At 41.4% G+C, this 72,089-nt stretch overlaps 1 protein-coding gene across 1 annotated transcript; it reads left to right on the top strand.

The window, feature by feature from the left end:
- Positions 1-12,862: 12,862 nt before the first annotated feature.
- LOC109936280 (T-cell surface antigen CD2-like) lies at positions 12,863-40,719 on the top strand. Its single transcript, XM_048603116.1, has 5 exons — positions 12,863-13,097; positions 14,313-14,630; positions 27,311-27,556; positions 29,206-29,334; positions 40,161-40,719. Exons 1-5 carry the CDS (start codon positions 13,037-13,039, stop codon positions 40,613-40,615), a joined length of 1,209 nt encoding a protein of 402 aa, XP_048459073.1. The 5' UTR covers positions 12,863-13,036; the 3' UTR covers positions 40,616-40,719.
- Positions 40,720-72,089: the final 31,370 nt, after the last annotated feature.

The raw sequence follows: 72,089 nt of genomic DNA, 5'->3' as shown, positions 1-72,089 counted from the left end.
AGATCACTCTGAAGGATCTTTGCATCCTTGTCACAGTTCACCCTCCCACCCAACTTGGTATCATTTGCAAACTTGGGGATGTTACATTTTATTCCCCCATTCAAATCATTAATAAATATTGTGAATTACTGGGGTCCCAGCACCGATTCTTGGGGCACCCCACTAGTTACTGACTGTCAATTTGAAAAGGACCTATTAATTCCTACTCTTTGTTTCCTTTCCGCCAACCTGTTTCCTTTCCATCTCAAAACACTTCTCCCAATCACATGTACTTTAGTTTTGCACGTACTTGATAGCTACTCTAACATAGCCTGATAGCTACACTAACACAGGAGCATATATATTGTTCTGCTACTCCATTGCCTCTGGTCAGGTCACATCTATGGCAATTTTCATAGGAATAGAAGTTTTTTTTGTCCACAAGCTTTCTGCTGACCTTACTCTATACCATGGAAAGGCCAATGTAGATTAGAATTTGAAGGATTCAGTTATAAGGAACAATTTTTTTTTATTTCATGTGAAGCAGGTATTGCTGGCTAGGCCAGCATTTATTGTCCATCCCTGCTTGTCTTTGAGAAGGTGGTGATGAGCTGTCTTCTCGAACCACAGTAGCTGATTTGGTATAGATATACCCTCAATGCCATTAGGAAGGGAATTCCAACCAAGACTAGCCCAGTGATAGTGAAGAACAGCGATATCTTTCAAAGTCAGGATGGTGAATGGCTTGGAGGTGAAACCTGCAGGCGGTGGTATTTCCATCTATCTGCTGCCTTTATCCCGCTGGGTGAAAGTGGTCGTGGGTTTGGAAGGTGCAGTTAAAGCACCCTAGGTGAATTTCTGCAGTGCATCATGTAAATGGTACACACTGCTGCTACTGAACAAGGACAGAGGTTGACAGAGCGGAAGCTTGTGGATTTTGTGACAGTCAAGCAGGCTGCTTTGTCCTGGATGGTGTCAAGTTTCTTAAGTGTTGTTGGAGATTCAGTCACTGAGGCAAGTGGGGAGTATTCTATCCCACTCCTGACTTATGCCTTGCAGATGGTGGACAGGCTTTGGGAAATGAGTTACTTACTTCAGGTTTTCGAGTCCCTGACTTGGTCTTTTAGCAACCATGTATATAAGGCTAGTCCAGTCAGTTTCTGGTAAATGGTCACTCCCAGGATGTGCATAATGAGAGAATTCAGTGATGATGATAATGATGATGCATGGTGATGATTGGATTTCCTTTTGCTGGAGATGGTCATTGCCTAGCATTTTTGGGATGCAAATATTGCTTGTGACTTATCAACCAAGACTTGGATACTATACTGGTTTTGCTGCATTTACAAATTGACTGCTTCACTGTCTGAGCAGATTCAAATGGTGCTGAGCTTCATGCAATCATCAATGAACGTCCCAACTTTTGACCTTATGATGAAGGGAAGGTCATTGATGAAGTAGCTAACGATGATTGGGCCTAGCACACTACCCTGAGGAAATCCTACAGAAATGTCCTGGAGCTGAGATGACTGACCTCCAGCAACCACAATCATCTTCCTTTGTGTCAGTTATGAATCCAACTAGAGGAGAATGTTCCCTCTGATTCCAATTCACTCCAGTTTTGCTAGGGCTTCAATCAAATTCGACCTTGATGTCAAGAGGTATCACTCTCACCCCATCTCTGGAATTGAGCTCTTTTGTCCATGTTTGAACCAAGGCTGTAATGAGGCCAGGAGCTGAGCCACCCTGGCGGAACGCAAACTGAACATATCTGAACAGGTTATTGCTGAGCTGGTGCTGTTTGATGGCACTGTTGATGACAACTTCCATCATTTTACTGATGAGAATAATTGTTGGGGAAATAATTGAGCAGGTTGGAATTTCCGGCTTTTATGGTACAGGACATACCTGGGCAATTTTCCACATTGTCAGGTAGATGCCAGTGTTGTAACTGTACTGGGACAGCTTGGCTAGGGGAGCAGCATGTTCTGGAGCACAAATCGTCAGTACTATTACCAGAATATTGTCAGGGCCCTAGCCTTTGCAGTATCAGTGTCTGTAACCATTTCTTGATAGCATGTGGAGTGAAATGAATTGGTAGAAGACTGGCATTTATGATGTTGGTGGCCACTGGAGGAGGCTGAGATGAATCATCCACTCAGCACTTCTTGCTAAAGATTGATGGAAATGTTTCAGCCTGATCCTTTGCACTGATATGCTAGGTTCCCCATCATTGAGGATGGAGATTTTTGTGGTGATTCCAACTCCTGTTAACTATTTACTTGTCCATCACCATTCATGACTGGATGTGGCAAGAATGCAAAGCTTAGATCTAATCTATTCATTGTGAATTGCTGAACCTGTCTATCAATTGCTGTTTCTGCTGTTTTGCACATAAGTAGTTCTGTTTTATGACTTCACCAGTTTTACACTTAATGTTTTGGTATGCTTGGTGCTACTGAGACATACCCTTCTGCAATTTTAATTGAATCAGTGTTGATCCCCTGCCTTGATGGCAATGGCAGATTAAAGGATATGTCAGGCCATGAGGCTGCAGATTGTGTTGGAATATGTAATGTATTTTGCATTCATGGACAGAGTAGTTAACAAGCGCCACAGGCAATCAACAAGGATTGAAATCTTGACCAGTTCTGCTTCTGAAAAGGTGGAAATATGAGTACATATACAAAAGGCATGATAATCAGTTGATCTGACGATGGGGGTGTGTTACAGTGTTACAAGCACAAGGTGGTGCTTTTATGTAGGAAGATATTGGGCAGAATGAGTCAAACGCAACACGTAAGTGAAATGGGTTCTGCTTGTGGGAGTCAGTGATGTCATTGCATTGAAAATGTTTCAAATCTGAATTTGGAACAATTAGTCATCTAAAATTTTGAAAAAGTAACATTGATGGTCCATGGGGACAAGTTGGACCAAAGAGTCTGTTTCCGTGCTGTATGATGCTATGTCTATGACTAATAGGCTTTCAAATTGTAAAATCCATTGATGAAATAAAAGACTGAACCATAGAGGATTAGTCAGAGTTAAACTGAAATATTTTTGCTCAAGTTGACCGCAGCTGAATGTTTCAACTTGTACAGCGTTATGACCGATTCGGGAGTGTGCATTGATTCTTGAGTTCCACTACTCCTCGGATTGTTACAAAATTAATGATTTAATCTTAGTACTGTAAGCCCCTTTGTAGTGTCTGATGGAGTCAAATCATCAGATAACACTGATTAGGTTCTGTAACTAACTATCTAATAAAAATAAATATGCTCTAACCATAGCTAAACATAACTATGAACTATCAGCATTCATAATTCTAACCCCTCCGTTTTAAACCAACTACACAGGCAGACACTGACAAACAAAAAATCATTGATGTTATGAGTGGAGGAACAAAGTATCGTGGGAAACACAGTTCAGTAACACCAGTCTACAGGACTGTGGACCCACATCAAGAATGGAAGTTATCATTGCATGCATCAGCAGCATCTATCACTACACTCATAGTCCAGGTGTCGAGGGGCTTAGTTCTGTACATCAGAGTACAGTGTTGAAATCTCGCAAGTACCATGTTGGTTTTGGCCAGTATCTGTCATTTAAAATCAGTGACAATAATATCTGCTTCACTGAGATCTCACTGAGCAATTTGCAAGGACCAATGACAGAGTGGACGTTGTCTGTGACCAGCATTTGAACCTAAACACTGTCATACTGTTAGCATTTCACATTCTCGCTGACATGACTACAAATAAAGTGTGGCTGCATGATTGATGCCTTTGCCCCGTCATGGTCTTGCTATTCAGCAGAAGTGGATGGAGCCCATTCACTCCCCCCACCTCAAACTGGCACTGGCTCTGCCCATGTTGAGCATGGATTGAGGAAATTTTTTGGCTGCAGGTCACTTCCAGAAAACAGCAGGTGATGACAAGGGATAAGCTGGTGGTGAAAATCCTCAGCGTCAAGGCCTACTCTCTGGACTGGAGTCAGACACCCCTCCCCTCGCCCACCCGTGACCCGTGACCATGATCAAGCACCTGGACGTGTGCAGACTCAACCCTTGACCAATAGTACAGAGTTCCACGGACTGACAGCAGCATTGCCAGCACCCCCCACCCGCCTCATCCCACCCTATATGATTTGAGTCCTGGTCATTTTGTTGAAAATCATATAGTGCATTTTCTGTGCAGGTACCTGCAGCATGCTGAAGGTGTGAGATGAATATATCACAGTGTCATACAGTAAGATGCCCAGTGCCTGACTGATCACACCTGACAAGCATAACAATCAATCTAACTGCAAAAGTGCAAGGCAATATAACAGTACAGTGAGCCTTTAGGCCATGGCTGAAGCACCAAGGTGCTAAAAGTCATAGTATGGCAAGGCAACGCAGGACTGCTGTGAGCTGGGGGCAAAGAGAGTGAAAATTGTGAGGACAAGTGAGCTGTAGATTGGTCCTGTCCATGAGTGCAATGTATCTTTGCAGCAGCATTACAAGGCTTGTTGCCAATGCTCCATGAAATGTAGCATTAAAATGCACTGTGTCCTGTAAATGGCCTGGAGTGGAGCCATGAGGGCTGGCGGGAGTCGCACGCCAGTGGCTATAGGTGTGTGCGTGAAACCAGTGCCCATGAAGTTGTTACCAGCTATCTAAACTGGTGGTCCAGAGAAATAAGTGGTGAGCTGGAGACACCAGGTACCTGCTCGCACTTTCAGGTCGGGAACTGTCATTGTCTAGTTTCCACACAAAAGGTGGTAGGTTAGGATGTTGCAGATTTTGGTGAGGATGTTAGAAAACAATAATCCATGTTAATAGGCATCTCGCTGCTGACTAGCAAGAATCTCATCTCAACATCTGGAACTTGGAATATGCAGCTAGTTTCTCCCAGTGTTGAGATAGGCCTTGCTGGACTTCTCTCATGGTTCACCAGATCTCTCGCCATAGTCCACATTGTTCAGGTTCCTCTGAGATTCCACCCCATTGAGAAAATTGAGTCATATTTTGGCTAATTGTCAATTTCATTAAGATTCATGGAGGGTTTCTCTCCGCAAGATTTCTTGCTATATTGCCCCAAACTCGCCACATTAACTATCTATTGCACCCCTATGGCAATGCTTTTGTCCAATGCCAGCCTGATTCTATCACTCCCACATAGGGAAGAGCTTACCACTGTCAGGAAGTCTGGAATTGACCAGCATCCCTGGCCCTGGTGTCATATTAACTGGCCATTGTGCACCTGGACATGTATTGTTTTGTTCAAGTAAGAGAAGCCTTTGGTTTGTTTGGATAGAGTCAAACTCCAGTTTTGTTTGTTTCTTTGATATGCTACTGTACAGAACTGAACTGCATTTGTATATATAAAGATACATTTTATGAATAAAATATATTTTTGAAATAAAAAAAAAACCCTGTCAATCCAGAGCTGCACTGCACGGTGACTGATATTTGTCCTGGACATGGCAGAGAAGGAGAAGTTTGTGCCTTGCTGCCAGCAGGCAGAGGCCTGGAGATCTGGGTGGATGAGATAATGCAGAGGAGGACTGTCCCTTCCCCCCAAGGCTAGCAGCAAAGACTGCAATATCAGATCCTGTCAGCCTGGCCTGAGGTTGCTACCCAAGCGAGTGGAGCAATGCTCAGCACTGTAGGAAGAAGGTCAATAACATTTTCCGTTCTGCCAGGTAAGAGCGACTTCCTCTCTCTGCCACCTCACACTCATTGTGTGCCTCTGCTACTGCACACCTCCCAACAAGGCTCATAGTTTAGTACTCTCACTGTTGAATGTAAGGTCATCCCTCCCTCATTCTCACCTAGCCCAAAACCTGACACCACTCAGCCTGAACGCCACCTGCAATGCCCTACTCACTCACTCAGGAAAGCTGATCACTTTTCCTACACTTGCACCAGCAATAACAGCTGTGCCATACACTTTCAGCTCACTCAATCCCTCCCTTTCTCTCATTTCAACAGAAAACAACCCATAATAGAGCAGAAAGAGTCATGACGGATGGTAGGTTGCCCAATACTTGTCTTCTTTCCCCTTATGAGGAGATATGGTTGAGGAAGGGGCAGGACTAGCACATCAATATTCTGGGGTATAGAATCTTCAGGCAAGACAAGGTGGGGTTTAAAAGAGGGGTTAGAGTCAAAATAGTGTTTAAGGAATCAATTAGTGCAGTAAAAAAAGGATGATATCTTCAAAGGTTTCTCAAATGAGGCCAATTGGCCATAAAGGAAACCGGAGCATCTGGAGGAAACCCAAGCAGACACAGGGAGAATGTGCAAACTCCACACAGACAGTCGAGGTTGGAATTAAACCCAGGTCTCTGGTGCTGTGGGGCAGCAGAGCTAACCACTTGAGCCACCCGAATGGATGGTCTCTGACTCCTGCAGCTCTCAAATCTCACTAAGCATCTTGCACAGTTCTGTCATGGTGTCCTGGGAAGCACCTTGCTCATCCCCAGGAAATGGAGTTGGGGCCAAGAAGTTCTGGGCCTCTTGCAAACTGTGTGCATCCTGAGAGGTCCTGTGGCTATGACCGCTCCCTGAGCAGGGTGCTCCTTATCCTCCATGCTGCTGCACTGTTCTTCCTGGGATTGTGTCATTGTCTCTGGTCCTCCTACTTCTCCTTCTTTGGGAGAATGCCACAGCACCAATGTCCCAGCAACAGCAGGGTCGACCACTCTCAGTGGAAATGTCCTACAATGGGAACAGCGGCTGCGAAAGAGGTTTGTAGATCTCAAAACAGCTGTCAATGACATACTTCGCAGATGAGGCTGGGCACACTTCTCCATACAGTGAGACATGCTGCCCGCTGATAATGAAGGACATTTATCCATTATCCATCCCCACTCAGGCTCGAGTGGTCTCACCAACCAGCTGACCCAATATTTTTGAGAAGGGAGAGCCTGCAGCCTCTGATACCCTTCCTCCCTCAGACCCACATCAAATACTCAACTTCTCATTGCATTCAGTACAGACTACTGTTACACTTACGCAACATATGACATTGTGTGACTCACACAGAGTCTTTGTAAGTTGCATAAATAATGGTTCACTTGAGCCAGCAATAATCTTTTATAACATCATTGCTGCTAATGTCCACATCATTGTGAGTTCAATTTGCAAACATCAAGTTCAATTTATAAACGTCAGTCCTTTTTTTCTATTCACCTGTGGGATGTGGACATCACTGGCTCATCAGTGTTTATTGCCTGTCCCTAGTTGCCATTGAGAAGGTGGTGGTGAGCTGCCTTTTTGAGTCACTGCAGTCTATGTGCTGTTGGTAGATTGATATGACCTTAGGGAGGAAATTTTTTTTCTTTATTCATTCACAGGATGAGGGCATCGCTGGCTAGGCAGCATTTAATGCCCATTCCTAATTGTCCAGAGGGCAGTTAAGAGTCAATCACATTGCTGTAGGTCTAGAATCACATGTAGGCCAGACCAGGTAAGAGTGGCAGCTTCCTTCCCTCAAGGACATTAGTGAACCAGATGGGGTTTTCCGCAACAATCAACAATGGATTCATGGTCATTATTAGACTCCTAATTCCAGGTATTTATTGAATTCAAATTCCAACCCATGTCCCCAGACTGTTGACAACAAGGTGCAGAACTGGATGAACTGATGAAGGGTCTAGGCCCGAAATATCAGCCTTTCTGCTCCTATGTTCATCCAGCTCTGCACCTTGTTGTCTCGGATTCTCCAGCATCTGCACTTCCTGCTATCTCTCCCCAGACTGTTGTCTGGGTCTCTGGATTAACAGTCCAGTGATAGTACCACTAAGCCATCACCTCCCCAGGATTCCAGGATTATGACGCAGCAACAACAAAGGAACAGTAATATATTTCCAAGTCAGGATAGCGAATGGCTTGGAACAAAACTTGCATGTGGTGATCTTCCCATGTATCTGCTCCCCTTGTCTTTCCATGTGGAAGTGGCCATGGGTCGGAAGGTGTTGTTGAAGGATTTTGTCAAATTTCTGTTGTGTATTTTGGAAATAGTACACACTACTTGCTGAGCATCGGTAGTGGACATAATGGATGTGGTACCAATCAAGCAGTCTGCTTTGTCCTGGGTGGTGTTAAGCTTCTTGAGTGCTGTTGGAGCTGCACCCATCCAGGCAAGTGGGAAATATTCTGTCCCATTTCTGACTTGCAGACAGTGGACAGGCTTTGGGGATTCAGGAGGAGAATTACTTGCTGGAGTATTCCTAGCCTTTGACTTGCTCTTCTAGCCACTGTGTGTATGCGACGAGTCCAGTTCAGTTTCTGGTCTTTGGTAACCCCAAGGATGTTGATAGCACAGGATTCAGTGATGGTAACATTTTCAAATGTCAAAAGACAGTGGTTAGATTGTTTCTTATTAGAGATGGTCATTGCCTGGAATTTGTGTGGCACAAATGTTATCTGCCATGTGTCAGCCCAAGCCTTGATATTGGCCAGACCTTGTTGCATTTGAACATGGACTGCTTCAGTATCTGACAACTTGCAAATGGCACTGAATGCTGTGCATTCATTGGTGAACATCCCCTCTTCTGACCATATGAAGGAGGGAAGGTCATTGGTGAAGCAGCTGAAGATGGTTGGACCTAAGACACTATCCCAAAGAACTCCTGCAGAGATGTCCTGGAGCTGAGATGACTGACCTCCAACAGCTACAACTATCTCCCTATCTGTCAGGTATGATTCCACCAGCAGAGAATTTTCCTCTGCTACCCATTGATTCCAGTTTTGCTTAGGCTCCTTGATGCCACACTCGGTCATATGCAGTTTTGAAGTCACCTCACCTCTGGAAGTCAGCTCTTTTGTCCATGTTTGAATCAAGGTTGTAATGAGGTCAGGAGCTGAGTGGTTCTGGCAGAACCTAAACTGGGCGTCACTGAACAGGTTATTGCTGAGCAGGTGCTGCTTGATAGCACTGTTGAAGACAGCTTCCCTCACTTTACTGATGATCCAGAGTAGACCAGTAACTTGCTAGATTGATTTGTACTGCTTTTAGTGTACAGGACATACCTTGGCAATTTTCCACATTGCTGGGTAAATGCCAGTTTTGTAACTGTACTGGAAGAGCTTGGCCAGGGCAATGACATATTCTGGAACACAAGTCTTCAGTATTATTGCTAGAATGTTGTCAGGATCTATAGGCTTTTGTAGTGTCCACTGCTCCAAACATTTCTTGATATCACATGGAGTGAATCATATTGGCTGAAAACTGGTATCTATAATGCTGGGGACCACTGAAGGAGGCCAAGATTGATCAAGCACTTGGCACTTCTGGCTGAAGATTGCTACAAAAGCTTCAGCCTCATCTTTTGCACTGATGTGTTGGACTCTTCCATCATTGAGGATGGGGATATTTGTGGAGTTCCTCCTCCAGTGAGTTGTTTAATTGTCCACCACCATGCACAACTATAGGTGGTAGGACTGCAGAGTTTAGATCTGATCTGTTAGTTGTGGGATGTATAGCTCTGTCTATCACTTGCTGCTTATGCTGTTTGACATGCAAATAGTCCTATTTGGTAGCATTACTAGGTTAATACCTCATTTTTTGTATGCTTGGTGCTGTCCCTGGTATGCCCTCCTGCACTCTTCATTGAACCAGTGTTGATCCCCTGGCTTGAGGGAAATGGTTGAATGAGGATGTGCCTGGCCATGAGGTTGCAGATTGTTGTTGTTCAATTCTGTTGTTGTTGATGGCCCCCACAGCGCCTCATGGATCTCCAGTCTTGAATTGCCAGATCTGTTCAAAGTCTATCACATTTAGCATGGTGATAGTGCCACACAACATGATGAACAATATTCTCAATGTGAAGACAGTATTTCATCTCCACAAAGTCTGTGCGATGGTCACTCTTATCAACACTGATATGACAGATGCATCTGCAGCTGGCAGTTTGGTAAGGATGAGGTTAAGTATGTTTTTCCCTCTAGTTGGTTTCCTGACCACCTGCCGCAGACCCAGACTATCAGTTATGTCCTTTAGGGCCTGGTCAGCTAATTCATCAGTGGCGGGAGATCGGTATAGCTAACAAGCAGGGTGTTTCCTTGCCCACGTTTAACCTGAAGCCATGAGACTTCATGGGTCTGGATTCCATGTTGATGACTCCCAGGGCAACTCCCTCCCAACTATATACTATTGTTCCGCCACCTCTGCCAGGTCTGTCCTGCCAATGGGACAGATCATACCCAGGGATGGTGATGGTGGTGTCTTGGACATTGTCTGTACAGTATGATTCCTTGACGATGATTATGTCAGACTATTGTATGACTAACCTCTCAGACAGCTCTCTTAATTTTGGCACCAGCTGCCAAACGTTCATAATGAGGACCTTGCAGCATAAAGAGAGCTGTTTCTGTTGTTGTCTTTTCCGTGCCTAGGCAGATACCATGTTGTCCATCTGGTATCATTTCTTTGTTGAGACTTTGTAGTGATTGATACAACCAAGTGGCTTTCTAGGCCACTTCAAAGGGCAGTTGAGAGTCAACTACACTGCTGTGAGTATGGAGTTACACGTATGCCAGACCAGATGAGGATGGCAGGTTTCCTTCCCTGAAGGAAATTAGTGAGCCAGATGTTTTTTTTTCCAATAATCAATACTGGTTTCATAGGTGTCAGTGAATTTTTTAATTGAAAATTTTTTTATTGAATTCAAATTCTACTATCTTTTGAACCCAGGTCCCCAGAAAGTTAACTTTTTCTGGATTAACAGTCTAGTGATAATGCCACTCGTCATTGCCTCCTCATGGGGTGTTGCAAATCACCTTTGACCAACCTCTGACTTCTCAGCACTCTGCTTTAATAGCAAATGGGAAATGAAATGATTGCAAATTAAATGTAGCTGAGTTTTGCAAATGCTGCTTCATGTATTTGTCCTGCAGTGCAGTGTCCTAGAGTCCAGCAAATATACATCCCATGATTGAGTCCATCAACCTACCACTGACTCTGCCCACCTTGGGTGCATTTCCAGCTATAATCTAGTTGAACTTCACATTTCGAGTATGGCGAGTGATGGCAAGGACTGTAGCTTGCAGTGGATACCACTGAGCTCTGCCTGGTCACCAGGTATTCCCCAAAGTCTCATGCCCCATTTCATGTCACTCTACCCCAATAGCCCAATTCTGCTCATCTCCCTGTCACGTGGCGACCCATTGTACTTCACCTACTATTGTCCTGTCTGCCCCCTGAACACTGGCATTTTAACTTAATGATGCCTACCCTACTCCTCCAGTGGAGGTCATGGTGGTGGTCATTGCTACCAACCCACCACCCATAGCCTACTGTGTCCTCAGAATGCTGTCCTGTATGTTTCCAATTCAACTAGAGACTCCCTCTATCACTTTCCTTGTTCCCATCTCTGCAAATACTTCTGTTCCCCAACCCCAGCCTTTACTTCCCTGCACTTTCTGGCAGCCATCTCCCTGTTGACCCTACATGAACTCCTTTCACCCTCAATATCAGTATAGCCTCACGACTATATTTGTTCGAGATCTCCGACTGACATGGATGATCAGCCCCTACACATCACTGACCAGTGTATCCCACTGCTGTGCTTGAACCTCCCTGACTGATGATTCCCCTGATTGCCAGTGCTGGGCCTGACTAACAGCTGAACATTCTCCAGACTGTACTGGGGTAGATCCCTTGGCCATGAGTGTCCAAATGGGCAACCAACATGAAGAAGCCCCTGGATGTTGTGCAAACTGTGTCCATGCCTGATAGCAACGGGGACCCCCTGACAAACAATGGCCCCCTCCTCCCCTCCCCCGAATGAACTGCGGACTACATTCCCTCCTCGCAGTTTCCGACATGGAGACTTGGTTGAAAAAACTTGCAGAGTCTTTTCTACGCACGCAGCTCACACATGCAATAAGTGTAAGAGTAATATCTTGTCATGATATAGAGCAAGATGTTCACTGCCCTTCCCACAGACAGATCCCTACAGATAAGAAGCCTGAGTGTGCAAAACAGTACCCTGGCTGAAGTGCCCATGCACTAGCAGGCAAGGTACTGTAAAGTATGGATGCTGGTAAGTAAGAATGTTGAATATTAATGAGGTGAGTTGTGTCATCTAACAAACAATAATCTTTCTTAACTGGCTTAGTGAGAAACTTGCTTCATCATTTGTCAAAAATAGATAAAAATTGTGAAAACACCCAACGTTGAGATGGGCTTCGTCAGACTTCTTATCCAACTCTGTCTGAAACCTCATCATAGTCTGTGCAGAGATAGTAGGAACTACAGATGCTGGAGAATCCGAGACAACAAGGTGCAGAGCTGGATGAACACAGCAGGCCAAGCAGCATCATAGGAGCAGACATTTCGGGCCTAGACCCTTCATCAGAAGGGTCTGTGCAGCTCAGTTCTCCATAAGAGTCTGCCCCAGATTTCAGACCAGCATCCTGATACCACAGGAACAAGTTATTGGAGAGGAATAGCTGAGTGTCCCTAGCAAGCCCGCAAGAGCTGTCCTTATGTCTATGAATAATGAAAACATACAGATTAGGAAGATGATTGAATCCCTTGGAAATTTAGTGTGCATAGTAAAAGGGCACTTTGAAAATGCATTAGTGAAATTATTTCCTTCCTTATCTATGCAAAGTTCCTGCCGCAAATTTCTCTTTTTCATCTGTTGAGCACTAGTTACCAAAGCTCCCCAATCGTAAATAATCTCTCCCTGCCCCAATTACCTGGAACTGGTCGCCAAACTCTCCACATCTGCAAAGAACTATATGCTACAATTGTCGGCTCTTGCTGTTGCTGTCACAGCCCCACCTAGTCTTCTCTTTCCCTTCCCTTCTCTAAGTGCTATATGTCAGAATTCTTCCTTTAACATACAGAGCTACAGCAGTTACAGCCCTTTCCTACTACTCAGAGCTGCCTGCGTATCATAGCCCTTCTCTTCCACTCAGAACCACCTAACATATTTCTCTGTTTCCTCTTCCCCTTCAGCCCAGAGCTGAGCTACTTACATCAATTTTTTTTTGTAGAATACCTTCTTGTTTAAATACAACTGTTTCAATTACTGGTAAAACGAGCAAAATTCAATCAAAATGCTTTATCATCGAAAATGTGCCCTATATTTTGATGTAATTTTTCTTCTAGATATTTCAGGTAAGGATATTTGATTTTAGTACATTCTTAACTTTATGTATTCAGTTATATGGGAATATTCTTAACTTTTGCAAAGTATAAGCAGATGGTACTGTTCAGTTGACCATTATACCAGCAGTCGATTTTCCTTTATATTGTAACCTAATGGACTGCCACTCTGACAGCCATGGCTAAAAGCACTCATCAAAATATTAAATTATTCTTTATATATTATGTTTAATCAATCCTGTTCTCATATGTCATGTCACACCTCCAGCATAGATGGGACTTGAATCCAGACCTTCTAGCCCAGAACCAGGGAAAATTCTTCCTAATACATTTAACTTGTAAATAAAATCTGGAAATTAGTGTTAATTTAATGAATTGTAAATTAGGTGTGCTGATTTTCTATTGTATTTGCTGCTGCTGCAAATATTGATTACATTTAGTCAAACATTTAACTTTGTATCTTTTGATGTTATTGAATACTTTGTGGTATATTACATGTTGTGAGTGCACGTTCAAAAGCTAAAACAGCCAATCTTCACAACGATGTGCATGGGCAAATGATACAGTTAATTATATCTTTCTAATATAAATTCTTTCACATTCAATATTTCATTCAAAATTTTAGATTCTTTACTTCTAAGAGATTATTACAATTGCAATTTTTACTTTTGGACCTGAATATCACTGATTCCTGATGAAAATATCACTGATACAACAGTTTTGCCAACTCGTACTGCTTGGAACCAAATCAATGCACTGTGGCAAGTCTAATGATATAATATCTGATCTAATGTAAGCAGATTTAACACGATCCTAGTTACTATTAATAATTCATCCTAAAAGGATGAAACTGTTATGGCACCTGGTAATTTTCTCAATCAGTTGCAGGTAACCACTTAAGCTAACATCCTTAGTCCTGGCTGGACAAGCAGTGTGAACTTGCCAGTGCTTTGTGCTCTCAGACTCTGAGATTTGGCTGGTTAAACTTGAACAGTAATTAATTCTGTGCACATGGTAGTTCTCTATGCCTTGCATCTGTCATTCTCTACCACAGCCCCTTGGACAGGTTATGTTCCAATAGGTCTGCACTCATCTAACGCTAACTGATATTCTTGAGTATTTTGGATCAGACTGTCAAACTTGATGATGGGTTTACTTGCATGTCAGAGACCTAGTTGACCGAAAACAAATGAATACTTCTAAACAGTTTTATCCTTCAATCTACAGGTTTGTGTCTTGCAGAAAACAAGGGTAAACCAATAGATGTTTATGGAGAAATTGGGAAGTCTGTATTTTTACATGTTAATTATCAAAGCTCTAAAAATGACGAAATTAAATGGATGAAAAGAAATACAATAATTGCACGATACAAAGATCAAACTTCTAAATCCTATGCGACTCATAAAGATGGATTAAAAGTTTATGCAAATGGGACTTTGACATTTAAAATCATGGATAGCACAGAAGAAGGAACATATGAATATGAAATATACAATGCAGATGGAGTGCTGTCAGATCGTAACTGCACTAAACTGCATTTACTTGGTGAGTGTGCTTCTTTTAAACCATTTTTTCATTAGAATGTAGCCTAAAGTTTTGAGTCAAATTTATTGGGTAAAGATATGGAATTCTAAATCCTTTGAATAAAGAATCTACTTCAGATAGTTAAAGTATTGTAAATTTCAGGAAATATTCTCTGAGTCATGATTAAAATTTAGCAGTACTCTATAGGAGCTACAAATTCCTCTGAATCATGAAATATCACCTGTAACATGAGCTTGTCTACGTGTTCTTGCACATAGAGTGCATGTTGTTAATTTTTTGCACTTTGTGTAAAGTTGCACACTGTGGGCAGGAAGTGTGCAAGATAACTGCATTGGCACCATCTGAACATCGCCTGAATTAGTGGAATTGCAAATTGATGTGATATGTAAATTTCACTGCCATTGTAATGCGAATGCAATTTAAACGCAATTTTAACATAGGGTGCAAGTCTCCTACTGGTCTGGCATTGTCACAAATTGTTGCAATTCTGCTGTAAGCACGGTTCTGGTAAGGGTTTGGAACTTTGCACTCGCCACATAGTGTGTTTGGCTGATATTTCCTGTAAAGGACTGTGAGTCGATGCTTAATAGTAATAGGAAATGAACTTTATTGATTATAACACAATTAATACTATAATAACGATTATGCTACAAACTAACAATTAACACTAAAATTCTGACAATTAACACTGTAAATCTAAGTCAGTATCTTGTACTTTAACTTAACTTGGAATGATCAAACATCACCACACTAGACCTTGACCTTGATCCAAGTGGTGATGTTCGTCTTGGTCTTCCACTCTCGGTGGTCCCAGAGGTGGTTCTTACAGTGGTTTCTCGAGTTACAATTCCCAAGGGTGCTGTTGCAGCGATTCTTATCCTTGGTAGCTTCCACACCCCTTTGGGAGGATCTTCGATTTCCACCAATGGATCTATCAGGAATCGATCCCCCTGATTGACTGGACCCAATCTGGCAGATGGTGGGGTGGTCTTTGGTTCTCCTTTTCTGAAAGTGTCAGGGGCACATACGTTGGGTAGGCTTCCCAGATGAGAGTGTGAGGTGTCCCTTTGTTTGAGAAATAGCTCGATGTTCCTATTGTCCTGGTAAATAGGCTTAATCAATTGTGTATTGTGCTGTCTGCAGCTGCAGCTTGCCTGTCTGGGTCTGCAGCTTGTTCATTCAGTGTCTTTTATCTGGATATTTTGGCCAATGCTTGGCTCAATTTCCCAGCATGCTTCATTATCCAGTTCTGCCATTTTGAATGGCTCGTCCGGCTACAGCACAGATATAGGTTTGAAAGAATATCACCCTTATACAGGTGCTAGATTGGTCTTGCAACTGTTTTAGGACTGTTGTTATGTTTGTCCAGCAGATACTATCTGTTTATGACACTGCACTCTGGTGCTTTTGCTATTTTGGGTGGTGATGCCCCAGAGCTGCAACATTCCAGTTCAGTATGACAAGCAAAAAAAAGAGTCTAAGCATGATTTGTACACACAGTATGATGCAGATCTTTGTGATGTTTGTCATCACAATAAATCATAGGAAATTAAATCCTAAATAAGTAGGCATTTGCTGGTTTCAAGGCAAAAATGAATTAAAATTTATTAAATGTTTGTCTCTTTAGAATGGGTTTGCACAAATTACAAGCAATTTAGAGTAGTTACTATAAACCAGGAATAAAATTCAAAGCAGTTGTCCCATAATATACAATATAACTGGAAATCACGTAACTCCAATATCAGTCTAGGACACCTAATCTCAGTCCATAAACTAGTCTTTTCTATATTATGTTAAAGCACTGCTGCCTCACAGCGCCAGGGACCCGGGCTCGATTCCAGCCTCGGGCGACTGTCTGTGTGGAGTCTGCACATTCTCCCCGTGTCTGTGTGGGTTTCGTCCGGGTGCTCTGGTTTCCTCCCACAGTTCAAAGATGTGCAGGTTAAATACATTGGCCATGCTAAATTACCTGTAGTGTTCAGGGAAGTGTAGATTAGGTGGGTTATATGGGTCTGGGTGGGATGCTCTGAGGTTTGGTGTGGACTTATTGGGCCGAAGGTCCTGTTTCCACACTGTAGGGATTCCACGATTCTATGAAAATCTAAGTGGTTTTTTATTAGAACTTTTTTTAGCAAATTCGACAAAGCTATTTCTGTCAATTTGCTGTAATTGAATGGGTATTTTTTGGATAATTAAAATTGCTATATTTGAATTTATCTATGTTACCTCAAAAAACTACACATGTTCAATCATTCTAGATATGACAATAATGGGGAAGTTGTAAATCCTTTCAAAGATTTAAGTACATCATTCCCATGTTAGCGACATTTCCAGAATGGTCAATAGAGTGTACAGCTTGCTTTTTTATAAATTTATATTAACTGACTTTGTCACTAGATTTTCTTCAAAGTTGTTTATGCCCCAAAAGGTTCCTCACATACTGGAGACTAGTGCTAGCTTTTTTATTTGGGAAATTTCATATCACTGTGCAAATCTATTTGCCAAGATTGAAGAAACAAAGAAGGGAGGAAATTTTCATGATCCCTCCCACCCGTGACACACCACCTTGTAGGCTGTGGGTTGTTTAACAGGAAATCACAGCTGCGTTGTTCTTTTCTATACGTTGATTTAGTGCTACTAAAAAAAAGTACTGGGAATGCATACGAAAAACCAAACTGTGAAAATCAACACTTGAAGGAAAATGATAACTGTCACCTGTTCCAGCAAAATGTCATTTTTGAAATTAAGCTTGGTCATTGTTCATTATTGGGATGTGAAATGGAGATACCTTGTACTTCCATTTTTTTCAGATTTCGCACAGTCTAAAACTGTAATTTATATGCAACATGGACTTTTAAATTTCTGCCATATTTTATTCATTTGTTAACATATAAATCACGGAAATATGTGCTACAGAGTTACAGTTGTCCTAAAAATCCTCAATAAGTGATGGGAAACAATTGACAAGGAATATATAGAGCTAAATCAGAGGAATCCATTCATGTTATTAGCTAGAATCAGAAAACTAAAGTAGTTAAACATGACAAACATCAGTAGTGTGAAAGTAAGTTACTTCCTTAAGCTTATCTTCTGTTATTTGATCTTCTATGTCTTACATTCTGCAGTATAGGGTGCAGTTTAATTTATTTCCAGTGTTCCTTTTATATGAATTGATCACTGAGTACTGTTTAACTTCTAATTGTGGATAGGAGATGTAAAAATTCATTTGTCCACTAGTTCTTCCAAATTTTGCCTTTGCCTCAACAGATTATTAATAGTATAGTGTAAACTTTGAAATTTTACTACTAAAACCAACTAAAGTGTCAAATTTTCACTTCCAGCTGTAATAATACCATGATTTTGAGGATATTTTCCTTTACATTTTAGTCATTGCTTCTTCTTTTTGGAAGTTTTCTGATGTCACTGAAATATCAATGACAATAGATTAGGAAGCGGGGGTGGGGGGTGCGGAGGATGGTGTGACAAGACTTGGGTGTCCTTGTACACCAGTTGCTGAAAGTAAATGGGCAGGTGCAGAAGGCGATGAAAAGGCAAATGGTATGTTGTCCTTCGTGGTGAGAGAATTCATGTACAGGAGCAAAGATATCTTGCTGCAATTATATAGGGCCTTGGTGAGACCACACCTGGCGTTTTATGTGCAGTTTTGCTTGTTTCATCTGAGGAAGGATGATCTGGCAGTGGAGGAAATGCAACAAAGATTTACTAGACTGATTCCTGGGATGGCAGGACTGATTGGATTGGTTAGGATTATGTTCATTGGACTTTAAATGAATAACAGGGATCTCATAGAAACCTATGAAATTCTAACAGGATTAGACAGGACAAAAGTAGGAAGGTGTTCCCAATGACCAGGGAATCCAGAACCTAGGGTTACAGTTTAAGGATATGGGGTAAGCCGTTTAGGACTGAGAGAAGGGGAAATGTCTTCACCTAGTCAGCTGTGAGGCTGTGAAATTCTCCACCAAAGGAAGAACTTGAAGGCAAAACATTGAATGCTTTCAAGAATAAATTAGATATAGATCATAGGGCTGAATGGATCAAAGAGAATGGAGAAAAAGCAGGAACAGGGTACTGAGTTGGAATGATCATCCATGATCTATCCATATGGAATAGCAGAGCAGACTCCAAGGACTGATGGCATACCACTGCTCCTATTTTCTACCTTCTATGATCCTATCAAAGTAGCTTTAAGTAGAACAATACATGTCACCAAATATAATATTTGGAGGGTGTATTGATTTGTTAACAAATACTTTTGAATGACTTCATGTTAGATTATAGAGAAATTCTGAGTGTGTAGCTTAAAACCTCCAAAATTTTCACTGTCCAATCAACTATAGATTTCAATCCTGTCCTCAAACTAACACTTCAAAACATGGACAAATATGATACAATTATTTTAGTTGTGAAATGATAAAATAAGTCAAGGTCATTCTTAGTTTCAGTTAGGGTACAAATAAAGAAAAATTATACTGGGTGCTTTCCTATAATATGTAGTTTCTATACATACAGGTGCATAATAGAATTTATTGTGCATGCAATGATGGCTGGATTAAAGTTTATGATAAGATGTATTGCTATGTAGTCCAAATCAGTAAGACAATTATTAATAATTATTATTACTTACAAAGACTAATCATAAGAAATATAAGACAATACTTAAAATGACAAAGAAATTACAACAGGGAAACATACTTTTCAGCTCAATTAGTTTATTCTCCTAATGGACTCTGGACCCAATCTCATGCTCCCACATTGTTCCCATATCCCTTCATTCCCCTTTCTTTATGCCACTTACCAAATTTATTCTTAAGGAAAAGTAACATGGTGTCTGCCATGCCACTTCCATGAATCCCTTATTGGAAAGTTCTTCCAAACCCCACTGCTCTTATTAATCCTTCACCATTCTTCATTCTTCAATGCAGTTCTGACTGTAGGAGAGTAGAAAATCCTCTTGAATAAGTCCACAATAATTCTCTGTGTATTTCAAAGGCCCATTGAAGACTTTGTCGCTATTTCCTGATGTACAAGCACAGGTATATCAATAGAATGTGGTATCTTTTGAGAAGAAACTTAACTCACAGTTATTAACTGAAAAGGAAACACATGAAGATTTCACATTTTTAGATGACAACTTCAATAATGATAAATGTCAAAATCAGATAAATACTAGTAATTTAAAACTATATCTTGTAAGCTTTATACTTTAAACTAACATTCTGCGCAGACTTCTTCCCTTTCTACTTTTAATTTCAACCGAGGATCTATTTTTGGCGATAGTTTTATGAGTAGTCATTCAATTCTCCTGGAATAAAGCCAAAGTGTGTCACAATTTCTGGGAATTCACTTTGATTCTCTTATGTTTCAGTGCTATCTTCTGAGGTAAGGGGCATCCTCAGGATTCTATCTTTGGCATCTAGCTGGGCAAAGTCTTCAGCCTTACTTCAGTAGCTCAGTGGTTAGCACTGCTGCCTCACAGAGCCAGGGGCCCGGGTTCAATTCACTCTCGGGCAACTGTCTGTGTGGAGTTTGCACATTCTCCCCGTGTCTGCGTGGGTTTCCTTCAGGCCCTCCAGTTTCCTCCCACAGTCCAAAGATGTGAAGGCTAAGTGGATTGGCTATGCTAAATTGCCCGCAGTGTTCAGGGATGTGTAGATTAGGTGGGTTATGGGGATGGGTCTGGGTGGGATGCTCTGAGTGTCAGTGTGGACTTGTTGGGCCGAAGGGCCTGTTTCCACACTTAGGGATTCTATGGACTATGGAGTAGCTCATGAATGTGTATTTAAAAATGGAAAGTACTGGAGAATCTCAACAGATCCTGCAGCATCATCCCTTTCGGTTCTGAAGAAGAGTCATATCAGACTCAAAACGTTAATTCCTTTTCTCTGCCCTCAGTTGCTGCCAGACCTGTTGAGTTTCTCCAGCACTTTCTATTTTTATATCAGATTTCCAGCATTTGCAGTATTTAGCTTTTACATGAATTTGGACTACTTTTAGTCTGAGCCTTGACATTATACGCATCCCTGTGCAATGACTCCAGACCAGAAATAACTACGGACACTGAGATCTTCTGTGCTCCTTGTTCCGGCTACTAGCAGATGTTCTCTCTCCCTGCCTGTGTCAAACTGCCCCATGTTGAGGCTGCCCTCTTATAGATGATCCCCGGCTAATATGTTACATGGCATGAAACCGGAGCTGTATTAAAAACAAAAGGAACCTACTAGCCCCCCACCATTCCCCAGCCCTGTAGTAAATTACCATGACATGACACACATGACCAGTTTCCAAATATAAAAATTATCTGTAAGTACAAACTTTCTCTGAACTGTGGGACTTACATGAATAATAAGCCCTCTCCTCCTCAAGAGTTAGTAAATAGAATCCCATTATTTAACATTTAATACCTCATATCAGGGTTTTACTCACATAATGTGGAGCTCTCTTTGATCTGTAATTTCCCCAGGCTGTGTGCCACTGTCTCAGGCCAGACATTCTTTAATTTATCATGCATGTAAAAATTACAATTTCCAAACTAAAAGTAATCTTATACACACTTACAACAGCATCCAACATGCTCATTCTTCTTTCTTCCTAGTTTTTCCCTCCAAATTAACCTTGCCAATCTCCTTTCTGTTAGGTTCACCTTATTCCCTCTACATTCAGTTTTCTATCATCAGAACACAAGTAGATCATTCAATCCCTCAAACATGTTCCAAAATTCAATATGATCATATATATTCCGGGGATTTGATCTAGCTGCATAGTTCTTTAATTATTAGCCCAAATTAATGGGGCACCAATAGATCAATGAAACTGTCCTTCACCAAATTCTTCTTCCAGAAAAATCTATTCATGTGCAAACAAAGCCTTGAAAAGAATGACATTATTGTGATCAATCATATAGCTACCATGTCTCTCTAAATAATATATCCTCCACTCTTTCTCTCTGCAGCTTCTGCGTGTATGAATCTCAGTGATTTGGATCTTCATGTAAACTTCCCTCACTCTCCCTCTTCTAAATGCACTGACTTTCTATCCACCATGTATTTTCCCTTTCATGGAAACTCATCACCCATAGTATGGTCAATTTCTGAACTGTACCATCTCTAGCGGCTGCTATTCTCCTACGGTCTTGATCATGGACAAGAACAATTCTTTGCATGTGTCATCACACATATTCCCTTTTCAGTTTCTCCCTTCTTCCATCCACATCTGAAAGTGGAAAATTCTTCTCCAAGTAACTTACAACTGTTGCTTCAAACTCCTCAATTTTGTCCCCAATTTTTAATAATGTTTCTGCATAGTTAGCAATTTGAATAACTTCTCAAAGACCTCCATTTTTGATGTCCTTACCTCAGCAGAACCTTTACATACTTCCACATGATGGTATTTACTCCAACCTCCCCAGACTCTAATCTTTGCTTACTTTCAAAGCTACCACTCCTCACACCCTCTCCAAGATGATCATGTCCACGAGGCACACTTCCTGCTCTCTTGGGCAATTCTTATTAAACTGTGAACCACCCAGTTTCATTTTCTTGACCCTATTTTAAGGAACATTGTCTTCTCCCGTTGAAATAAGTAATAGTGCCTTGCTTCATCAAAAATAACCTTGCTCCTTCTGTTTTTGGAAACTACTGTTTCACCTTGCAATCTCTCTTTCCTCCAAAGATTCATGAATATGTTGTCACCTCTCAAATCTATGCCTTTTTATCGCACTACTTCATGTTTCAGTCTAATTCAATCAGCTTTCAGATCCTGTCACAACCCCCAAATAATCCTCATGAAGGAATTGGTTGGTGACTGTAACTATGATGCATCATTTCCCTTCATCATCCTCTTCCTATTTACAGGCTTTGATAGCGTCAACCATAAAATCCTCTCTTTTACTCTGTTAACAGACGAATATTGAAGAAGCTACAGTGCCCCCAGTTAAATATTTGAAAGACTGAAAGCATTGTTCTCAAACGCTCTGACTAATCTTTGCAATAGATTTCAATTTGATCGATCATCTCAGGTTGATCCAGACCATTTGTAGCATTAGCATGCTCATAGGATCCCAACAAGGTGGAAGCAGGCCATTCAACCCATTGATTCCACACCGACCCCTCCAAAGAGCATCCCACCTAGACCTACTCCCTATCCTATCCCTGTAACCCTGCAACACGACAACGCGTTCAGCAATTGCGTTCTCTCATCCTGTCATGTGTATAATTTTTAAATCAAATGGCTGCAATGATAAGGTCCATCTAAACAGCCTGGAATTTTTGTTTTTAAATTTTTCCAAAATTTTAATGGGTTATGATCAGTATATACAATTGTCTCAGACAAATTACTGGCAATATAGATGTTGAAATGTTGCAACACCAAGCTCAAGATCTCCTTCTCAATCGTGAAATATTTCTGTTGCCGGTTATTCAATTTTCTGGAAAAATACCCAGAAGGTCTTTTTATCTTCTCATTGTCTTCTTACAAGAGTACAGCACCGATACCTGCGTCACTCACATCAATAGCCAGCTTGAATGACTTGCGAATTAGATGTGGCTAACACTGTGACAGTAGTTAACACAGTTTTCAGGCTGTCAAATGCCTTTTGAAATTCTTCTGCCCACTAAAACTTTCTGCACTTCTTCAGTGAGTCAGTCAGTAGAGCAACCACACTGCTACAATTTGGTACGAACTTCCAAAAAAACTCCCACTCAATCCTGGAAATTGAAGCACTTTCCTCTTCCTCGATGGTGTGGGAAACTCCCCAATAGCCTTTGTTTTCATATCCCATGGGGCCAAATTTCCATGTCCAATAATATGGCCCAAGAACGTGACTTGGGCTTTTGCAAACTCACTCTTAGCCAAGTTTATCACCAGGCCCGACTCCTGAAGTTGATCAACTAATTCTGCCAGATGCTCCAAATATTCCTTCCAAGTAATCCCAAAACAACTTTATTGGTTAATGTTTGAAATGTGGTTGACACATTTTTCATACCAAATGGTATGACTTTAAACTGGTATAGTCCATTCAGTGTTATGAAAGCTGAAATTTCCTTCACTCTTTCGGATAAAGGGACCTGGCAGTATCCTCTGAGTAAGTCCCACATTGAAATATGAGTTGCTTATCCCATCTTCTCAAATCAGTCTTCCAAACATGGAATAGGACATGAATCAGATTTTGTAAATGCATTGACTTTGCAATAGTCCACAAATAATCTTTGGGTACCATCTGGTTTTGGCACCGTTATGATAGGTGAATTCATGATAGTCACTGCAACTCATTTTGTCTTTGATCATGCCTTCAATCTCTTTTTGTACCTGTGCCAACTTTAGAAGGTTAAGCCTATAAGGATGTTGCTTAATTGGAACAACATTTCCTATATTTACATCATGTATAATTAGATTAGTTCGTCCCAGCTTAAACCTACATATATCCCCTCATGATCGTAATAATTCTTTCACGCCATTTTGATTTTCCTCTGGAAAGTAGCTCATAATGTATCCCGGTTTTTGAGAACTTCTTCATTGTCCAATTTAGTTTGAGGAATGTCCAATTCAGAAACATCTGAACTTGGTTTTTCACTCTGTGTTGTAACCACTAACAAATTCTCCTTTTGCTTTCCTTCCCTATCAAAATACCTCTTGAGCATATTCACATGACACACTCTATGAGATTCCTTTCTATCTGGCATTCTTATTAAATAGTTCACCTCACTCAATTTCCTGTCAATTTGTAATGGCCCACTAAAGCTTGCCTTTAAAGGTTCACCTACCATTGGAAGTAACACTGAGACTTGAATCTCTCTAGTGAAATTGCAAATTTTGTTTTCTTGTCTGCTTCCTCTTTCATCACATGCTGTGCTACTTTCAAATGCAGTCTAGCTAACTCACTTGCTCTATTTAATCTTTCCCCAACATTTGACGCGTAGCTTGAATACATAGTCTCTGAACTGACTCATCAATTTTTCCTTAATTAATTTCCTCTTACCTTATGTCCAAAAACTAATTCAAATGGAGTGAATTTGGCAGATTCATTAGGTGCATCTCTAATTGTACTCACTAGCTCTACCTACCAAATGTGTTTGGATCAACAATACTCACCTGGTCAATGGCCATTTCATCTGTATAGCCACTTTCTCAAATGAAATGAAAACAGCTTCTACATCCTTCTTGTCAAATTTAGGCATTGTTTGGACATATTTAGACAGATCTCCAGCAGGCCTTTGGCTACAAAGGAATTGCTTTCCATCACTGTCCTCATCACTACTCCTACTTTTCGTTACTATCTCCACCATTTTAAGTTGACCTTGAATTTTCATTTCCAATCTCTGAAGTTCAAACTCTCTCTCTTTCTCCCTTTCTTCTCTCTCTTTCTCCCTTTGTTCTCTCTTTCTCTCTTTCTTCTGCTAGAGTCTTCTTTTCTTTTACTTTTTCCTTTGCTTCTAATCATAATTCAAACTGTTTCATTTCCTTTTCATGTTCAAGCTGCTTCGTTTTCAATTGAATTTTAGCCATTTGCAAAGATTCTGATGGCATTCCTGGCAATTGTAAATGTTGCACAATTGCCACAATTATATCTCCTTTCCTCACAGACACAGACAACCCCAACTCCAGCTTGTTTGCCAATTCCAAAAGCTTTTATTACACAAGGTATATCATGTTTAAACCAACTGAATTCAAAACCCAAAATAAAAGATACTAACACTTACCACTCGCTGCCTTTGAGTCAAACAATCCTAAACCAACCTGGAATTAGAGATTTTTGATACTGGACAAGCCCCCAGTTTGTTATGGATCAGCCCAAACTCCCTCAAAATATATTAAGTAGGGAGCCTAGACCCTAATTTTTTTTATTTTAAAGGCACTACTTTCTGGATGCAATTCAACTGGCCAAACTACTAGATTTGAAGTAAAACACAATTTATTCATACACTACAGTTAAAATACAACAAAAGAAAGAAGAAATTGGAATAACTTATCCATATTGGGAAACTTAACAGAGTACTAGATTATTAACTACTAATTAACTGTTCCAATTTAGTATCATCCCATAAACACTCCTTTGGCAAAAGGCAAGTTTAAAAAAATAGATTACCTCACAGGCAATTCTCCAGTCTAGGAGGAAAAACATTAAGAGAAAACTCAGAAAGAGAGAGAGAGGAGAGAGACTGTAGCAGGGAGTGATGTACTGCAGCTTCCACCCAGCTTCAAGACCCAACTTCAACTGAAAACTAAAAACTAAAAATCCTGGTTCTGTGGGAGCTTGACCATACCCATTCATGCTGCTTATTTCGATCCAACTATTAAAACAAAAGCCCAAGGTCTCGTAAACCGTTTGTTCTAATGTCTCTGAGTTGGCTGCTTGGCACTTCGGCCTTATTACCTCTCTTTAAAAAAAGGACAAATTACACCTCTTAACGCCATTATATCATCAAAACACAGTCACTCAAGGATGGAATCTAACTCAGGCTCCTGACCCTGTGAGAAAACAGCGCTAACCACTGAGTCACCATGCCGCCCCCCTCAGGTTCCAACCTGAGCTTCTGTCCCCAGATCACATTTTTCCACTTTCATGATTGCTTCCTCCACCCTTATGATAACTTTATTGATGCTGAAACTTTCATCCTTGCCTTTGTTACCTCAATGATTCCATTTCACTCGTAGTGTGCATCCAGTCCACTCTAAGTAACCTTTGCTCACCCGAAACATTGCTTTCCATATCGTTTTCTGCCCCTCTGAGCTTGTGCACTTACAATGGTTCCTGTTGCCCAACAACTGCATTTTATATTTCATATTCTTCTGTTTAAGTTTCTATATGTCCTTGTTATTATTACAATTATTACAATTGTCTGATGCTACTCCGAGTCTTTGTTCCTCTGACTCTGACCTTATATGGACTGATGCATCCCACTCACCCACCATTGATGTTGATGCCTTCCATTGTCTAATTCCCTCAGCCACCGTATTTCCTTATGCTCCTCTAAAATTCTCCTTAAAACTGACCAAAGCTTTTGTCACTTCTTTTACTTTGTGCACGTTGGCTTCTTATTCCTTCATTTGTTAACCGTATCTTTGTTCTATTACTGGTTCCATGACCTGGTGTCAATTTCCTGTCTTGTTCCCATGTCCTTGCGTGCTATTTCTATCCAAATTATTATCCAGTGCCCTCACGAATGCCTCAATTGAACCTGCCTCCACCACATTTCCAGGCAGTGCATTCCACTTGTAGTGAAAAAGCTTTTTCTTGCATCACCCTTGCTTTCTTTGCAGATGATTTTATATCTATGCCCTGAAATTCTTTTTCCTTTTACTCCAGTCCTATAATCCTTTTCTTTGGTGTAATAATTCCCCTCTATGCATCCTCTGGAATCTTTGCACTCCCCCAATTCTAGTCACCTTTGAATCACTCCACTATTGTGAGGGACATATATTCTCCAAATCTGTAACTTCCTCTTCTCCTGTAAGACACTCCAAAATACTGATCTGACTGAATAAGCAATAATCATCTAACCAATTCTCTACTTATGTGGCTCAGTGTCAATTTTTATTTAGAAATATTCCTGAGAAGAGCCTTTATATTCTACTGCATGATGTTGGCTACGTGAATGGTATTATTATTGTTCCTGTTGTAGGCTACTTGTTCAATGTGGAAATTTCTTTATTTATTTCAGAGAGCGTCTCAAAGCCAGTTTTGGATATTAAATGTAACTCTCGAAAGGAAGTCAATATAACCTGTAAAGTGGAGAATGGAACTCATGTCACCATGAACTTACTTGGCAACTCATTGAATGAATCAAGCAATTATCGATATTTGACTGCAGTACGATCCTTGAAGGAGACTGAAGATGCGAAAATTTTTTGCAATGTTAGCAACAAAATTAGCAAAGCTGATATTTCAAGTGTGATTAACTGCTCAGGTAAATGTAACTTAATACTTTACAGTGATTGCAGGTTTCTTCTTGCATCAGTCTTTATGACTATTGTTTGATAATGGGAAACTGAGAGAACTGGTTTCTGTACTTTCAGCTTCAATTGATTATTATAGAATTTAAATTAATTTGGTTCCTGATCAGTAAATCAGGTAAAATTAATTTCACAAACTTCCAAATAAGTAACTCTAGGTTGAATAGGAAATGTGATAGCGTGTAACATCAGATTGAACGGATATAAAATGAAACTTATTAAATCTCTGATAAATTGGCCAGAAATTCTTAATCAATAAATCAGAATAAATTTTTAATTTAATGACAACTGATGAAAGAACTTGCCTTTTTCTTGTTTCCATTGATGTGCTCGTCATCACTGTCTCAAGCTGGTTAAGAACTGGCAACAAACATTGACTTTCCCAAATTCCTCTAATTGAAATAAAAGCTGACATCAAACACGAAACATCAATCAAAATTCCATTTGAAATCTTTGGTTAAATAACCTGTTGTCAATGAAGAAGTTCATCATTCTCACACTGGCATTTGGTTGTAATCACTTCGTGAAGGCTTTTGGCAGCAATGTCAGTCTACATTAATTTAATATTGAAATTCAACGTATAATGTACATTGATCTTACTTTTTCAGTTTCTCCTTGCTTTATCACACACACTCCTGGCGCTAATTGAGAGGACATGGCCATTCCCTTTGATGAAATTGGGTGTACATTCAGATTCTATCATCACTCACTGAGGCTAATTTTGACTTTGCTGGTTGCCTACTGAAATAATTCCAGAGAGGCTGGTATCCCGTCATAAGTCACCCTTTACTTAGACGTCAAGAGTCTTTGACACTGCTCCAGCTTTCTTAGAGCCAGCTGTCAGAGTGAACAGAACCTCTGACACTGCTATTTATATCTGTCAGCCAGTGCCCTTTGATTGGACCAGATTAACATCCCCAATCAGGAAACTCATATTCTATGTATCCACCTGGCTGATCTCATTACAATCACTACACGTAATTATCTGGCCCAGGCCTCATTTCAGTTTGGCAGGTGAGCTGCCAATGCCAACTCTGATGCTTCCTGATGCATCTTCCAGCTCAGAAGTGTTGAGCTATATTTATCAAGGCCTCCAGGCTGATGTGGTGAGTTGGGGGAGGGGGAGGTGGTGCATGATTCCAAAGTCAAGTGAGGATGACTGCTGTAACTTTTTGAAGTCCAAAGGAGAAACACTACTCTTTCTGGCTCTGCATAAAAAGTAATTCTCATGAGAGTCTGCATGTGCCCCGTAAATTTGTAATTATCTTTCTAACTATCTCACTAAGATCGAACTCCACTGGTGAAGCCTTTAACAAACTTATTGCTGGGGTAAACAGGGAACTGTTTTAGGCCCTTTATTGTTTTGTTAAGACTAGCTGGAATTTGAAGATTAAGTCAATCATACATTGTAATATTTTTATAACAAAAATTATTTCCATATATACTTGTATATTACCTAAATAAAATGTTTCAGTATCATTTTATATTATAATCTTATCGCAATTACAGTGTTACATTTCTGTCAGGGAATGAATACTGTTACATTTTACTGTATGCCTGTAAGGATATTATTCATATTTCCCTTATTCCTTTTTACTTACAGAAAAAGAAGCCAAATCTATTAAGTATTATGAAATTATGATACTAGCAGGAGCAATAACATTGGCAACCGTCGTTATAATTCTCGTGATTTACTGCACTCTAAGATGTTGTCAACGGAGAAGGAAAGGTGGTAAGTAATTTTATGAACGTGTAAGACAAACAAATTTCCAAGAAAACTGCAAAATATTGATTAACTTCTTCAGAACAAGTACAAATTTCCCAAGAAAAGGTCATAATTAACAATAAATGATCTTGAAGATAACACGTCATCATCTAGGGAATGGATTAAAATGGGCTTGAAGTTCAACCCTACGTAGACAAGTATCGTGTCTACTGTCACACGCAAGACTCGAGATTTCAGTGAAGTTGGAGATGTTTGTGGAGAATCTTCCAGTCAACTGTTTAATTGCCCACCACTATTCATGACAGGATTTAGAAGATCTGTAGACTATGTGATCTGATTGTTAATGGGATTGCTTCACTCAGACTAGTGCATGCTCTTGATCATGCATATGTTCCTGTTTTACAGTTTCAAGGTTGACACCTAATTTTTCGGCACATTTGGTGCTGCTCCTGGTACAATTTCTGTACTTATCACTGAAGCAGGGTTGATCCCCTAGTTTAATCATAATGATAGAGTGAGGAATATTCAGGCCATGATGTTACACATTTTCCTTGCGGGTCTTGTCTCTCCACAATGCAGAGCATTGAGCTGCTAGATGTGTTCAGAATCTCTCCCATTTAGAACATTTGTAGTCTCACACTATACAATGGAGCCTAACTTCAGTATCAATATGAATATGGTAGATAAGGGGACAATGGTTGCCCACTTTTGCAGACAGAGACCTACAAGTCCTGCTAGATGGGTAGTGCAGGACTTCATCTTCCCTCGGGGTCAGTTTCTGGTGCCTGTGTCATTGTTGGATGGTGCATCTGGTTTTCAACTTGGCCAATTTTTTCTGGAGCAGTTAGAGATTACTTGCTAGAGGGGAAATACGAGTGAACCAAATTACTATGAATCTGGAGTCAGATGGGGGCCAGACCAGGTAAGGAGGGCAAATTTCTTTCCCTAAAGAACATAAGGGAATCAGATGAGTTCTTATAAAAATGTATCAGTTTCATGGTTTGGATGCTGGTCTTTTTTATTCTTGTATTCCTGGATTGTGCTCAGATCTAGGTAATTCTTTCCAACAATATCTTGGGTGGAATCTTATGGGGGTCTGATCAATGTGAGCTGTGGCAAGATTTGTGACAGAATCACTTGAGATGTCCAGCAAGGCCCATCTTGATATCAGGAGAATTTTGTATCTTCTTTTTACAAACTGCGTGAGGAGGTGCTCACTAAGCAGCAGCAAGTTGACAATTAAGTAGGATAGAAGCTTGTTAAACACATCATTAATACTTAGCTACCCCAATGACCTGACCATCCTAGCTCAAGAAATCTCAACATGGAAATCAGATCGGGAACCTGATTACTTCAGCTTGCTACTTCGTCCATTCTACATTCTGAGCACCAATATCTCAGGGTATGCTGCATGAGTACCAGCCACAAGCATCCCACATTCACAGACATTGGCATCCAACATGTATCAGCTTCTAGGGACACTCATGTCATATCTCTGATGCAGTCACATTATGCCCTGGCACTGTCAGTTAAGAGCAGCCCCCAATACCAGTCCAGAGGCTTGACCCCAGACAGTCAGTCAGACACATGGGGAAGTCAGACCCAGAATGGGATGGAGCTGAATGTTAGACAGCAGTCTTGACTCTTTCTGCCCTATTTTCCTGCTGGGATGAGAGAAAGGCTGATATTATGGAAGTGAAATTAGTGGCACAGATGTTGCTTTCCATCTAGTTGAGGAGGTGTCCCATGCAAGTGAATACGCAGCACAAAGAATACACCGGATTCATGGTGTCAAGGTTTGGGAAGGTGACAATGAGCGAGGCAAGATGTTGCAGGCAAAAGTGACAGTGGCAGAATATAAGCCTTGGTGGGAGGTGGTCACAGTAGCAGAGATAGAGAAGTGTAAGGTATTGGCGAAACATTGCGGTACATACGCTGTTAGAGTAGAGAAGGATATTGATCTTCAACCTACAGTGCTGGGAATTCCTCTGGACAACTGAGACTGCTTTAACTCGGGTGTCAACGTGAGACAAGGCTAGCACGGTATGGTGCCATGCCTGTATTGCTGGGCTCAGGGAAAGAAGAACTCCTGCCTTTGCATCCCCCTGTCCAACAGTTTATGGATTTCCCCCGTCTGCTATGTCCTGGGTAAATTTCAGGAACTGTGTAGGGAAACTCTGGATTGATAGTGGTGCTCTGGGTCTACAACAGGTGTTTAGAATTGGCACTGGTACAAGGGATACCAGTAACTTCGGGGATATCCCAACAGAAAATGGATTGTTTCAGGAATGTCTCATGATAAGATGGGAATGGAATCAGACATGAGGGACATCATAGGGAATGGGTAGGCAGTTGATGAGGTGACTGGTGAGATAGGGTGAGAAAAGTCAGTAGGCCTCATGAAGAGAAACCCACTAAAAAAAAGTCACAACTCCCACTTAGCCAAAAAAGGTTCAGCTTCTTGTCTCTAGCCTTGCGTCAGCCTTCATCACCTCCAAGCTGAATTATTTCTTTATTTGCTTGTTGTCCTTCCAACCTCCATTCTCCATACACTTTAACTGATTCAAAAACCTTGTTGATATCCATAGATAATACTCATGTATTGAAATTTAGAATAATACCTATCTTGAGAGCAAATAGTGAGCGTACAGTAAGATATAAGAGATAATTGATTAGTCCATATTTGGAGGAAAGTGCAGTTTTGGTCTCTTCATCTAATGGGATGTGATCTCATTGAAACTTACAAAGTACTTAAAGGGATAGGCAGATTAGCTGCACCTAAGACATTTCCCCTGGCTGGGGAGTCTTGACGCAAGGGGTACAATTTAAAAATAAGGGGGATGCCACTTGTGAAAGAGTTGAGGGGAATGTTTCTTTTTACCCAGACCATGGTGAATGCTTAGATGTTTCTAGCCCAGAGACCTGTGGAAGCTCAGTCTTTCAATAGAGGTTGATAAGTTTTTAGCAACACTTCACCTGCGCTTCCCAGAATCTAGTCTACTGCATTCACTGCTCACAATGTGGTCTCCTCTATATTGGGGAAATGAAGTAAAAACTGGGTGACCGCTTCACAGAACATGTACGTTCTACCCGCAGAAAAGACTCTGAGCTTCCAGTTGCCTGCCACATTAACACACCATCCTGCTCCCTGGCCAACATCTCTGTCTTTGGTTTGCTGCAATGTTCAAGTGAAGCTCAATGCAAGCTGGAAGAACAACACCTCATTTTCCGCTAGGTGACCCCGCAGCCCTCCAAACTCAATATTGAGTTCAATAATTTTAGGGCCTAAACTCTCCCATGTCCCAGCCCCCTACCCCACACACCAGGCCTCATTACCACATAGCCTGCCATTACACACTGCCCATTGTTAGTCACTAACAATCCCCATTAACAGCTATTCACCCTCCTAGTCAGATCGTTATCAATTCCTTTGTCTATCCATCTGCTCTCCTCTACTACGGGCTCTATCCTTTATCCTATTGTTTACGCCCTACCCCACCCCCTCCCTATTTTCTGCATATAAACTGATGTTTATATGCTACAATCAGTTTTGAGGAAAGGTTACCGGACCCGAAACGTTAACTCTGATTTTTTTCTTCCCAAATGCTGCCAGACCTGCTGAGCTTTTCCAGCAACTTCTGTTTTTGTTGTTTTGATAAGTTTTTGTTTGCCAATTGTTATGCAGAAAATGTGAGTAAAGGCATTGAAGTGCCTGATCAACCATGATTGTGCTGAATGGCAGAGTAGGCTCAGCAGGCTGAATGGCTTACTGCTGTTTGTATCTTCCTATATTCTTACATGGTGATATGTCAGTGATAAGAATCAGACTCCCCACTAATTTTTAAACATTAGGCAATGGACTCTCAAGGAACACAGTGAATATTGACTGCAAATAGATGTTTTTTTTTAATTCATTCATGGGATAAGGGCAATGGTCACTAGGCCAGCATTCATAACCCAGAGGCAGATAAGAGTCAACCACATTGTTGGAGTCACATGCAGGCCAGACCAGGTAAGGATGGCAGTTTCCTTCCCTAAAGGACACTAGTAAACTGGATGGGTTTTTCTGATTGTTGACAATGGGTTCACAGTCATCATTGAGACTGTTAATTCAATATATTAATTGAATTCAAATCCCACCATCTGCCACAGTGGGATTTGATCCCAGGTCTCCAAAACATGACCTGGGTCGCTGGATTAACAGTCTAGCGATAATAGCACTAGACCATTGCTTCCGCTTATCTCTCTTATTACCTTCTTCTCACCTCCAACCTGAATTATCGCAATTTTTTTTTATCACCCTTTGCCTGCACCAACCATATTATTTTCTACTTTTCTTTTTAAGATCAGATGAAGCACAAGCAATTGCACAAACACAGCCAATTTATTGAGAGAGGCAAAATAATCTATTTAGAAGCAGTTTTAGAAACTGTTACAGATCTGCCCACATGCCATAGTGCTGACCATTCATGTCATCCATACTGAACATTATTTTAGTTAACATTTTAACCGGGCTCCACTTGATAGACGTCCATGCACTGTATATCCAAAATAGACAGCTGTAAATTGTAAAGGGCACTGTTAATTCCAAGCATGTAAAGGAAGAATGTGCTATAGAGGTTTTAGTGTGTGCACACATCTGCTCAAGGTTGAGAGAAGAAATAATCAGAGAACACAGGGAGGCGATAACAATAATTGCGGGGGCTTATCAGTCACAGTACTTTGTAGTGGTTTGGTGCAACTGAGGACTTGTTAGATAATTTCAGAGAGCATTTATGAGTCAACCACTTTGCTATAACTCTAACTACATAGTATTCAGCACCATTCAGTCTTCTCATTTACTTAAGCAGTTCTAGTCCCATGGGCAATAAGACCATCATTTTTTTCTGAAGAAGGGTCCAGACCCCAAGCGTCAGCTTTCCTGCTCCTCTGATGCTGCTTGGCCTTCTGTGTTCATCCAGCTCTACACCTTGTTATCTCAAGACCACCACAACATTCAGACTTGGGGCGATAAGTGACAAATAACATTCACACTGTCCAAGTACCAGGAAATGGCCATCTTCAACAAGAGAGAATCTAACTGTCTCCCTTTGACATTCAATGGTATTACTAACGCTGAATTGCCCACTTTCAACATCCTGTGGTCACCAATGACCAGAAATTCAACTGGATCAGCCAGTCAAATGTTTTGGCTACAAGAGCAGATGAAGACTAAGTATTGTGCAGTGAATAACTCACCTCCTGACTCCCTAGTGTTTGTCCACTATATACCACTCACGAGCCAAGATTGTGATGAAATGTCCCCACTTGCCTGGACTTACCATATTATTTTCTGATTCTCTGTTTTGAAGATCAGATGAAGCACACGCAATTGCACAAACCAGCCAATTTATTCAGAAAAGCACAATATTTATTTTTCTACTTGGAAAGCTATTTGTAAACCTGCCTACATGCCACAGTGCTAAGTGCAACTCCAATTACATTGATGAATTTTGATACCATCCAGGACAAACAGCCCACTTGACTGGCACACCATTCATCACCTTAAACACCAATCTTCTCCACCACTGATGTTCAGTGACAGCAGTGTGCATCATGTACAAGATACACTGCAGTAACTCACCAAAAAGGGTCCTTTAATAGCATCTTCAAAACCTGTACTACTTTGAAGGACAGGGCAGCAGATGCATGAGAACACCACCAACTGCAATTTCTACTTCAACCTACACAACATCCTGATTTGGATCGATTGGCTGTATCTTACATTTTTTTGGCTGTGTCAATTTTGTGGAGTTTCATTGAGGATTTCTCTTCAAGAGGCCTATTGATTTTCTTGCGCTACTGTCCCAAGCTCACTGAGCCCAGCCCTATTTCGCCCCTTGCCAATGTTAACCTGATTCTCTTACTTGCCATAGCTGAAAGAGCTTGCCACTGCCTGAACTTGCTGTAATGGTCTGGCATCTCTGTTGTTGGAAAAATATTTAAAAGACCATTGTGCACCCAACAAGGACTGTCTGTCTGGAATAACAAAGTGTGGAGCTGGGGGAACACAGCAGGCCAGGCAGCATCAGAGGAACAGGAAAGCTGACATTTCATATCTGGCCTGCTGTGTTCCTCCAGCTCCACACTTTGTTATCTCTGACTCCAGCATCTGCAGTTCTTGCTATCTCTGTCAGTCTGGAGTTGCCCTGCACAGTTTGTGACATTTGCTCCCGACATAGTGGAACTGGAGAATTTGGAACCCCACTTTACAAATAGGCACCTGGAGGTCCTTGTACATGGAGTGATGCAGAGGAGGACCATGTCCTCCCTGAGGACTGACATAGGAGGCTACAACACACCACTTTGTCAGAGGTTCTGTTCACTTTGAGACCTGGCTCTGTGGGAGCTGGATCAGTATCAACAACTCTCCGCATGTCACAAAGGGTGACTTGGTGATGGGATATCGGCCTCTGTGGAGTTATTTTAACTTTCTTCTTTCAAATCATAGATCTGATACTCTGTTCCTTGTTTTACACATCTAGTCAGTTTTTGTACTTCCCTGAAGCATTTCCTGCCCATCCTACTATGGTGACTTTGTTCTAGTTCCCTCAGGTAAAAATGCCAGCCTAGTGTCAATTTTTAGTAGTTTGTCTTCATGATGAATGTCCTCATCCTGATCTTCAATATCACTTGGTGCACTCTTAGTTAGACCAGCATCAATTCTATGTTGATTGAGAAATTCAACACAGTTTCTCCACACTATCCCTAGTCTATTGGAAAGGCTGAGATGTCAGTAAAAATTACTAAAACTATCATGAATAAATCAAGTAAATCCCACAAAGATGCAAGACAATCCCAAATGGAGAAACTCACAGTCTGAAGATATTAAAAGCACAAAGACTGATGCCACAATGTGCACACATTACTCTTTCAATAGCAAAATAAGTTACTGAAGTAATAGGTGAGTGGGAAAAATCAAGCTGAAACTGCAGAAAGCCAAATTTCAATTCAACAAGCCTCTCAAACCATAAGAATTGGAGGTGCAGGTGTTGGTCTGGGGTGGACAAAGTCAGAAGTCACACAACACCAGGTTATAGTGCAACAAGTTTACTTGGAATCACACAAGCCTTTGGAGCACAGCCCCTTCATCAGGTGCACTGCGCTCTGAAAGCTTGCGTGATTCCAAATAATCCTGTTGGACTATAATCTGGTGTCATGTGACTTCTGACTTAAAACATTGCCAAAACAGAGTATTAGAGAGCCAGTCAGGATACAAATATTCAACATGCTCAACATTAACAATAATAGCCAGTCCAAATGACACTGTGGGACCTGCATTGAGCAGTTCTCACCTCAATGGTATGCAATGGAGGTGAATGACTAGATGTAACATCGCTATTGCAGTTACAGCCTCCCAACTGCAGAAGCTGTTCCCCAACTGCAGGGGGCAGATCAAGAAGAAATGAATGCAGTATTTACACACGATGCAAATCAGCCAATAGACCCCGAGGTTCACAGCAACACAACAGAATTTGAGCAACAATGACAAGACAACAACAACAAATGACATAGAAACGTCGTCTCTGGCAAAACACCATCACCAGGATGAACAGCCAACAACAACAACTTGCAGACGACCAGGAAGAGACCAGCACAATTTAGGGATTATGTGTGCAATGCATACATAGAGATTAATGGGAATATTGAACTGTGAAGGCATGAGAACTATAGTAAATATGTAAATCTTTAGTACTTCAGGGAATCAAGGGATATGGAGTAAAGGCAGAAAAGTAGATCAGTTATGATGTTATTGAATGGTGAAACAGCCTCAGTAGTGCATAAGGTCCAATCCTAAATCTTATTCTTTGCCTGTGCAAAGTGCCAGAGACCTGAGTGGTGTGAAGGAGACATCCCCCAAGAAAAATGTGGTTCAGCAAAGTAGAGAAGGCAAGAGGAGATGTCTGTTGGGGGGTGGGGGGTGGGGGGTGGGGGGTGGTTATAGGTAGATGTACAAAAAGCCAAACTGCCCTACTTTAGGTGATTTGGTTAAAGCCACAGACAGACAGCTGAATATTTTATATTCATTGAGAGAATAACAAACAAACAATGCTGCGAAGGAACTGGCTGCTTGTTTCTGTTGAGGGGCACCCTTTGATTCTCTCTGCACATGTGTCAACAGTTTTTTTATAAAACCACACCTTTCCAAGTTTGAATCAAATCAATTACTTCATTCCAACTCAATTCACATTACTTTGGCTCTTGATAATCTACTTCTGTGCTCATTTTAGTGAATGTTGTCTTTCCAACACCTCAACATTTAAAGATAGTAGGAACTGCCGATGCTGGAGAATCTGAGATAACAAGGTGTAGAGCTGGAGGAACACAGCAGGCCAGGCAGCATCAGAGGAGCAGGAAAGCTGACGTTTTGGGACTGGATCCTTCTTCAGAAATGGGGGAGGGGAAGGGTGCTCTCAACTAAATAAGGAGAGGGGGAGGCGATGATAGATGGTGGATAGTGGAGCTGATAGGTGGAGAGAAGACGGACAGGTCAAGGAGGTGGGGATGAAGCCAGTAAAGGCGAGTGTAGGTAGGGAGTTGGAGTGGGGGTTGGTCAGTGAGGATGGAGGGGCGGGTAGGTGGGAGGGAAGACAGACAAGTCAAGGAGACAGGGATGAGGCCAATAGGTAGAAAGTTGGGGTGGGGGTTGGTCAGTGAGGTGGGAGGAGCGGATAGGTGGGAGAAAAGAAGGACAGTTCAAGGAGGCGGGGGCGAGAGGGGCTGGTCTTGGGATGAGGTCAGGGGTGGGGAGATTTTGAAGCTTGTAAAGCTCACATTGAGACCATTGGGCTGCAGGGTTCCCAGGCGGAATATGAGGTTCTGTTCCTCCAGCCTTCGGGTGGCATCGTTGTGGCTCTGGAGGAGGCCCAGGATGGACATGTCATCCAAGGAGTGGGAGGGAGTTGAAGTGGTTCGCGACTGGGAGGTGTTGTTGTTTGTCATGAACCGAGCATAGGTGCTCTACAAAGTGGTCTCCAAGCCTCCACTTGGTTTTCCCGATGTAGAGGAGGCCACGTCGGGAACAGCGGATACAATATACCACATGAGCGGATGTGCAGGTGAACATCTGTTTAATGTGGAAGGTTTTCTTGGGGCCTGGGATGGGGGTGAGGGGGGTGGTGTAGGGGCAGGTGTAGCACCTCCTTCGGTTGCAGGGAAAAGTGCCAGGGGTAGTAGGGCAAGTGGGGAATATGGAGGGGACGGGGGAGTCGTGGAGAGAGCAGTCCCTCCGGAAGGTAGATCCGTATGTTGATGGGGTGATACGTGAGGACAAGGGGAACTCTGTCTTTGCTGTTATTGCGGGGAGGGGGTGTGAGGACTGAGGTACAGGAAACGCAAGAGATGCGGTTGAGGGCGTTTTCGACTACTGTGGAGGGGAAATTGTGGTCCTTGAAAAACAAGGACATCTGGGATGTCCAGGAGTGGAACTCCTCACCTTGGGAGCAGATGCGGCGGATGCGAAGGAATTGGGAATAGGGGATAGCATTCTTACAGGAAGGTGGGTGGGAGGAGGTGTATTCTAGGTAGCTGTGGGAGTCGATGGGCTTGAAATAGATATCAGTTTCCAGGTGATTACCAGAGATGGAGACAGAGAGGTCCAGATAGGAGAGAGAGGTATCAGAGATGGTCCAGGTGAACTTAAGGTTGGGGTGGAAGGTGTTAGTAAAGTTGATGAACTGTTCAAGCTCCTCGTGGGAGCACGAGGCGGCGCCAATACAGTCATTGATGTAACGGAGGAAGAGATGGGGGATGGTGCCAGTGTAGCTGCAGAAGAGGGATTGTTCCACATAACCTACAAAGAGGCAGGCATAGCTTGGGCCCATGCGGGTACCCATGGCACCCTCTTTTGTCAGTAGGAAGTGGGAGGAGTTGAAGGAAAAGTTGTTAAAGGTGAGGACGAGTTTGGTTAGACAGATAAGGGTGTCGGTGGAGGGGGACTGGTCGGGCCTGTGGGAGAGGAAGAAGCGGAGGGCCTTTAGGCCATCTGCATGGGGAATGCAAGTATATAGGGACTGGATGTCCATGGTGAAGATGAGGTGTTGAGGGCCAGGGAATTGGAAGTTTTGGAGGAGGTGGAAGGCGTGGGTGGTGTCACGGATGGAGGTGGGGAGTTCCTGGACCGGGGGGAGAAAATGGAGTCGAGATATGTGGAGATAAGTTCAGTGGGGCAGGAGCAGGCGGAGATGATGGGTCGACCAGGGCAGTCGGGTTTATGGATTTTGGGAAGGAGATAAAAACGGGCAGTGCGGGTTTGGGGAATGATGAGGTTGGAAGCTGTGGGCGGGAGGTCACCTGAGGTGATGACGTTGTGAATGGTTTGGGAGTTGATGTTTTGGTGGTTGTGGGTGGGGCCATGATCAAGGGGGCGGTAGAAGGAGGTGTCAGAGAGCTGGCTTCTGGCCTCGGCGATGTAGAGGTCAGTGCGCCATACCACAACTGTGCCTCCCTTGTCCAGGGCTATTATAGTGAGGTTAGGGTTGGAGTGAACATTTAAAGCTGTTGAAACAGTTCTAAATTTTGCCTGTAACTTTAGAGTGAGAGGTTAACTACTTTTCTGTGAATGCAGAACAAAAATTTGCTTTTCTCCAAAATAACGATTAAATACTTAAAACAAAGGTGTTGGAAGGTAAGGGTGTGGTAACCATACATTGTTCTGATGGTAAATTCAACAAAAAAAGACTTTTGCTGACCTGAAGACAGTTTGGTGAATGGATTTTTCCGTGTATCATATTTTTTTTGATTTTCCTTGTGTGTATAATTTGTAACATTGTTTTCTTGTTTCTGTCCAGTAGTGGATACCTCGCTGGAAGTCCCCATGGAATTTAGAGTACAGATGAAACAGCCAAGGCAATCAATCCCAAACCCTGGACAACACAACGAAGAATACAGCTCACCACGACCAAGGCCAGAACCCCGAAAACCCAGGGAGAGAAGGGAGCGAATGGACGGAGGAGAGAGAGCACAGAAAGCTGCAAGGGCTGAGAGGGCACAGAAAGCAGAGAGGGAAGAGAGGGCTGAGAGGGCACAGAGAGCAGATGAGTCACAGAGGGCAGAGAGAGCGCATAGAGCACAGAGAGCGCATAGAGCACAGAGAGAACAACGAGGAGAGAAAGGAGAGAAAGCACATAGAGAAGAGAGGAGACAGAGAGGAGAAAGGACACTGGAGGGAGATAGATTGCCAAGAACAGAACATAAAGAATTAAGAGCAAACAGAGGACCTGTGCCTCTCCCACCACAAAGTCATTGATTCTGACTGACAAAATTGCTTTTGGGAAATAGTTGTTTTTAAAATGGAATGATTTATAAAGAAAATCATTCCTAAAAATAGGAACATTATCTCCTTAAATATTGTAAAGCCATAGTTGGGCTTTTTGTTACTGTGATGGCATTGCAATTTCTACAGATGATTTATAACAATAATTTATTTGTACAACAGTTCAATAATCATTAGTATGCAAATTGATTTAAGATCTTCCTAACTGTATTCATAAATTTTAAGACTTTCTTAACAGGAAGAATAAACGTATATAATTAAATTGAGTTCACTTTTGCAGAATAGTATTCATCACAGTCCAAGCTAAAAATATTCGAATATTTGATAATTACTTCATTTTAATATTTTCTAACATGGAATAATACCTAGGTTTACTTTTTAAATAAAGAACTGCAGGTGCTGGAAAACTGAAACAAAAACAGACTGTGATCTAGTGTCAACAGTGGAAAGAAAGCAGGGTTAATGTTTTGAGTCTTGCGAACCTTTTCAAGAAGAGTCCTTTTCTCCAGCAATTTCTGCTGTAGTATTACATCTTTAAATCTTTATGCTACAGTGTTACAAACAAACAAGGAACAACAGTTGACCATTTGGCCCTTCAAACCTGCTTCACATTCAAGAAAATCATGGCTGATCTGATTTTAACCTCAACTCTACATTCCTGCTAATCCTTGATAACCTTTCATCCTCTTGATATCAAGTATCAATTTACCTCTGCCTTAAAAGCATTTAAAGATTCTGCATCCACTGTCTTTTGAGGAAGGGAATTCCAGAGATGCACAACCCACTGAGAGAACGTTTTTTCTCATCTCTGTGTTGATTCGATGACCTCTTATTTTTAAACTATGACTCTTGATTTTTATTCTCACACAAGAGGAAACACCCTTTCCATATCCACCCAGACATGTTCCCTCAGGATCTTATCTGATTCGGTTAAGTCACTTCTGACTTTTCCACACTCCAGAAGATACAGGCCTAGCCTATCTATCTTTTCTTCATAAGGGAATCAGCTCATTGCAGTATTAGTCTAGCAAACTTTCTCTGAACTGCTCCAAATACAGCAATGTCCTTCTGTAAGTATGGTGATGAGTACACAGCACTTCATATGCAATCTCATCAATGTCCTGTATAACTGAAGCATAGTTTCCCTACTGTTGCATTCAATTCATTCCCCTCACAATAAACTATTCTATAAACATTCCTGAGTCTGTGACTCAGGCACCAAAGCATCCAGATTTCTCTTTATCTCAGACCCCTCCAATCTCTCACCATGTAGAGAATATTTTTTATTCTTTCTACCAATATTGGCAATTTCATATTTTTCCACATTCTGTCCCATTTTCCAGCTCTTTGCCTACTCACTACATTGCTTTGTAGGATTTTTACGTCCTCTTCACAACCCACTTTCCTACCTATCTTTGTGTCATCAGCATATTTAGCTGATATACTATCAATCCCTTCATCCAAATATTTTAATTTGTAAAGAGTTGATGCCCCAGCCCTGACCCACTGTGACATAGTGCTCATAACATCCTGCCAGCCTGAAAAGGGTGCATTCATTGTTACTCTCTACTTCCTGCAAGACAGAAGTCAGGAAAGTGACGGAATACTCCCCTTTTGCCTGGATGAGTACAGCTCCAATAGCACTCAAGAAGCTTGACACAATCCACTTGATTGGCACCATATGCACAAACTTTCCGTCCCTCTATCACAGATGTTCTGTAGTAGCAGTGTGTACTGTACTGCACAAAATCATCAAGGTTCCTCAGACAGCATCTTCCAAACCCACAACCACTTATATATCAAATGACAAGGACAGCAGATACTTGGGAACAGCATCTCTTACAAGATCCCTCCTTATCACAAATTATCCTGCTATTGCTTCAGTGTTTTTAGGTCAAAACCCTGGAATTCAATCCTTAATGTGTGGTTCTACCTATAGCACATAGACTGCGGTGATTCAAGAAGGCAGCTAATTATCACCTTCTCAAGGGCAGTTAGGGTTGTGCAATAAATGCTGGCCAGTGATGTGAGCAACATATGATGGAATAAAATAAAGTTACTTGGTAAACATATAAGGGTATAAAAAGGTATGAGGGTGGATTTATGTGAATGAGGCTGGGGGAGCATCTGTGGAACATGTCTGTCAGTACAGACCAGTTGGGCCTAATGGCCTGTTTCTACACTGTACATTCTGTATCACTATTCTGCTCAATTGCTTTGGAATTAATGGGCATTGTCTTCCTGAACAAATGCTAAATAGTATTATTTTTGTTTAGCACAGTTAAAACCTGCAGAATAAATATATTTTATTGAAATGTTTGTGTACACAAGGAATTGATGTACTTTAATGTGATTTGCCTCAGTTACAAGTTTCTGGCCTGCTGTAAATATTCTATTGGAGTCAGTGGCACTGGCCTCTCCTTTAAACAGATCCACAACTTTTACTAACCCACACCTAATTATGCTTAAAGTTTAGGGGATTTAACAATGCATCTACTTTATTCTCTGAATGGGACACTAGACGTTTTCACTGCCATCCTGCGCACTTCCGTTATCTTTCAGATCAGAGGTTGATTAACGTTTTAGTAAAATTAGGCTGAATATATGTTTGTATGATGCTGATATTGTACAGTCACCATTTAAATGTATGAATTAGCATTAAAAGCAAATCTTACTCTTCAAACTTAGCTTATGTCCCTCCTTGTAAGTTAAGCAGAAGTACACAACACCATCCTGCCCTAGTAATTAAACTAGATCTTCTTTTACACTCTTGGTGATGGTCAGCTATTCATTTCAGATAGTTTCCATTGTCCAGATTATAGGTCCTTTTTTCACTTATTATCTGCATCCCTGTAAGTAGGAAGACATGACAAAGCTCCTCCCTTGTTCAGTCCAGGATTCAGCAAGTGAAAATGTGACTGTGAAGACCCTTCTTCATAACTCGAATGTGAAAATGCCTTCACTGTATTTACCATAGCTACACACACAGGGGAAATTCTTGCCCATAGTTGTAAATTAAACATGACCATAAAAGATATTTAATTTTACAACGTTTTGTAAACTGGCATTTCACTTTAATAGCGAGGTGAGGTGATTTTTAAACACTTGCATTTCCTCAAAGCAATAGTTGTGTGCAGATAAGTTTTGCCACACCCTGTTTTTCAACACTATATTTTTATATGTTCTAGACATCTCAAAACAATCAGATGAAAAATATACAGTTAATTCTAAGCACATCTGCAGTTCTTCAGAAGATTTGGGATGGAGTTTTGCTGGGCATTTAGGGGCACAGCTTGGGTGGACTGGCAAAATTGCGAAATGGATGGCGGGTCAGTAACTCAACATTTTTCCACTGGCGTTGACAATTAGTTCTTTGGGAGCTCATGTGGATGAAACATGCAATCCAGAAAAGTCATCAAAAAGCCAATAAAGAGCCATTTTACAGGTGCCTTTTCTCAACAATGGGTTGCACATTTTACAAGAGAGGTGAGTGCATAGTGGAAAGCCATTGACATAACATTAGCCATCATTATAAAGATGAGGAGTAGAAATAAATTTCCCAGTCATCGTGTAAAGTTAGTACTAATGTGGTAAATTCTTAGAAAAAAGTACTGTGGACAGTTTACATCAAGAGAAACTAACTGTAGCAATATAGACGTCAGATGGAGAGATAAAGGACATTATGAGTCTTTAAAGGTGTGTCCATTTGTCTCATGTGTTGTGAATAATCTGAGGTAGGGAGGACTACAGAGCAGAAACTGTGAAGTTGCCTGGCACAGCATCCACAGCAACAGGGCAAGTTCTCCATTCCATTAGCTGACGGATTCAATACACGGAATGATGTCTGGATGGAGCAGAGGGAATGGCTGAAGGGTTTCACCCAGAAGAAGACATTGTCCTGTGCATAGGATTGATGGGTCAAAGGTTAGCTTCACTAAGTTATCAGGCCAGCATTCTGTCCGAAGCCTGCAGATGCTACAAAAAACCAGATCCCCTCAAAATATATTAAGAAGGTAGCCTAGACCCTAACATTTTCTTATTTTAAAGGCAAATATCAGGTGCTGTGTTCCAGATGCAATTTGATTGGTCAAACTACTCAATGTTAAGCAAAATACAATTTATTCAAACTTTATAGTTAAGATATAATAAAAGAAAGAAGAACATGAATAACTTAACTCTGTTGGAAAACTTAACAGAATAATAGATACAGTAAATATTACTAATTAACTCTTCCAACATAGTAACATCCCATAAACACACCCTTGGCAAAAGGTAAATTCAGAAAATGGATTTGTCTCACATTCAATCCAGCAATGTAGGAAGAGAACCCTCAGCTTCTGGCTGTAATCGAGAGTGGGAAAAATAGCTTCCACTTTTTCAAGACTCTAACAGCATCCGCTGCTAAGAAAAACAAAAACTAAAAATCCTGGTTCTGTGGGTGGGAGCTTGACCACACCCATTCAGGATGCTCCTATTGTTCCAGCTTTTAAAAAAAGGCACCCAAAGCTTCTTCTCATAGGCTGCTCAGCACCTGTCCCCTTTCTCTCTCTAAAAGAAACCAGGACCAAGCATACCTCTTAAAGCTACAACATCATCACATAGGCACTGTGCCCTGGTGAAGGATGATCTAATATTATTGGAAACAGGAAAATACCCATTGTCCATGGTGATTAAGTTAATTCTAACCTTGAAGTTTTTTTTGTGGAAGGTGCCAGAAGGCCATTCTGGTATATCAAGAATATTCAGAACTGCCCATGATGTACATGGTGTAGGTCTGTAAGCTAGAGAAGCCCATAACATTTTTGACCATCACTCATCAATTCTAGGCAGTGCATCCATTTTTGCTCTGCAGACAGCTCTTGCCCTGGTTCTCACACGTATCCTTACACGTCAGCATCTTTCTGCAAACAGATGTCTCCACTTCGATAAGATGTCCCTATTTTAATCGTCCTCCTACAATCTCATGGTACTCCCCATTCTTGAATCTTCCCATTGTCATCGTGAGTTTGATAATGAGATGATCCTTGATACAGACGAGGAAACAAGACCGAGATAACAAGGTGTAGAGCTGGATGAACACAGCAGGCCAATCAACATCAGAGGAGCAGGAAAGCTGACGTTTCGGGTCTAGACCCTTCTTCAGAAATGTCAGCTTTCCTGGTCCTCTGATGCTGCTTGGCCTGCTGTGTTCATCCAGCTCTACACCTTGTTATCTCAGATTCTCCAGCATTTGCAGTTCCTACTATCCCAGGAAACAAGACTGGAGTATTTGAAGTAAAAATATAACATTCAGCAATAACAAGTTTGATTATGATTCTGAAGAGTGAAAAAAAATTACAATATCTATCCAAGCAATCATTATTCAGTGCATCCCAGTGAGAAGTGGAAACATTGTTATCAGAGTTAACTTATACTGATTTATATCTCTTCATATGTGTAGAAAAAACCTGGAGGACTAACAATCTGTAACCATCACATGATGAGATCCATGTCTTTCTTATGTGTTTCAGTCACTTTTCCTGAAATCGAATGATTTAATAACAGATGAAGAAAAAAATGTTCTGAAATTGAGCTGAAACTGTCCTAACTGAAATTGTTAAGCTACTTGCAGGCCATTTTGCACTTACTGTAAAATGGACAACCAAGCCTTTCCTGATTTTCATTTCCACAGAAGTCAAAGTGGTAATAAGATGCTCTTATTTTCTTTGGTTTTCCACTACCTTCCCCTTGGATAGCACATAAAATAGAATATTATTTCCTGGACTGCCGTGTGTGGGCACGCTTGTGCCTAAATTAACTACCACATTTCCCTACAGGAACTATATGCCCAAAGCACTTCCTTGACAGTGAAGCAAGTTGAGGTGTCCTAAGATCATGAAATATACAAGCAAATCTTTTTCTTCCTTTGAGAGAATAATCATTTTGTATTTGTACTATACTGTAAATTAATTTGTTTACTGAGCTATACCCATGTATTTTCAACATGCTAGTGCATAAAGCTCATGTACTTATCACAACTTGTCTGCTAATTTTGCTTGATTTGACTTTAGGATGATCTGACGTGAAAATTTATAACAATCTCTATCAAGTTTCTTTTTCTCCCCAGTCACCAGGCAGGTGCAATGAGAAGATCACCCTAGATTCCAACAGGTGCACAATAACCCAGTTCACAGCTCCATCTGAGCTCAGTAAACACAACTGCTGCATTTACTTTTTATTGCAATTGATATGGAGTTCAGGTCCATACAATCACGAGCAACTTTATTCCTGCTGTCTTCCGGCATTTGGTCACTTACGAACAATGCAAAAAGTGCTGCAGCCAAGAAAGAAAAAGCTGCCATAAAATTTGGAAAGTCATTGTTGAAGGCATGAGCCACTTATTCTACAAGTTCCTCTTCCTTCTGCACAATTCCAAGGTTCTTACTCTGTAAGTGCATTAATAAAATGGTGAAAGTCCCTCGGATGATGATGAGTTCTATGCAAATCTTTCACCCAAAATGACAAAATTGAAATTGTCATGTGATATTGATATACTTCAGTACTGCTAAGGCACATGTTAAAACTATGCCTCACAAACCCATGAATAGCTTAAACTTTGTGCTCACCACTTATTATTGTATGAGAGATGTTCAAATCTTGTGAAATTGGAACTTGTACCTAATTAACCTCTAACTTCATGTAAATCATCGATCAAACCAGAAACGAAGTGATTTCAGTTCACCACAGTCAAGATAATTTGCTGACAGATATCTCAACGTGATTTCATACTCTTCTTATCCTTCACACATTTATTCCAATTTGCAACATTCATAATAATCCTCAGAAACATAGATCACAAAATACTGCCTAAGCTCTAACCATTACCATCTTTCTTGAATTGATGGTTCTATAGTAATGTCTGTCATCAGTTCACTCTCAAAATCATTCAATCTAATTTCCTAACAACGTACAGCAGTGTAAGGGTAGTAGTTAAAGTGAAAAATGTTATCCTGTTAGAATGGATCTCTGGTTCTATGATCTTCCTTATTCTCTTGACTATGTGTTTCATTTCATATTATCAATCTCTAATCCTCTTCTGCATCGCTTTACCAAAATTCCCCCTTTATATTTCCATTTTGTTCCACCTCACCTGGCATTGAAATAGGCATTTGATTTCTTCAAATAATTCACCTTCCATGATTGGTATCTCACGGTTCTATCTTTGGCTCTTTATTCCTTTTTTCTATAAGATTTCCTTTAGAAACAATTTCCACAAAGTTGTCAGCTTGTACACATATACCAAAACTATAATGTTGTTGACCATGGCCATCAATTTCAATATTAAATGTCAAGAGCCATACTATCTGAAATTCTTTGGCTCCAGCTTCACTAACTTTCCCACTTATCCATTTAGGCTGTATGCTTAGAAAATCCTGCAGGGTCTACTGACAATATGAATCTTAAGAACAGCAGTCACTCCTATTTCCATTCCTAGCCTATCCTATCTGAATGATGTGCTTCAGCAGCTCACTCGGACCTCTGCATACCACCTTGCAAATCTGCAATGTCCATCAACAGGAAGGGTTAGGGTTAGCAGCAAGTGCATTGGATGTCACTACCTCCATGGTTTCCACCCTCAGGCTCACCATTCTGACTTCAGAGTACATCTCTATTCTTTCATTGATACCAAGCCAAAGTCCTGAAACTCCCAATTTATCAGCATAGTAACTCACTACAACCTTCTCCATGGCATTTCGGAATGCACAATAAGTGCTGCTGCCTTTTGGACAAGATGTTAAACTGAAGCCACTCTTACCCATGGCATAATTTCAAATAAAAGCAATGGAATTCTTCCATTGTCCTGGTCAATATTCTGGCCTCAATCAATATAACAAAAACAATTTTTCTCATCATTATCACGTCGCTGTTTGTGAAAGTTTGCTGCGCTCAAATTGGCTGCCATATTTCCTACAACAATAACTAAATCTTATAAGTACTTTATTGGATTTAAAGGGCTTTCTAAGGTAAAAAGTTGTTTAAAAAAAACTGTTATATTTGGAAATGGACATACTAGCTGCACTGGGCCTCCATTTTGAAGTATACAAAGTGAGTCAGGCCAGTATGTGCCATTTACACGTTTTAGTGTTTATTCCTTCAACATCGTGCTGTGATAAGAGGCAATGCATCAACATTAGTCTTCCAGTTTTACTCTAGTTAAAATAAACAAAACACGATGGTTGTGTGGGTGCTTGTGAGACTATTCATTGGATCTAACAAATACTTGATATAAGGCCTCGGCCCACTCTATCCAAGATGTGACCTGATCACGTTATCTGAAAAACTCCTATTGGGCTGATCTTGGAAATCCCTAGAAAGCCTTTGGTTTCCATTAATTAGGACCTCAACATGTGTTGTAAGCAAACGTCACAGAACCAGAAAGCCATCAGATTGCTTCCTTAAATGCCAATGAGTGCAAGGGTTTGAGGAGGATCACTGCCGCAATTACCTTTGCCCTCAAAATATGAAATCAAGTACAACCCAGACTGTGAATTTCATAACATTCAGGGCTGATTTCGGGATGTTTGTTGCCATTTTCTGAACTTATTCCCATCTTTGTGTAACTACCTCAGCGCACAGCAGTATTTATCTATTGTAGGGTGCCTTACTGCTGTGAGCGGAGTTGGGGGGGGGTGGTGGTTCATTTCTTGCAATGCGCAAGGGGAGGTGATCCATGCTTAATAACAGTCTGATTGCTAACCTTCAACACATTCAGCTAATCTGGAGAAACTGGGGTGAAAGCAAATATGTTGGTAGAAGTAGGGTTTAATTGCTAAAAAGGAGGCTTCCTGCACAGCATGCTATAAAGCTGCAGAACTTATCACTGTCACCATCTTAACCATGAAACCCCTGTTTGTATTTTGCCTCACAAGAAGCATCCATTTGAATGCTAAGGATGGCAGATAAAAAGGTAAAATTTAGATTTGAGTCACCACACAGGAAATGTGCAGTCTGATGCACCCAGATCTAGCTAAATGAGAAGGTCTGTACTTGAATCTACCTAACTGGTTGCTAGCTACGTTAAGTGCTGTCTGTGGTTTGTCAGCAGAGTAGGTGAAAAAAAACATGAAGACTGCTGTATTTGATGGGTACTGTTCACTGTCTGCGTATTTGCAAATAGTCTCTTTAGCATTGAAAATGTGATCAATATGCCACAGTATTCTGTTTCAAAATGCATGGAAAATTCCTATATAAAGACTTCTCAACAGAAAATGAAACTAAGGGCCAGATCTTTCTGCAAGTTAGGATCTAATGGTATTTGCTGGAGTTAGACTTGCTCTTGACCCTTTATGTTCATAGTGTATTTCTTTAATCAATAGGACTAAATGATTGGTAAATAAATAACAAAAGGCCTGAGCTGAAGGGTAAATTAAAGAGGATGAAGTCAAAGTTACCTAGGTACCTAGCAATAAAGAGAAGGAAATAAAAATAGGATTAAGCAAGAGAGAAAAGAGCAAGAAAACAAAAATAATAAAAAAACTAATTTAAATCTTGAAACTTCTAAAATCTAAAACTATTCAGAACAGCATATGTGAGCCAGCACAATTAGAATTGTCAATACCTAGTGAGAATCAGGTTTATTGACAGTCAGAGACGCATCATATAGTTTAAAGGGCATGTACATTTGTAATGCCTCTGGTTAATTTAAGAAGTATCTAAACAGATGTTTAATGGATTAATTAATTGACTGGGTGTCGACAAAGATGGAACAAGAGATCTTGTGGCACAATGGTAATATCCTCTGGGTTAGTAGACCTAGGATCAAGTCCCATATGTTCCAAAGGTGTGTCATAAGATGTCTTAACAGATCAATTAGAAACATCTACAAAGCTGTAACTGATGTGTGGAAGGAGCTGTGAGATTGAGTAGTTAATAAAATCTATCTACAAAGGAAGGTATCTGTTTCTGTCTCACTGACTAGTTTGGATCCAATTTACTTTGGTAGCAGGGGATGGTCGCCTAAAGGTTAAGTTTCAAAACTTCCATTTTCAGTTAAAGTGTTTTTTGAGTGAAATTCATAACACCCAGTCTGCCATGGTCTGAGATGATTTTTCTCACGCACTCTTCCATTTTTTGTCAACAATGCTCTACTCTGGCATACTTTTTTTCGACAGCCTTCCATATCAATGTTTGGTCATTATCCTTATTTTCGTCCTCAGAAGATTGCTCTCAATGCTTAAATTTTTCTGCATCCAGAACTTTCTCCCTTTGTTAGCTCAGTTTTGAGGGTACAGCCGACCACAATGATGTGGGACAACCTTTCTGGGTGTTGATGCAAGGCTCTGCTAGAGTGGTCCAGGCATTGAAATCTCATCTTAAAAAGACCAATGTTCTGTTCTACTATGACCCCGGTGGAATTGTGAGCAGCACTGTATCTTCATTCTGCACCAGTCTGAGGGTTACACCAAGGTGACTGAGTCATGTTTGGAGGGGGTTGCCCTTGTTTCCCATTAGCCATCCCTGTATGGTCCAAGGAGCTTGGAAGGACACAACAATCTGAGTGATCTCTAGCATATACAGTTCATGGCAGGTTGCAGTATATTTGGAGCGTCTCTCTCAAGATTTGGCATCAATGGTCATGCATAAGTTGAACATTCATAGAGTGGAAGCCTTTTCTGTTGTTGAACACAACAGGTCAGTGATAAGGTACTCGCAAAGCAGTGTTGGCACAGTCCATACTGCCCTGACCCTGGGAGAAGCCAGCGATGGTGGATAAATCCACTGCCGAGCTACTTGACTCTTCTAATCATGGAGGAGGGATAGGAGGATCATGTACATCGTAGATGTCATTATGTGTGGAGGACTCAGAAATGCCACATGGGTCCTCAGTTGCTATTTGAAACACAGGGCGGCTGTGGTCATAAAGTCGTAGAGTTATACAGCATGGTGTGGGACCCTTGCCATTGGGATGGAATGGTTGCCCAATCCGTTCAAGTGAATGAGCCCCATGGCTGGAATTAGACATAATTGGCACTTGATATGACAGGTCTATCCCACTCAGGGTTCTCTCCAACTCTCCAGCTGGTCTGATCCAGCACAGATTACATGAGTCTGAGGTGTTGATGCAGACACTGATTGCACACGCAGCCTTAAAAAAGCCCCTGACGCCTGTTCCTTGATTCTCTGTGGGATATTGCAAAATGTGTTTTGGGGATTCTTTTCTTGGTTCCTTGCCAGACAGTTGATGCCCTGTCAGAGTTGCAGGGGTGTTGTTCATATTCTGCACCAATTAGGGCAGGCAGCTCCATTCCACTTTCACCGAGTCTACTACAGCCATATGATTCACCTTGGCTTTGTGATTTGAGAGGAAGTCTAAGTGGTCACCTCTCAGTGCATCCAGCCTCTTAAAAGGGTCTACGAGATCTCAAACTCTGCCTCTTTAAAATTCAGAAAAGTGTTAAAGTGTTTAACACTTTAACTCCACACAGACAGTCGCCCGAGGGTGGAATTGAACCCAGGTCCCTGGTGCTGTGGGGCAGCAGTGCTAACAAGGCTGTGAAAATCTTTGTAAACAAATCTGAATATGAATTATAAACCTAACTGTCAGTTTGAGGTTAACATGCACATTTCTCTACATTTTCACAATGAAACGATGAATAAAGAAGTGACATTTTGATATTCAAACGGAAACAAGAAGTGATTCTGCTTTCTGCAATGGAAATGGTAATTCTTGATGATGTTTCAAAAATCCCCAGCGCATAACCGAAAATATTGACAAAAATAATATCTGACACTGTACAGCATGGAGCTCCAAATGGAGACCTACACAGACATTGGGAACGTGCAAAGAGGGTGTGGCACCCATTCTTAGTCAGTGTTCATAATATATTCCAACAGGTTGATTAAAGATAATTAAAATGTATTATGATTTCCTTGTATCTCAGTTAGTGAGTACACAATTGGCACCACTTACGTGCCTAGTTGTTGTTGAGTTTGGTCTTTGGACAGTTAATTCATATCAATTGTGGTTTGGCTCAAGTTATTACAAATGTCCTAGTGTCCGATGCATAGGAAGGGTACAAGGCCATGATTGATCAATGCTATTCCTGGGACAATCCATAGCTTATTTGACCCCCAGTCTGCTCCCCTCACTGTCATCACACAGTGCCAGTAAAGTACAAGAACAAAGAACAAAACAGAAGTACAGCACTGGAACAGGCCCTTCAGCCCTCCAAGCCTCCATCATCATGCCCTGACTAAACTAAAAAACAAACCTGCCCTTATTCGGTCCGTATCCCTCTATTCCCTCCCTATTCATGTAACCATCCAGATGTCTCTTAAATGTCGCCAATGTGCCTGCTTCCGCCACCTCTTCTGGCAGTGCATTCCAGACTATTACCACTCTCTGCATGAAAACCTTCCCTCGCACATCTCCCTTAAACTTTCCCCTTCTCACCTTGAACCTGTGCCCCCTTGTAATAGCTGGGTTCTGTGACAAGTGATCAAAGTAAAAACAGTTGCTTTGTCAAAGGAAGTGGTGTTAACAATTCAAGTCTGCTAATGGTGTTAGAGAACTTAGTTACACTTTGAAACATAACACTATGTCCTTTTCCACAATATGATACCAATGTTGTATGGTCATGCTGTCTAGTGTGAAAGAGGAGGACCATTGCCGGGTCTGACTGGAGGTATCTCCTGTGAGTAACAAGATGTAGTTTATTGCTCATTAGCAATTACTTACAGCTTACATTGCTTGGCTAATTATTGTTACCCAGAGCCTTTGAGGAGGAGCAGATGTTAGGACCCACTTCTACAGTTATTCTGAACTGTCCTCCCAACATGTCTGCATCACAGTGGGTGATGTTTATGGCATTTCTCAATATTATCCATTGTAAACCTATGTGCAACAGCCTGTGCAGAGCTGAGGCTCCATCAGTTCTCAGGGCGCTTTCTGGCCCCTTTAACTCTGTCTTGCATTTTCTAGTTGGTGCAGCATTCAATCCAGCTGCCTTTTGAGGCTTCCTGCTAGTGGAAACTTCACTCAACCATAACCCAGAGATCTGAAGTTGGTGCAGAGCATTTTTTTTCAAGAACAAGCACTACTAGACTTAAAGTTTAAGTTTGAGGCCCTGTAAAGATCAAAGAACAAATTAGACAGTTGATTGAAGTTCATATGGTAATAGAATAAAATCCCAAAGTACTAGGGAAATTGTTACAGTCAAAAAATGATTGGCAATGTAAACTCAGTCATGGCCTGACAAAGAAATGTCACACATATAGAGAGTCAGAGAAACATTAGAGCGAGAACTGTAACATGAAGAGAGAATGAGAGGGCTGACTATCGCCTCCACATCAGCCACCCTTAGCAGAATATTTATGTTTTGGCCTTCAAAACAACACAAAACTGATTGTAACACTAGACTATGTGTGTTAGAGGTCTGACATCCTAGTATGTGGACTAGTGTAGGGGGCACAGCCCTGAGAACAGCCATTTGAACACCCCTGCACTGCAGCTAAAGAAAAAAAAAGTATCTCTCTTAGATGCAGTGCTGCCAGTCACAACAGCCAACAAGAATCAAGACAAAAGAGTTTCAATCAATGTACAACTCCAAGAATCTTGAAATTGGTTGTTCAACTATAAGCAATAATGCCTAGTGGTAACATCCACTGCAACAGCTGCTACAATGACATGCAGATGCTGGCGTTGGACTTGGGTAGACAAGGTCAAAAGTCACACGACAACAGGTTATATTCCAAGAGGTTTATTTTAAGACGCAAGCTTTCGTAGCTCAGCTCCTTCCTCAGGTATGGTGTGAGAGAGAGGGTGTAAGACACAGAATTTATAAGCAGAAAGGCAACAACCCTAAAATTGGCCACCTCCTGTTGAACCTTTAATCAGCTAGGAAAGAGACTACTGATTGAAATGCAAAATCCAGATTTCTTTCAAGTCATTGTCCCGAGATAGTTAAAGGCTTTATTGGTATATACAAGAAGTGACATCTCAGGTCAGAAAATGCATTTTAGGTGTGAGGGCTTGCTTAGAATCTGTCTATGTTTAAAACTGGGGTCAGTTTTTTTTGAGCAAAACAGAACGTATCCGCAACTACACAAACATCTTGGATGAAATAATTCATGAGTGTGTCTGTGTCTGTGCGTGTGCTTGTGTGTGTGTGTGTGTGTGTGTGTGTGTGTGTGTGTGTGTGTTGTGTGTGTGTGTCTGTGTGCGTGTGTGTCTGTATATGTGTGTGAGAAAGAGAGAGAGTGCGTGCATGTGTATGTGTGTGTGTGTGTGAGAGCATGTATGTATGCCTGTGTGTGCCTCTGTGTCTGTGTGTCTGTGTGTGTCTGTGTGTCTGTGTGTGTGTGTCTGTATGCGCGTGTCACGTGTGGTGGGGTCACCTGTAATTGAATATGAGCCCAAGGTCAAGATTGAGGCCGTCCTCATGAGTATGGAACTTTGCTATCAGTATCTGCTCAACAATTTTGCGTTGTTGTGTATCTTGAAGTCCACCTTGGAGGACGCTTACCCGAAGATCAGAGGCCAAATGTCCTTGACCGCTGAAGTGTTCCCACACTGGGAGGGAACAGACAAGCACACAATCAAACAATCCTAACTGATTAAAGACTCAACAAGAGGAGGCCAGTTTTAGGGTCGTTACCTTTCTGCTTATAAATTTTGTGTCTTATTCCCTCCCTCTCACACTACACCTGAGGCAGGAGCTGAGCTACGAAAACTTGTGTCTTCAAATAAACCTGTTGGATTATAACCTGGTGTCGTGCAGTTAATGAACAATTCAGATGCTGATCTGTTTATCTTCTCTTTTTAGCTTTCTATTTCTTTGGACTAATCTCTTGTTTCTAATCCGAGTTGACAAGTGTTACATTACAATTTCCTCTTGCATTTAGTTAGTAATAAACTCCCCTTTTTTTGCTAATTTAAGAAAGTCTTCTTTTAAAATATAACATCCACAAAGAAAGGGTCCTTTAAAAATTAATCTTGTTGTAATTAAATAATTGTGAATAAACAAGTGGATCCAGTTTACTCCTCCTCACGCAGGAGCTTAGCATTTTGAGGTATCCTGTCTGGAACCATAATAAATCAAACAATCTCACTGGGGGACTACACCTACACTCACCTTTACTGGCTCCATCCCCGCCTCTTTGACCTGTCTGTCTCCTCTCCACCTATCTTCTCCTCTATCCATCTTCTGTCCGCCTTCCCCTGCTCCCTATTTATTTCAGAACCCCCTTCCCCTCCCCCATTTCTGAAGAAGGGTCTAGGCCCGAAACGTCAGCCTTCCTGCTCCTCTGATGCTGCTTGGCCTGATATGTTCATCCAGCTCTACGCCTTGTTGTCTCAGATTCTCCAGCATCTGCAGTTCCTACTATCACTGGGGGACTGTACAGAAGGAAACAGGAGACAGGGATATGGACTCAGTGTTAATATGCTGGATTGGGATTACTGTTCATGTGGAGAAGAAACTTCAGCATGGAATACTTGGGCCAATTGACACCTTGCAATGTCATAATTATGGTATATTTCTACACCACAGTGGCAAATGGACAGAGTTTTTAGGGGTATTGAAACCAATGACTTTATTTTTCGTAATATTCAGTTGGAGAAATTTTGATCATCTATTTCTCGATACATCACGCATTGAGGGCAGTGTTGGTATTATCAGCAGATATTTAGAAGCTGAACCTGTACCGGTAGATGATGTAATAAGAGTTACCGTGTTGCTAAGAAAGCGAGAAGAGGCCGACGACTGATTCTTGGAGGTGGGGGTGGGGAGTTGGTGTTGATTACTCAACAAATGAAGGCTCAGGGACAGGGATATGCAAGCTTCAATCAGATCACAGGACGTGGTGGCAGTCTGGAGGAGATCTGCAGAATCTTCCGTAAGGGAACTAAATATATTGGATTAAGTAATGAAAACTAGTGGAGCAGGGCTTATTGGTTAGAAAAGTCTTCATTCCAGACGTCCTCAGGCATTTTTTTAGAGTATTGAAATTTTGCTCAAGTTTTATGAAACACTTGAAACCTCTTAACTAAATTAATGCACTGCCCATTCACTCACAACCAGAATTTACTGTGTGGACCATTTACCATTTCAACATTATCACTACTTAAAATGTTCTTATTTCTAAAAATGTATTCTGCAGTTGTGATCATTTAGGATCCAGTTGTCAAAATAAGAAGGTGACAGTAACTAAGGGCTGAAAATATATGTTATTATTCTTTTATGCATCTGAAATGTTTTGCACTAGATTTAATTCCTGCATGATAGTTCCCGCATATAGTACAACAGAGCAAGCATATAGTGTGGCTGTCCATTCCTGTTTCAGAAAGTATATGGAGCCAAACTTTCAAATATAGCTCTCACTGAAAGATATGTAGGTTTTACAACCTGGTGATGTGGGCATATATATAAAAAGGAATTATTTTCAGAACAGTAATTGTGACTCTTTAAGTTCAGCTAGAATGTCAATATTCACTCTTCCTTTTCATTCACATGTTTCAAAGAACTGCAACATGTTTCTGCAGAAACGTTATGTAATAGCTTTGTTACTTCCCAGCTTCTTATTAAAGATTACTCAAAACAATATTACTACAATCTGGGTTGTATTCAAAAGGTCAAAAAATCTAAATACCAATCTGACATTTATCCTTCTGTAACAGACGCTGCCTGACGTTGCACCATGTTTCCAGACTTATAAATTGACTTCAGCATTTGCAATATTTTGCTTTTCAAATTCACCTTAAAACATGCTCATAATTTTGGAGTCTTTCAATGAGTTGTAATATACAAGTGGAGTATCTCAGAACCAATGACCTTGGGACCCAGTCTATCCTGGACTTTGGATTGAGCTGTTTTTCAGAGGCAAGGTGATAGTTGGCTTCAGTTTCATATATTGCCACACGTCTGATTCAATGCAATCTTTCCTCACTTATGAGGCTTGTTTGACCCTAGAGTCTGAAGTTTCCCCCTATATTCTTGCTTCTTTTCAATCTAACGGTCAAAAAAGACATAATCTACATGGTGGCCTGATTGACAATTTCACTTATTGCCATTCTCCTGCATTCTTCCTGTAAACCTGCAGATTGTTTCTTTCGACAAGTAGTCTAACTCCCTTTTTAGTGCTTCAATTGAACTTACTTTCAACATACTGTCAGGCAGTTCATTGCAGGCCATCAAAATACTTAAGTATGAGAGTTTCTTTAGGGCTCCTTGTTGATTTTCAAAACCATGAGGGGGCTGAGCAGAGTGGTTGGGGGGAAATCTTTCCCACTCACAAAAAGATTTAAAAAAAGTTTGAGATAACAAGGTGTAGAGCGGGATGAACACAGCAGGCCAAGCAGCATCAGAGGAGCAGGAAGGCTGACGTTTCGGGCCTAGACCCTTCTTCAGAAATGGGGGAGGGGAAGGGGGTTCTGAAATAAATAGGGAGAGAGGGGGAGGTGGATAGAAGATGGATAGAGGAGAAGATAGGTGGAGAGGAGACAGACAGGTCAAAGAGGCGGGGATGGAACCAGTAAAGGTGAGTGTAGGTGGGGAGGTAGGGAGGAGTTAGGTTAGTCCAGGGAGGACGGACAGGTCAAGGGGGTGGGATGAGGTTAGTAGGAAGGAGATGGGGCTGGGGCTTGAGATGGGAGGAGGGGATAGGTGGGAGGAAGAACAGGTTAGGGAGGCGGAGACGAGCTGGGCTGGTTTTGGGATGTGGTAGGGGGAGGGGAGATTTTGAAACTTGTGAAATCCACATTGATACCATTGGGCTGCAGGGTTCCCAAGAGGAATATGAGTTGCTGTTCCTGCAACCTTCGGGTAGCATCGTTGTGGCACTGCAGGAGGCCCAGGATGGACATGTTGTCAGCGGAATGGGAGGGGGAGTTGAAATGGTTCGCGATTGGGAGGTGCGGTTGTTTAGTGCGAACCAAGCTGCAGTTCCTGCTATCCCTTAAAAAATGTTTAATTATTTGCAAAAGAAACTAATATGATGTGCAAAAAAGCTTTTTCACACAGGTACTTCAAATCTGGAATGCAATGTGTGGAAGTATGGCAGAGGCAAGTTCAATTGAGGCATTGAAGAAGGCATTAGATAATCGTTTGAATAGAAATGTGTTCATAATTTTAGTGTCTTTCTATCCTAATTATGTTATAATGTACAAGTGGAGTATTTCAAAACCAGTGACCTTGCAACCCAATCTATCCAAATTTGGATTCATACATCTCTTAGAGGCAAGCTCATGTGTAAGAGATTAGCACTGAGTTATAATTGTCATTTGGGGAGTTAGTCCAGATTTGATGGGCTGAATAGCCTACATCTGCAAGAGAATCATGCTTTGATTCTGTCTCTTGAACAAGAGAATCTGTGACTGTGACTTGAGAGAGACAAAATCTGTATCGGGATGAACAGCACCTCCTGGCGTCTGTCTCACTCATGCATCTCGGTGAGAGAGGGAATTGGCCTCTCTCCGATTGGTCTGACCACTATTGAACTTTTCCTGGTGTTTTGTGGGCTTTAGGAGATGAATTTGCCTGCACTGCAGAATTTTGTTCACACTGTTTCAGACTCTTAACTCCATGCTGCATGAAGAAAAGTATTCCTAATGTCACTATTGCCGTTTTTCTAATTACTTAACAATTTCTTCTTGTTCCTGACCATTTCAGGAGTGGAGCAGTTTCTCTCTCTCTCTCTCCTCTGTCTAGGTCCCACATGATTTTATCAGATTGTAACAACATTGCCGTTTTCCGCCCAGATCCGCTGTCAGTGCGCAGACTCATGAGCATCAGTGACCAGTTCGAACTGGCCTCAGGAGCCAAGGTAAATCGAGGCAAAAGTGAGGCCAAGTTCTTTGGGAACTGGGCTGTCCGATCCTACATTCTCTTCACCGTAATTACAGATTACCTGAAGGTGCTGGGACTATGGCTCGGTGGGCCTGGGGCTTGCACAAAATCTTGGGAGGAGCGCATCGCCAAAGTGAAGCAGAAACTGGTCTTTTGGGAGCACTGTTCACTCCCCATGGTGGGTAAAAACCTGGTCATCAGGTGTGAAGCACTCTCTCTGTTTTTGTGTGTGGTGCAGGTCTGGCCTACTCCTCAAAACTACGCTGTTTCAGTCATCCGAGCCATCTTCCATTTTATCTGGAAGCCTAAGATAGACCTGGTCTGCAGGAACTCCATGTACAAAACTCTGGATAAGGGAGGGAAAGAACATACCCAATGATACCCTCATCCTGATGGCCACCTTTGTGTGCGGCCATGTCAAGTTGTGCGTAGACCCTTGGTTCGCAAACACCAAGTGTCACTATGTACTGGGGTTTTACTTGTCCCTGGTGTTGCAAAGGATGGGACTGGTCTTTTTGCCATGGAATGCTCCAAGTAGTTGGTCCATTCTGAATCACCTGTCCTTTGTCGAGAAATCTGCAAAGAGAAACTTCTTTGACCACCAGTCCATCAGGAAGTGGTCAGCATGCAGCATCCTCAAAACCCTGAAGGAAAAGGATAGGGCGGATCCTCTTGCATGGTTCCTTGAGTAGACTGTCAAAGTCATTTGGCAGAATGCCTCATCACCAGAACTTGCCAACAAGCACCAAGACATCCCTTGGCTAGTGGTGAGAAGGGCACTACCTGTGCGATCCTTTATGTACGCCCGGATGTTCTGTGCCATGCTGCCATCGACGTTGCTGCCGGGGGTTGGGGGGGGAGGCGGGGAACGATGGTTGAGACTGTCACACATGTCCTGCTGGAATGTGCCTTTGCAAAGGATGTCTGGAGGAAGATGCATTGGTTTGCTTCAAATTTCATCCCAAGCAGCTCTGTGATGCGAGACTCTGTGCCCTAAGGTCTGTTCCCTGGGACGTACACTGAGACAAACATTAACTACACCTGGAGGATCATCAACTTGGTGAAAGATGCTCTTTGGTCTCCCTGAAACTCATTTGTCTTCCAGAACAAGGAGTTGACTCCAACTGAGTGTTGCAGACTGGCACATTCCAAGGTCCAGGACTACATGCTGAGGGATGCACTAAAGCTTAGGGCAGCTGCTGCCAACACGCAGTGTGGGAAGACCACTGTCTGAGGTCTTCCTGCTGAAGGTAAATGGGGGTCTGTTCAGTTATTGGACCCTCCCAGTGCCTCAAATATATGTAGATATTAGTATTGTATGTGTAAGAGAGGTCTTTGGTTTTTTGGATAGAGTCAAAGTCCAATGTTTTGTTTATTTACTTGATATGCAACTGTACAGAACTGAACTGCTTTTGCGCTGATTTATATATATACAAAGAGTTTTTTTATGAATAAAGTATAGTTTTGAAATAAAAACAAAAATTGTAAATTGATCCAATTGGGCTGATCAGTTATCAATGAAGAAATACTCATTAACATTTGAATGTAAACTATCATTGTTTTCCTCTTCTTGTTAAGGGGGTCTTTATTGAACTGACAGTGACTATTTCCTGTCACTTGAAGAAGGTAGAAAACACCAGGACATTGAGAGCAGCAGAATCCTGTTTGGTAGTTCCTCTGCTTTTCTTGATTTTAACTGTAAATTGGTTCCTCGGGGAGAATTTAAAGGAAGGTTAATCATCTCACCACCGAGCAGTTGACTAAGAAAGGATCCTCACCGGCTGCTCTTCAATCATTTAACCGGCTTTTTATTTTATCCACGTGTGAGCTGCTTTTTGAACTGTTGCAGTCCATGTGCTGTGGATTGACCCACAATGCCCTGAGAGAGGGAGTTCCAGAATTTTGACCCAGCGACAGTGAAGGAATGGTGATATACTTCCAAGTCAGGACGGTGAGTGACTGTGGGGGGATTGTGCTGGTCATGGTGTTCCCATGGATCTACTGCTGTTGTCCTTTTAGGTGGGATCAGTTTTGGGTTTGGAAGGTGCTATCTAAGGAGCCTTGGCAAAATTCTGCAGGGAATTTTGCAGCTACTGAGAATCAGTAGTGGACAGAGTGAAAGCTTGTGGATGTGGTGCTAATCAAGCAGGCTATGTTCTACTGGATGGTGTGAAGCTTCTTGAGTATTATTAAAATGGCAGTCTGCCAGAGAAATAACAAGTATTTCATCACACTCCTGACTTGTGCTTTTTAGATTGTGGACAGGCTGTGGGGACTCAGGAGGTGAGTTATTTGTTGCAGGATTCCTAACCTCTGACTTGCCCTTGTAGCCATTGTATTTATATGGCTAGTCCTGTTGAGTTTCTAGTCAATGATAACTCTCAGTTCTGGTAACAGCATTGAATGTCATGGGGGAATGGTTAGATTGTCTCGTATTGGTGATGATCGTAGCCTGGCAATTCTGTGGTGTGAATGTTACTTGACACTTGTCAGTACAAGTCTGGATATTGTCTAGGCCTTGCTGTATTTCAACATGGACTGTTTCAGTTTCTGAGGAATTGTGAATTATGCTGAACATTGTGCAATCATCAGCGAACATCCTCACTTCTGACCTTATAATGGAGGGAAAGTTATTGATGAAGCAGCTGAAGATGGTTGGGCCTAGGACACTACCCTGAGGAACTCCTGCAGAGATGTCCTGGAGCTGAGATGACTGACCTCCAACAACAGCAACCATCATCACCAAGTGGCGTTTAAGTGCCAGTAATTGGTACAGTGGGAAGATTACCTCGTTCATTTTATAAGTTTCCTGTTGGCAGAGGATTGTTAAATTTGACTCCTATTTCCAATTAATTCTCTCTGTTTTGCATATTTTATCCTCTCTGCTTGTTTTCCTGCCTCTGATCTCCCTCTGTCTTTCTCTCTCTGTTTTCCTATTTATTATCTTCTCTCCCTCTCTTTCATCTATCTGACCCCCTTTCTCTCTCCCTGTTACCCTGTCTTTCATCTTCTCTCTCTCTCTGATCCTCTCACTCTCTCATTCACTGTCTCAGATTCTTTCTCTATGTTTTCTTTTTTCTGATCTTCTCTCCTTCTCATTCTTTCTTTGTCTTTTCCTGTCTCTAATCCAGTCTCTCCCTCTCTGTATCCTTCTCTCTGATCCTCTCTTTCTCTCTCTCACTCTCTCTCTCTTTCTCTCTGTTTCCCTGTCTCTACACCACCCCACCCCTCTACTTACCTGTCTCTGGTCCTTTGTATCTCTCTCTGATTCTCTGTCTCCATTTCCCTCTCTCTGATTCCCTTTCTCTCTCTCTGTTTCTGACTTTGATCCTTTCACTCTCTCTTTCTTCTGCTTCCCTCTCTCTGATCCCCCCCTCTCTCTTTCCCTGTCTTTGATCATCTCACTCTCTCATTCTCTCTGCTTCCAAGTCTCTGATCTTGTCTTTTTCTCTTTCTCTTTCCTTCTGTCTGATCCCCTCTCTCTCTCTGTTTTCCTGCCTCAGCTTTATGAAAATGGTTATATTTCACCCGCTGTTGAAATCAGATCTCTGTGATTGAGTGGTTTTGACGTGTCAGCTATGAGCTTGCAGCCCGGGTGGTCAGGGACACTGAAATACCACTAATCTCCATTACTTCCTTCTCCATAGCTGTCAACTGCACAGTCTCTGGAGAGCAGCTGCTGTTCTCTCCGTCTTCCTTTTTGCGCTGTGCTCTTTTCTATAATAGGAGAAAAAGAGCTGAATGGTAATTCCGCAGTGTTGGATGGAATATGAAATAGACTGTCAGGAATGAAGGTGAATGAGATGAGGGCAATGGATGGAAGAGCAGGTGAAGAAGTACATGGAAAGAAAACTTGGGTGCCATGTGATGTGATGTAGGGACATTTAAGCAACTCTTGGATAGGCACATGGATGATAGTAAAATGTAGGGTATGCAGGGTAGTTTGATGTTAGAGTAGGATAATAGGTTGGCACAACATCGTGGGCCGAAGGGCCTGTACTGTGCTGTACTGTTTTATGTTCTATGTCTCAGCTTGATAAGGAAGTGACATGTTGTATTGGGTGAAGTGTACAACAGTTGAACATACAGTTATTCACCTTTCCTGACCTGCAAGTCATGAAGGCATCTCCAGCACTGAAGCTAGTATCATTGTACAATGCTTCCCAGGGCTGACCTCGACAGCAGTTTTCAGCCATGCCTTCTCTTTTGGAGTAGAAAGTAGGCTGTCTCCAACCCCATACTTCAGCTATCAGTGCATAAAACACTGCACCATTAAATCAAGGTACAGCCCTTTATTGTCCAAAATGATAAGACTGCTTTCACTCTTGGTTCAAATTACATACTTGTCCAAATTTCATCTGTATCATAGAATCCCTACAGTGTGGAAATAGGCCCTTCAGCCCAACAAGTCCACACTAACACTCAGAGCATCTCACCCAGACCCATCCCCCTATAACCCACCTAATTTACACATCCCTGAACACTATGGGCAATTTAGCATGGCCAATCCACCTACCCTGTACATCTTTTGACTGTGGGAGGAAACCAGAGCACCTAGGGGAAACCCACGCAGACACAGGGAGAATGTGCAAACTCCACACAGCCTGAGGGTGGAATCGAACCCAGGTCCCTGGTGCTGTGAGGCAACAGTGCTAACCACTGAGCCATCGTGCCACCCCTTTAGATGGCCCTTTACACACTGGAGTTGAGAGTATATCATGTGGGACAATATCAGTAAATGCCAGTAAATTAAAGCCAAATTCACGAATGATAAAAGTAAAACACTGCAAATGCTGGAGGTCTGAAACAAACACAGAGAATGCTGGAGAAACTCAGCATGTCTGGCAACATCTGTGGACTGAGGAAAAGGGTTAATGGATCACATCTGGTAGGAATCTTCAGAACAGAAGAGGTTGGAAAATTACATTGAATGCTCGAGACAGAGGGGGAGCAAATAGCACAGGATTGAGAGCACTCAGAGTCAAAGATGAAGGAGTTGCTAATGGTGGTGAAGGAAAGATAGAGATGTAAAAAGCATGTGAATGAAAGTGAGAAAAGGAAAAAATGAAGCTACTTTCTAAATACAAAGTCAATAACACCCAGTTAAACATAACTTTTGTCTGTGAGTATGTGTATGTGTGTGTGTGTGTGCGTGTGTATAAGCGCGTGTGTTGGGTGTTTTGTGTGTGTGTGTGTGTTGTGTGTGTGTGTGTGTATGTGTGTGTTTTGAGAGTGTTTTGTTGGAGTTGGAGGATGTAAGAAAAATTGAGGGTACTGAGGTCATGCTCTGAAGTTGTGGAGCTCAATATTGAGTCCTTGAAGCTGTTAAATGCCAAAGTGGAAAATGAGACTTTTTTTCCTTAAGCTTGCGTTGTGCTTGATTCGAACAATGTAGTAGACCAAGGATGGATATATTAGCATGAGAGCTAGGTGGTTTATTGAAATGACAAGCAACTGGGAGGTCAGGGCCATTCTTACAGTCAGAGCAGAGATATTTGGTAAAGTAGTCTTTGGTCTTGCCAATATAGAGGAGACTGCATTGTGAGCAGTGAATGCAGTAAGTTAGATTGAAAGAAATAGTAGTGAAATACTGCTTCAACCGGAAGGTGTGTTTGGGCAGTGAGGAGTTAAAAGGACAAGTGATACACTTTTTGTAACTGTATGGGAAGGGGCCATGGGGGTGTGAAGAAATGTTTGGAAAAATGAAGGAGTGGACCAGTGGAGATATGTTTGCTGGTGGTATCTTGCTGTATGTGGAAGAAATGGCAGTGGATAATGCTTTGAATAGGGAGACTGGTAGCATGGAAAGTTAGGACAAGGTCAATATAATTGTTTTGGGAAGGAAGGGAAGAGTCAGGGCAGAAGTGTGGGAGATGGGGTGGGCATGGCTGAAGGTCCTGTCAAGCATAGTAAGGAGAAATCCTCATTTGAGGAAAAAGGAGGTTGTGTTAGAGGCATCCCACTGGAAGGTGGCTTCATCAGAACAATGTGATGAAGACAGAGAAGCTAGGAAAATTGAATGATGTCCTTACAGGAAGCAGCATGTGAGGAAGTTTATTCAAGGTAACTGTGGGAGTCAGTGAGTTTGCAATGTATATTAGTACACATCCTATCCCGAAAAATGGAAACCAACAAACAGAGAAGTCAAGGAAGGGAAATGAAAAGTCAGAGATGGACTAGGTGAAGGTGAGAGAAGTATGGAAATTAGAAGCAAAATTTGAGAGGGGAAAAATTTAAAAGGGACCAAAGAGGTAACTTTTCAATGCAGAGAGTGCATATATGGAATGAACTGCTAAAGGAATTAGTGGAGACTGGTACAATTGCAACATTTAAAAGACATGTGGATGGTACATGAATAGGAAGGATTTAGAGGGATATGGGCTAAATGCTGGCAAACAAGGCTGGATTAATTTCAGATATCTGGTCAGCATAGACAAGTTGGACTGAAAGGTTTGTTTCCGTGCTGTGCATCTCTATGACTCTATAATGATTCCAATTCTGGCTGAGAACAGGAAGCTGTACCACAAACATCATTGATGTATTGGAGACACAGTTATGATTGGTGGCCCGAATAGGACTGGAGCAAGGGATGTTCTATATACCCCACTAAGGGACAGGCATAGCTGGGAGCCGTGCGGGTACACTTTTTTTATTCATTCATGGGATGTGGGAATCACTAGCTGGGCCAGCATTTATTGCCCTTTCCTAATTGCCCAGAGGGAAGTTAAAGTCAACCATATTGCTGTGAGTCTGGAGTCACAAGTAGGTCAGACCAGGTAAAGGCGACAGTTCCCTTCGCTAAGGGACATTAGTGAACCAGATGGCATTTTAAAACAATTGACAATGGTTTCATGGTCATTACCAGGCTCTTAATCCCAGATTTTTTATTAAGTTTAAATTCTACCATCTGCCATGGTAGGATTTGAGCCCAAATCCCCAGAATATCATCCGGGTCTCCGGATTAACAGTCCAGTGATAATCACTAGGCCGTTGCTTTACCCTTGACTTGGAGAAAGTGAGACAAGTTAAAGGTGAAGTCTTATGGAGGTTTAGAGTCATACAGCATGGAAACAGATCTTTTGGTCCAACTAGTCCATGCCGACCATATTCCCAAACCAAACTAGTCCTACTTGCCTGCGTTTGGACCATATTCCTCCAAACCTTTCCCATTCATGTATTTATCCAGTTGTATTTTAAATGTTGTAACCATATCTGTATTCATTACTTCCTCTGGCAGTTCATTTTACATACAAACCACTTTCTGTGTAAAAAGTTGCCCCTCATATCCTTTGTAAATCTTTCTCCTCTCACCTTAAAATATGCCCCCTTGTTTTGAACTCACCCACCCGTGGGAAAAGACCCTTGTCATTCACCTTATCTATGCCCCTTTTATAAGACCATAAGACATAAGAGCAGAAATTAGGCTATTCAGTCCATTGAGTCTGCTCAGCCATCCAATTATGGATGATAAATTTCTCAATCCCATTCTCCTGCTTTCTCCCTGTAACCCTTCGTCCCCTTGACAATCAAGAACCTATCTATCTCCATCTTAAATATACTCAATGACCTGGCCTCCACAGCCTTCTGTGGCAGTGAATTCCATAGATTCACCGGTCTCTGGCTGAAGAAGTTTCTCCTTACCTCTGATCTAAAAGATCTTCCCTTTACTCTAAGGCTGTGCCCTCGGGTCCTAGTCTCTCCTACCAATTGAAACATTTTCCCAACATCCACTCTACCCAGGTCATTCAGTATTCTGTAAGTTTTGTTTAGATCCCCTCTCGTCCTTCTAAACTCTGTTGAGTGTAGGCCCAGAGTCCTCAAACGTTCCTCATATGTTGAGCTTTTCGTTCCTGGGACCATTCTCATGAACCTCCTCTGAACCCGGCCCAAGGCCAGGACATCCTTCCTGAGATATGCAGCCCAAAACTGCACACAGTACTCCAAGTGTGACCTGACCAAAGCCTTACAGAGCCTCAGAAGTACATCCCTACTTCTACATCCAAGTCCTCTCAAAATAAATGCCAAAGTTGCATTTGCATTTCTAACTACTGATTCAACCTGCAAATTTACCTTGAGAGAATCCTGGACTAGAACTCCCAAATCTCTTTGCACTTCAGATTTCTGAATTCTCTCCCCATTTAGGAAATAGTCCATGCTTCTATTCTCCTTACCAAAGTTTACCTCACACTTTCCCATGTTGTACTCCATCTGCCACTTCTTTGCCCACTCCCCTAACCTGTCTAAATCCTTCTGCAGCCTCCCTGCCTCCTCAGTACTACCTGTCTCTCTACCTATTTTTGTATTGTCTGCAAACTTAGCCAGAATGCCCTTTTAAACTTCAACCTCCTATGCTCCAGTGAAAATAGTCCTAGTCTATCTTTATAACTCAAATCTTCCATTCCCAGCAACATTCTGGTAAATCTTTTCTGAACCTTCTCCAATTTAATAATATCCTTCCTATAGCAGGATAACCAGAACTCAAGAAGTACTCCAGAAGTAGCCTCACTACATCCTGTACAACCTCAACACAATATCCCAGTACCTGTACTCAAAGGTCTGAGCAATGAAGGCAAATGTGCTAAATACCTTCTTAACCACCCTATCTAAATGTGATGCAAATTTCAAAGAATTATGTACCTGAACACCTAGGTCTCTCTAATCCAAAATATTACCCAGTACTCTACTATTAATTGTATAAGTGCTGCCCTTGTTTGTTTTACCAAAATGCAATACCTCGCATTTATCCAAATTAAACTCCATCTGCTGCTCCTCAGCTCATTGACCTAATTGATCAAGATCTCTTTATAATCTTAGATAACCTTCTTCACTGTCCACTGTGCCACAATTTTTAAAATGAGAATGAGTTTGGCTAGGTGATGGCTCATGGAGTCAATTTAGGCCTCTTTTCAAGGAATTAGTGGGGAGCCTTCAGACTATCCTGATGAGCAGATGGATGTGTCAAGGCAATACTACCAAGAGGTGTCTGTATTAATATGGCACAGACTAACATTCTCAATATTTTTCTGGTATCACACTCCATTCTCCTGCTCTGAATGTATCTTGGAATTATTATCTGGGCTTCTATTTTTTTGAGTTTTGAGTTTATCCATATAAAAAAATTCTAAAGATAACTACCTGTAGTGAAATAAATAGAACAGAATTATTTACTGAAACAGAATTATTTATAAGCACTATTTATCAGCCAATAATTGAACATCTTTCACATTATCATTCTGATCCAAAAGCCTCTCACATTCCAGTTCTTCATTTATATTCCATGTTATCTTGAAAGTAAGGATAGGTTGATTCTTCTCCATCTTGATAAATTGGTAACTTTTGAGAGAGTATCATTACTGGAGGAGAATGTCTTTTTAAACTACTGATCCGCTATATTTGAATTCAAGCAGTTCTGAATTCAGACCAGGACCTACATTTTGCCACAAACTTATCATTTTTAGAAGCTGAAATGACGTAAATGGTAAATGGCAGCACAAAGAATATAGAGCTAGATAGGCATAGATGAAATATTTTCAGAAGACCAATGGCAGAAGGTAAGAATCAAAATGGGCAAAAATGAAAATTTAAACACTTGAAATAAAAACATGATATTATTTAAAGACCTGACAACAGACACAAGCCGTGAATTAAGATTCTTGCTGTGTGAGTTCATGCAGTACAGGGGTCAAAACTTAACTAATCAATAGAGAAACTAAAACCCCAGAAAATGGTGGATGCTGTAAATCAGAAACAAAAACAGAAGTTACTGGAAAATCTCAGCAGGTCTGGCAGCATCTGTGAAGAGGCATCAGAGTTAACATTTCGGGAGCGGTGACCCTTCCTCAGAACTATGTCAGCCATAATTTAAAACATAATGTGAGTGTAATGATGGCGATTCTCTGAAATGAGAAGTGAAAGCCTGGACTTCATGCTGAGTCTAAGTGTACACAGCTATTAGAATGTGAACAAACAGTTACAATGAAAACGTCTCAGATTCCAGTGACCTCTCTTTCTGAAAACAGTGCACCTAACCTCCTCCATGACTACCCACACAGCAACAAACAGTCTTCTTATTGCACATTTTCTCCTCCCACTCATGGTTTTTCTTTCATTTTATACAGTAAGAACAAAAAGCAGATACAAAGATCTGATCGTTATTTTTCCTCGGCTTTCTGCCTCATCTAGGCAGTGACCTTTGTTGATGGTACTCCACCCAAAACCTTATTCAGTCATTGCATGTTGATAGCCTTTTTTTGACATGAAGACATCACAGATAAATCCGAAACTGTTCTTCCAACATTTGCACTTTTGAACAAAGCTTTTTCTTCTATGTATCCATTCTGCAGCTGCTAAATTGCTGATGTGGTGTGTGACTTTATCTACCAACGCATACTCCTCTGAAGCGCTGATGTGAATGTATCTCTGGAAAGCCGTGAAAGTAGGTTATATAACATTGTGCTTTATCATTGCTAAACAAAAATGGAAATAGTACACGGGGCTTGCTAACAAGGCATAATACATTTGCAATGGACTCGGACATCACCATAGGTAAAATTAACTTTTTTAAGATAAATATCTGATGATAATCATAGAATCTCTACAGTGTGGAAGCAGGCCATTCAGCCACACTGATCCTAAGACCAATCCCCATAATTCTACATTTACCATGGCTGATCTACCTAGCCTGTACAGGCAATTTATCATGGCTAGTCCACATAGGCCTGTATATCAGTGGTCTGTGGGAGGAAACCAAACCACTCAGAGGAAACCCACACAGAGGGAGAATGTGCAAACATCACTCAGACAGTCACCCAAGGATGGAATAGAACCCAGGTTCCTGTTGCTGTGAGGCAGCAGTACTAGCCATTGTGCCACTGTGCCACTCAATCATCTTCCCTCCAATTTCATCTCTTAGTTTATTTAATAGATCCCTCTGGCATGTTTGATAAATTCTGACAGTAATGAGTACCAGATCTTCACAAAGGACTTTTCCAAAGGAATCTGATCAACAGAAATGATCATTTCTAATGATGCACGTTTTTCTTCTCTTGTAAGATAACAATGCCATTCTAATCTTTGCGCTTGCTTTTGGCTTGCTGATAGTCTTATCCTGGGTTCCTGCAATCATAGATTAAATTATTTGACCCTCTTGCATGTACATGGGGTAAAAGTGATGTAGTTAGAAGGCTACAGAGATAGGGCTGGAGAGTGGGACTAGGTGGGTGGCTCTATAAATACGATGGGTCGAACTGCCTCCCTCTGTGCTGTAAAATTCTATGATTCTATGTCTGTCAGCTAGGGGAAGACCCTGAAAATGTTCCATCTCACCATTCAGCAAGCATACATTCAGTTAGATTACTTTGCCTCAGAGATAAATGTTAGGGCTTGGATTTCAATGTGTAACTCTTTTAAATAAACTGTTTTTATATAGGTAAAACTTAGAGATATGATTGCATTTACACATATTGGAGATATATAGAGATAACAAGGTGTAGAGCTGGATGAACACAGCAGGCCAAGCAGCATCAGAGGAGCAGGAAGGCTGATGTTTCGGGCCTAGATCCTTCTTCAGAAGTCCTCCTTCTTACCAGTCATTGTGATTAAGTATGACTTGCTTGCGCTCCACTTCAATGTATTCTGATGTGGAGGTGCCGGTGTTGTACTGGGGTGGACAAAGTCAGAAGTCAGACGATACCAGGTTATAGTCCAACAGGTTTGTTTGAAATCACAAACTTTTGGAGTGCTGCTTATTCGTCAGCTTCACCTGATGAAGGAGCAGCGCTTTGAAAGCTTGTGATTTCAAACAAACCTGTTGGACTATAACCTGGTATCGTGTGATTTCTGACAATGAATTCTGAAATGACTGATAAATCCAGTGTGTAATCTGTATACTCTTACACATGCACAACAAGCGATGCTTGAAGAGTCAGGTGGGCTGTTTGGAGTTGTTATGACCAGGCCAGACCCTGTCGAAATATTTTAAGTAGGTAGCATAGAACCTAACTTTTTCTTATTTTAAACGCAGATGTGAAGTGGGTGTTCCAGGTCTGATGCAACTGGTCAAACCACTCAGCTTTAAGCAAAACAAAATTTATTTAAACACTATAGTTGAAACAAGAACAAAAGAAAGTGGAATTTAGAGTAACTTAAGTATTGGAAAACCTAACTGACCCAACGCAGCAACTTAACTAATTAACTGTTCCAATACAATAACATCCAATAAACACATCCCTTGGCAAAAAGGCAAATTCAAACACAGATTCTTACAGGCAGAAGGGAACAACATCAAGAGAGAGATTTCAGAGCAAGTCAGATGAATCCTTTACTGAAGCTTGCAACACTTCTGGTGCCCAAAACATCTTGTGATTGCTACAGCTAAAAAATTACTAGAAAAAACCTGAACTGGGAGAACTGGTCATTTCCCCTTCCATTGTTAAACTGTTACTCCCTAGACTCTTCGGTACTTCTGCCTTTATAACTGTCTTCAAAAAAACCCCATCTACATCATAGGAACTGAGGTTGAGACAATGAGGAGCATCAAGTTCCTTGGAGTGACGATAACCAACGACCTATCGTGGACTTCCCATGTAAATGCAACAGTCAAAAAGGCATAACACTGCCTCTTT

The sequence above is a fragment of the Rhincodon typus genome, chromosome 11 (genome assembly GCF_021869965.1).
Source record: "Rhincodon typus isolate 14 chromosome 11, sRhiTyp1.1, whole genome shotgun sequence".
NCBI classification, from domain to species: Eukaryota; Metazoa; Chordata; class Chondrichthyes; order Orectolobiformes; family Rhincodontidae; genus Rhincodon; species Rhincodon typus.
The sequence above is the reverse complement of the archived record's forward strand: the minus strand, read 5'-3'. Positions and strand labels throughout refer to the sequence as shown.

Coding starts and splice junctions, on each gene's coding strand:
- LOC109936280 (XM_048603116.1), top strand. CDS start 13,037: ATGCTTTATCATCGAAAATGTGCCCTATATTTTGATGTAATTTTTCTT. Junction 13,098..14,312: donor TTTTCTTCTAGATATTTCAG/GTAAGGATATTT, acceptor TTCAATCTACAG/GTTTGTGTCTTGCAGAAAAC. Junction 14,631..27,310: donor CACTAAACTGCATTTACTTG/GTGAGTGTGCTT, acceptor TATTTATTTCAG/AGAGCGTCTCAAAGCCAGTT.